This window comes from Lissotriton helveticus, chromosome 9 (assembly GCF_964261635.1).
Source record: "Lissotriton helveticus chromosome 9, aLisHel1.1, whole genome shotgun sequence".
In the NCBI taxonomy this organism is placed as follows: domain Eukaryota; kingdom Metazoa; phylum Chordata; class Amphibia; order Caudata; family Salamandridae; genus Lissotriton; species Lissotriton helveticus.
Genome location: NC_136070.1, coordinates 1,108,866,433 through 1,108,938,521, shown reverse-complemented (window position 1 = coordinate 1,108,938,521; position 72,089 = coordinate 1,108,866,433).

The following is a 72,089-nucleotide window of genomic DNA, read 5'->3' as shown; positions in this document are numbered from 1 at the left end:
TGAAGCAGAAGATCAGGGCTCAGACTCTTATGATGCTGGAACAGTCCGCAGACTGCGGTTAATTCAGGAAGGAGATAACCTAGAAGGAGTAAAAGGAAGGGACGGCGATACCACTGGAGCGTCTCTTGTGGGAGAGGAGCAAGCTGAAGAAATTTCACTTGGGCTAATATATAAGACTATGATGCTGCATAGAGATGAGCATAGACAGGACAGTTTGAGAGTGCAGAATTCGTGCAAAAAGTTAGAAAACTCTGTCAGGCGCTTGACCAAATCACATTCTGAGTTTGTGGAGAGAGCAAATGAAGCTGAAGTCCGCATTTCCACTCTGGAGGACGAGCTTCTGCAACAGAAGAAAGCTTTGGAGGCACAACTCGCTAATAAGGACGATATCAATTGGATGCTTACTGACCTAGAAAACTGCTCATGAAGGAATAATTTGAGGTTTTTACAGATTCCGGAGGGCAAGGAGGGGTCAGACCCCCGAGGCTTCATGATAGAGCTTTTGAAGAAGTCATTCCCTGAGTCTACAAGATGGGACTGGGACCGGGAGGTGGAGAGGGCACATCGGTTCCCTTTTAACATCAGAACAAATCAGCCTGACCAGAAACGAAGAGCAATGTTAGTGGCATTTAACAGTTTTCTGGCGCGTGAGGAAATTTTCACTAAAGCACAACCAGACAGGAAAATTAGGGCTCTTGACTGTGACTTTTTCGTACGCCCTGATCTTTGTAAACAATCTGTTGATTTGAGATGGCAGTTTAGACAATTATTTCCAGTCTTCCAATCTAAGGGGGCCCAAGCTTATTTGAAGTTTCCCGCTAAAATTAAAGTTGTGTACAGAGAACGTACCCATTATTTTATGACGGCTGTGGCAGCTAAGGCCTTTATGGATACAATGTAATTGGACTGATATATATATACATATGGAATGGTATGGGACTTTTTTTTGTGATGGTTAAGATATTTTTCGATATGATATGCAGTAATCGCTAATTGAGGTGTATAAATGAGCTATGTTTCATTAGGTCAGTAATATATGCTATTCTGACTATTTTCTTCTCCTTTTATACTGCTCCTTCTCGAATGGCAGGGGTTTAAATATTGATTTTTTGGATATTTTGCTTTGAGTGGATAACATGCCCGTGGACGAAGGCAGGTAGATGGGGGGCTAGCTCGCATCAACAGGACCATAAGTCCTAAAGCCTCAATGAAGGGTTGGGGGGAGAGGAAGGGGGGGAGTCAAGGGTGGGGGGATTCAGGGGAGGTGCACAAGGGGGGTGTGGGGAGAAAAAGGGGGAAAAAATGTTCTTGAACACAGCAAACTGCGCAAAGAGTACGGTATAGAGGATTCTACAGTCTTATTTAGTTTTAATATTTCAATATATTGAGATTGCTTGATTTTATATTTTTGCCTTTTTTGCTTATGGAGTTATGAGAAAAAAAATGTCTGTAATGGTTTTGGATAAGTTTATGTATATTACATATATGATAAATGGCTTCTAAACGATTAAAGGTCTGTTCACTAAATGTATCGGGGCTAAACAATATTATAAAGAGACAGAAGGTTGCAGCTGTGCTGAGATATATATTGCACCACATCTACTGTGTTTGCAGGAAAATCACATACCATGGACAAAAAGAGACGTGTTAAGAGAACTTGGATTTTCATTAGTTATCACTACCGGACAGTCTAGTCTGATACGTGGCGTGGCCATTATGTGTAAGGGTAACAATGTAACATCAGGAAGGACGCTAGGTGATAAAAAAGGAAGATGGGCAATTGCAGAATTCTGTGTGGATGGTAAAAAGCTGACTTTATGCAATATTTATGGTGCAAATTTAGACGACCCGGAAGTGCTAACTGAAGTGAATTTGGAATTAGCCACCTGGCCTCAGCCCGAAGTGCTTTGCGGTGATATGAATATCAATCTGACCAATAGTTCATTGAGAGAGGGGTTTGCTAAGTATAGGGGGCACAAGCCAAAAGTATATAAAGCACTAACCAATCTAGTGAAGGACCTGGTGGATGTGTGGGGGCATATAAGACCACAGGATAGTGGGTATACATTTTATTCATACCCCCACAAAAAATTGGTCAGACTTGATTATTTTTTTGCCCTGGCCTCTGCATTAGAAGGAGCGATAATTACTGTGCACCCAAGGATTTCATCAGATCATTCTCCTATAGTACTGGAGATAGGTGCGGGGCTATCTAGACCTAGACAGCTTAATTTCACATTTGATAGGAAGTTGGTGGTAAATAGTGATTTTAGGGATCATATGAGGAAGTGGATTAAGCTATTCTTTCAGGAAAATAAGGGCTCCACCACGCAGGCCATTATTTGGGACCCTTTCAAAGCGGGGATCCGTGGGGAATGTATTAGCTTCTCATCTTTGAATCAAAGGAAGGCGAGACAGGAGTTGGATAGACTATATCAGCAACTAAGTCAGTCTGAAATATTATTGATGAAGGGGTAGGCAGCGGGGTGAATGATTTGAGCAAATTGGAGGACATAGTCGCAAAGGATAGGATATATATATGTATATATATATATATATATATATATATATATATATATATATATATATATATATATATATATATATATATATATATATTACCTACTGGCGGTCGCCAGTAGGTATATATAGTTAGGATTTTTTCTCTATGGGATTTTTGAAAATTCTATGTCTAATAACGTTGGCGTTTGTGGACGGAATTGGCTGAAATTTTCAGGAAAATGGAACATTTTGTTTCTGAGCAGCAACTGAAAATTTGGGGGGGGTTGTCAAGGGGGGGCTGAGAAAAAAGAGGGGTCCCAAAACGTGTTTTTCCCATGTTAATTTCCATAGGGCGGTTGGCCTCACTTTTAGCCCGAACGGCTGAATGGATTTCCACGAAACTTGGCAAAATTGTAGATATTGTTTGCCCGATGTGCCTTTGCTAGGTCTCAAGATATATGCTCCTGTGAATTTTGAGTAAATTAGGTTTAAAAAAAGATATATATCTAGAGCCGCGCCCCGGTGCGCGTACCGGGGAGCGCTCCGGGCGCGCCACGCGACTTGCGCACGGCAAGCTGATTGGTTCTCGGGTGTCTGTAAACATTCGAAACAGTCCGCAGCGGCCGCCATCTTGTGTCTCGGTAGGATTGAGACACAAGAGGTGGCAAAAATCAAAGGGGGAAATGAGCAAAAGGGGGCAGGGTACACCCCCCTGACCCCCTAGTTTTGATGTGGGGGCCATAAAAGGGTCCCGCGGGTAAAAAAAAAAAAAAAATTTGAATTCGATTTTCGCAGGGGGAGCGCCAGGTACGCGCACCGGGGAGCGTACGGGGGAGCGTACCATGGAGATAAAAAATGACACTTTTAAAAAAAAAAAAAAGCATTTTTTTATAAATTGGAGGTAGTTCTGAAAAGAACTTTTTTTTTGTTTTTGTTGTTTTATATTTTTTTAGACTTTTTAAAACGATTTTATATTTTTTTTGGATTTTTGTCAGGGGAAAAACAAAAACAGGGATTCCAAAACTGCTCAACAGGAGCAAAAAAATGTGAAAATTTAGGGACTGGCAGGGCAGCGGTGTTGCTGTTTCTTTATGGCAATGAGTTCAACACTCTGCTCCCCATAGCAGAGCAGTTCGTCACACTCCGTGCACAGAAATTTGATGCCTGCAAACACCGGCTGAATGTTAGGGACCATTCTTCCACGGGGTGGTCCCGAAGGTGTTGCTCCACCAGTGGAGGTGCTGCCGCCATCTGTGGGTAAATTCCGTGCCAGCTCTCTGACACTCTCCCTGGCAAAGTTGTTAGGGTGTCTTCTTTTCACATGCCTGATTAAATTAGCATTTCCAAAACTATATTTTTTCAGAGGATTGCCTCTGGATAAACTACTACCACATATTTTGCAGGTTACTTTTGGAGCGTTGACTTTTTTTTGTCCTTCAGGGATGTCATAAAATTTCCAGATGAAATGGGTTTTTTTCTTCTGCTGAGGAGGGTCCTCATCTAAAAATCCGTCTGAATCACTGCTGGATGACTCTCTTGCAGCCATTGCTGTAGATCAGAAAAGTAGGAGATGAACAAAGTACACAGAACAGCTCTTGCTCTCTCCAAGTACAAAGCAATAGTGAGAGAAATGGGTGGGTTTCACACAATTTGGAAAAAAAAAAAGTTCTGAACCAATGAAAAGTGTTATTTTAAAGTCACATGGTTTGACGCGCTTACGCTACGCACCCCACGGCGCGTCCCGGGGCGTGTTTCGTAAGCGCATCAGGGCGTTTACGTTGCGCGATCGTATGCGCTTCCGGGTGCGCTTACGCGGTGCGTCGTAAGACGCATCTCGCGGCTACGCGATACGTGTCTTATGACGCAAGGCGTGGCGGCTACGCAATACGTCACAATGTTGTTTTCGTTCGCGGCAATAGCGCTATCGGGACGCTCATCAGTACGCGCCCCGGGGCGCGCCGCAAGATTGCGCTTACCCGTGCGTTCACCGGTCCGCGCCCCGGGAGCGCACCAAAAAGAATAAAAAAAAAAAAAATGACATAATTATACAATATAAAATTCGATTTAAAATGTATTATTTTTTAAAACTATAAAGATTTGCTATTAAAAAACCTATGAAATTCACTGAAAAAACCATAGGTTATAGACCATATATAGTTAGGAATTAGCATTTACAAAACCTTGAAAATTCACTGAAAAAAACATAGGTTATAGACCATATATAGTTAGGAATTAGCATTTACAAAACCTTATTTTACTCACACAAAACCATTGAAATTCCATATATAGTTAGTTGCACTAACTATATATCGCGCACCCGCAATCCACTGCTGATGATGTCACATATTACATCATTCATGACATGGTCAGTGACATCACTGATGACATCACTGATGACATCTCAAATGACATCACTGATGACATCACTGATGACAACATCCAGTGACTGTATGTTTCTGTAAAGTTAAAATATGTCTTACATATTGAAGAATGAGTGGATGTATAAGTGTCTGGATGAAGGATTTAGTAGGTGCATGACTGACTGTATAAGTGACTGATTAAATGTGTCTCACTGAGTGCATGGGTTAGTGACTAAACTGTTTTAAATTGTGCATCATTGTGTCAGTTGTTTTGTAATCTGATGCATGTGTTGATCATTAGCTATATGAGTAACTATATGGGTTATTGATTAGTTGCCCAAGTATTTGTATGGGAGACTGAGTGTGTGTGTGGGTGTCTGGGAGGTGTATGACTCTGTGCATAGATGTGTGAGCAGTTGATTTACTAGATGTATGGGTTCAAAAGTGCATGTGGAAACAGCTGTATGGGCGGTTGACTGTGTGCATGAGTGTATTGGTGAGTGAATGGATATCTCAGTGCTACATGTCAAAGTAAGTACATATGTAAAACACAGTACATGTGATAGTTGACATATATAAATAACTGTGCATAAGAGCCAGTGAATGTGTGAGTGGCTGTATGGATTATTGTGAACTTGTATCAGGGATTGTATAACAGAGTAAATATGTGTTATTATATGTTCCAATAAGTAAAGTGTGTATAACTATATAGTTGAGGAAATGGAGGTGTGATTGATTCTTTGCAAGACTGACTAGGTGTGTGAGTAACTCCATGGATGAGTGACAGTCTGTGAGTGTCTGTTTACACTGAGTGTATCTAAGGTTATATTAGAGTCTGAAGAGGTTCATCGTATCATCACATGAATGATGTCATCAGTGATGTGATCAGTAATGTCAAATGAGATGTCATCAGTGATGTCATCAGTGATGTCATTTGAGATGTCATCAGTGATGTCATCAGTGATGTCACTGACCATGTCATGAATGATGTAATATGTGACATCATCAGCAGTGGATTGCGGGTGCGCGATATATAGTTAGTGCAACTAACTATATATGGAATTTCAATGGTTTTGTGTGAGTAAAATAAGGTTTTGTAAATGCTAATTCCTAACTATATATGGTCTATAACCTATGGTTTTTTCAGTGAATATATATATATATAAATACATACACAGATACACACACATATATACAACAGTACTGAGGCAGTTCCAATATCAAACAATGAACTTTATTTCATTGGTTGCTTATATTCTTTGCTTATTTGATCTCTAAGTGAGTCTCTTTCTACAGCTTATACTGCCTACAGATAACACATGTTTGGGGCACACTATGCTTCCTTGAGGCTTAACAAAAGTCTTTCTTCTCAAGCACTATATACATGCAATGTATGTCTTCTAGACTTGAAATGTATTAATCTTTCCAATTAGTTGTTTGTATTGTGATGTCATTGTCTCTATTATATCGATCCAAACAGAAAAATAGAATCAATTGTTAGCCTTTAAGGTGATTTTTTATAAATAAAACAATCTTTTAATGATAACTGTGGTACACTGAGCCTTCTCCTATTAAGTGGGCATAATTGTCTCATATAGTTAATAGACCAATAGTTGCCTAGGGATATTTTTCCTGAACAATTGAATCATCAAGCGGCACCACAGTTAATAGCACAACAAAAAATGCTCTTCCTATGTAAACTATGTCCTAACTATAACTACCTACTGGCACAATCGCCAGTAGGTTTTATATATATATATATATATATATATATATATATATATATATATATATATTCACTGAAAAATATGATGAGATGTGATCAGTGATGTCATTTGAGATGTCATCAGTGATGTCATCAGTGATGTCACTGACCATGTCATGAATGATGTAATATGTGACGTCATCAGCAGTGGATTGCGGGTGCGCGAAATATATAGTTAGTGCAACTAACTATATATGCGAATTTCAATGGTTTTGTGTGAGTAAAATAAGGTTTTATAAATGCTAATTCCTAACTATATATGGTCTATAACCTATGGTTTTTTCAGTGAATTTTCAAGGTTTTGTAAATGCTAATTCCTAACTATATATGGTCTATAACCTATGGTTTTTTCAGTGAATTTCAATGGTTTTTTAATAGCAAATATTAAAAGCTGTTAAATGTATTCTTCTTTTAAAGGAAAAATATATTTTATATGTATTTAATATAATTTTTTGATGTATATATATATATATTTATTTTTTTTAGTTTCGCTACCGGTCCGCGCACCGGGTAGCTTCCCGTTAGCTAATTTTTATGCCGCGACCCGGTCCGCGTTTGCACAACTGCCGCGTTCGAGAACAACATCGTGACGCGTCGCGTAACCACGACGTATCGCGTTGCCGCGTAATGCGTCTTATGACGCGCCGCGTTCGCGCACTCGGAAGTGCTCCGGTGCGCGAACGAGGCGCGAAGCGCAGCACACCGGAAGCGCTCCGGGCGCAGAGCGGGACGCGTAACGTAAGCGTAACAGGTCATGTGACCTGTAAATAACACTTTTCATTAGTTTAGAACTTTTTTTTCCCAAATGATGAAAACCCCTCCTTCTTTCCTCACTCTGACTTTCATCTTTGTGAGAGGAAGACCTGTTTCTCCTTGTTGAAATAATGGCATCTGTAGTAGCTGCAGCTGGTGGACCCCCACCCCCACCACAACCTCCTAGGAAGGAAGGACCACCTGCGCAGTTCCTTCCAAACCCAGAGGAAGAGGAAGAAGAAGAGGAAGTAGAGCGGAGGCAGTTCTTGCCTGAAGAGCCCCGGAAATCCCACCACAAAGACAGTTTTATTTGGCAATTTTATTCATACCCTCAAGGCCAAAAAAAGGTCAGTGCCCGACATGTGACATGCCTCATTTGTAAAGATGTTTTGTCTAGAGGTACAGATAAAAAGTATAGTTATGGTAACTATATTATGCACCGCCATATGCAGAGGTGGCATCCACTCAATTACAGCGTTGCAGAGATGCGTCACCTCCAAGATAACCCACCAACTCCTGTGGCCAGTACATCGGCACAGGTAACTCTGTTGGGACCAGAGGCGAGGGAGACGGTCCCAAATATCCAACAGAATTTTGTGCACATGAAGATAGTGTGCCTTTATTGTGGTGACCTACTTTCATGTGCGAATATGAGTATCAATTTGATTAATAGAGCATTTGAGAACCACAAGTGCTCAAAACGCCCCAAGAAATAATTTTTTTTTTTTGCTCCTGTTGAGCCCTTTCTAATGCCTGTTTTTCGTTGTTCCCCACAAAAAAACCAAAAAAACCATAAAATTGTTCAAAAAATACAAAAAAAATAAAAATGTTCAGAAAAATAAAAAAATATAAAACAACAAAAACATTTTAAAAAAAGTTCTTTTCAGAACTACCTCCCATTTTTAAAAAATTACTAACATTTTTAGCACTCTTGACTTCATTTTTCTCATGGGTGCGCTTCCCTGTACGCGCACCGGTGAGCGCCCCGTTATCGCCACAAGAAAAAAAAAAAAAAAAAATAGAAGGAGAGCATAAGAGAAAGAGAAAGAGAGAGTAATGGTAAGAGACAGACAGCAAGAGAGAGCAACACAGATGTACTGTGTAATACATAGTAAAACACTGTAAAAGATATAACAAAGTGTAAGAGAGAAAGTGAAAAAAATATAAGGCTGTGAAACAAAGAAAGAGAGAAGAAGAATACTAAAGCAGAGGCACATGAAGAATGTGAGTGGCTGTAAAGAGTAAAAGGAAAGAGAAAAAATGATGTACAAATAAAAGGTAATAACGGAACCAGATTTAAATAACACTGGTAAGGGAGAGAGAAAAAAAAGTAGTGTGCATAACTAAAGAGGGATGAAATAAGATGAATAACATCGAATAAAGTTAAAACATGTGGATTGACAGAGAGAAAAAACTAAAAGAAGAAAAGAAGAAGTAACAGAAAGGGAATAATTGAAGCAGCAAAGAAATTTAAATAACGTAGTGTGCTTGAACTTCAGGGAGAAAGCATAATGAACAAGTAGTGAAAGAGTGAAGAGACAGAGACAATTACAGTAAGATAGACGGACTGAGTGAACGGGAATGAAGAACTGTGAGAACAGAGGTACTGAGAAAAGGAGTGGAAGGAGTGCAGTAAGTAAATCACCCACACAACACAACAGCTACCCTACCTCAAAGCACTCTAAAATATTATTTTACTGTTTCTCTTTGTTTTCCTTTTGTTATGCTCCCCGGTGCGCTACCCATACTAAAAGTAAAGAGGGGTGATAGAGGGAGATATATTGAATTAGGATAACACATGGTGAGTGACAAAGAGAGAGGACAAAGAGAGTAAAGGGAACAGTACCTGAATGGGCTTGAGTACAACAGCAAAAAAAGATAAGTAATGCAGTGTGTGTGACTTACAGGGAGTTAGTGGGTGTAGGTCAAAGTGAGGGTGTGTAAGGTGTGTCTGTGGGTGTGGTTGTGTGGAGTGTTTTGGTGTGGGTAGAGATGAGGGTGTGTGAAATATGTGTGAGAAGTGTATGAGTGGGGTGTATATGTGTTCGATGTATGTGTGTGTATGGAATGTGTGTGTGTTTTTGAGGAGTGTGTGTGGGAGGTTTTTTGTGTGTATGATGTGTAGGTGTGGTGTGTGTGTGGGGTGTATGTTACAGGTGTGTGTATTTGTTGGGAGGGGGATGAGGTATATGTGTAGGAGTAAGGTAAATAATTAAGAAAAAGAGAATGAGTAAATAAGCAAAGGAAGGGAACAGAGGGTAAGTGAAGTGAAGAATAGGGATCAAAAGAAGTTGAATATGAGAGGGTAAATAATGAAAGGGGAGTAAACATGGAGAATAAAAATAAGTGAGAGAAGCAGAGTAAAAACACAGGAGTGAGGTAGATTGAGAAAATGTTAGTGACCTTAAAGCAAAGGGTGATAACAAACTACATTTTTTTAGTCATACTTACCATATAATAAATGTTACTATATTTTTTTTTACTACAGTTGGTATCTGTGAAAGAGAGAAAAACATATAAGTTATAATTAGTAAAATATGTATTTTAAATTAAAAGATACAAATGAAGAGCTAAAAACATCATAACACTCTATTTAGAAATAAAGTGAGAGTGAAGAACACAGAAAGGGAAATAAACTAAGGTAGAAGGACAAAAAAAGGGAAAATGAAATAGAAGGAGAGCAAATTACAATGAGTAAGGCATATAGATTCACTAAGAAAAAGAGAGAGAAGTACAGAGAAATGAACTGAAGGTAAGAAAGATACTAAAACAATGTGAGTTAGCAAAACTAAATCAGGAAACCCAAGTAAGTAAAAAGATAATGACTGAGACAGAAAACAGTCTAATTAATGATGCATTTAGAAGAATGAGGAATAGAAGATAACTGAGAGTAAGTGAAGAACAGTCATAAAGTGAAAGGATGAAGGGAGACAGAATAATATACAACAATTGAAGGAAATGGACTGAGGAAGTTATAAGGTAGACACACTAAGAGAAAAACAGAGTGAGGTGGAGTACAATGAGTGAGAAAAGAAAAAAAAATAAATGAGCAAAAAAAAGTAAAGAGAGGAGAACACGACTAAAACAGTGCTACTGAGAAAAAATAATTTGGTGATGAAAGTAAAGAGAAGAACATTGAAGGAAAGGAAATGATGGATAGTAACTGAACCAGAGTAAAAGAAATGGGATGAAGAACGACGAGAGAGGAGCAGTGAAGTTGTTGTAAAATAAGTGATAGAAGGTAGATAAACACAAGTGAAAATAACACAAGTAGAGTGAGGCACTGAGCACAGAGAAGTAGTGAACGAAAAATAGAGAGAAGAGGTCAAAAGTAAGAAGCAAACAAAGATAAGCGAGGGAGAGTGGATGTCAGAGAATGGGAATACTATTTAATTTACACAATCCAAAGATAGAATAATTTCTACAACATGTTACATAGTTTATTTTTGCTGTTCTCAGAATATATTGAATTTCACTTAAAGCAGTGAGTTCAAATTACTCATCATATGACAGCGGGGAAAAAAACACAATCTAAAAGATTGTGTTTTAAAAAAACCCTTACATACTGACAAACGACAAATGTACGCTAATCTTTGATTGACTTACTTTTCCTTGAGGCCAAATAGTATATCATGGAGGTCCTTTTCTCATTGCAAAGTACTTTGCTGTTCAGTAAAAAATCCATTTCATCGACTTTCTAGAAGAAAAACTCCAAGAACATCTGAAATATTTTCAATATTTTCCTATACTCCTTTTTTTCAGTCATGACTCTTTACTCATTCCTGCACCTTTCCATTTGGCCAAATAGTGTCAGATGTATGAGTATATATCAGTACTCCTCCCGTCTTCATAGGCCAATTACCTTTACCTAAATTTTGGCTGTAAAAACACTAGATATGAATTTATAAAGCCAAAAGGCAAACGTTGTTTGAAAGTCAAATGATTGTCGTTACATTGGGTCCAACCCTTACAACTTTTTAAATAGCATGTGTAATGCCCTGATGTTGTAGAAGGACCGTCATGAAAAATAATAGCTACAGTTGCAAAGGTTCTTCCTGATATCGATAACTGAGAAGCCATGAAATTTTTAATAGAATTTGTCAATTTAGTTCCATCAGGTCTACATCGTTGGAACATTAAAATAACATAGTGACCATAATTTTGTAGAAATAATGTGGACAGCATTGCAGACTTACATTGGGTACACACCATATTGTGATCCGCTGCTTTAACTAGATTATTGAAAGACACTGATTTGCAGTCTGGTAAAGTTAAATATATAAATCTTTCAGAGTCTATTCTAGTAGTACTTGATGAAGCACAGTTATCACAGTCATGTTGCCATTGATAAGAAAGGCCAAATAGATTTTTTATATCTACTCCTTCATCCTGTAATACATCAAACATATACATTAAAAATTCCTGACAATCCTGCTGAATATTCTGAGAAAATTGATTTTGACCTGAACATATATCTAGAAGATTTCTAATTGCTGAAACACTTTCTATTTTAGCTCTATCACTACTACATTTCTCTAACACAGAATTCAATAAACAGCACAATGTTTGTTCCCGATTTTCAACAATCTGTCTTTGTAAATTTTGAAGAAAAAAAACAACATTAACTACTACATTAGCATAGCAGTTGACACCAGAACTGTTTTCAAACTGAAATCCAACAACATCTTCAACAGAATCCTTTTTGTTTCTCTTTACAATTACACTTTTATCTACTTTATGCCTTTTTGCTGATACCTCACTGCAATTACTCTCATTTCTTCTTTTTCGGCCTACCACACGTTTTTCAATCAGAGGATATTGAGGCAAATGTGGAGCATACTCTCTTCTTAACCTATTGTATTCTTTTACACAATCTAAATCTGCACAAATCTTTGTTTCATCACACTCAATCAAGTACAATCCTGCTAAAGTTCTGACTCGTGATAATGCCACATATGCCATACCCTCTTTAAACACAGAACTTCCAATGTTCACCAAAGCGCTATCTACACTTAAACCTTGAGACTTATGAATTGTCACCGCATATGCCAAACAAATAGGAAACTGTTTTCGGCGAACATATAAGTCTTTCACGAGCAAAAATCTAGCTGAACAACGACAAATTTGTTCTATTTCATCAATGTCATCAAATTTAATTTTTAAAATTTCAATTCCATCTCTATTTTTGTAATTCAGAAAACCAACAACATAACCCATTGCTCAATTTACTAGACCTCTTTCAACATATAAATTCCTTCTTAAAATGACACGACAATTCAAACACACATTCAGAGTCTTTTCAAAACCAGCAGTTTTAGATACAGTCTTCTCTAATGAATCCAATTTTGATTTCAAATTTTCAGACAAAATAATTGTTGCTCCCATATGCTCTATTTTATCAATAGCTTCCAGTTTCACTATCTCTTCATTTTCTAACTGTAACATTTTGTTGTTGAACATGGAACATTCTTTCAGAGTTGGCAACAAACATATGCCAGATTTCTTCTCGTTAATTTTCTTAAATATGTTCTCTGGAAGAATGTTTTCATTTGGGTACAAATTTGAAATTAATCGTGCATGTAAAGCTTCTTACCCTTGCTGACTTACTTTTCCGATCCTTACATCTTGTAGAATATTTTTATAATCTTCATCATTTGCCTGCCGCATATTTTGAAGCAGTTCTGCATATTTAAAGTTTAACCATATATTAACGTTTCCGATGCTCCCTATGCACTTCCTGGTATCTTCATGTGTGAGCATTTTGAACACAGGTTGTCCTTTCACTGGAGTCAACTGCAGAAGATCTCCAAAAACAATAATATGTTTTCCACCAAATAAGACATCATAGTCTGTTCTAAGAATTTCTTGCATTCTCAAATGCACAAAAGCAAGCATGATATTTGACACCATGCTTACTTCATCAATGATAAGAAGTTTCATTTTCTTCAGGACTCTCGAAACTTCGGAACACGCATCTCCTGAGAGCTTGTGATACTCAAATTTGTTATCATGCTCCACTGGCAGCATCAGTAAACGATGTAAAGTAATCCCTTTAATGTTATGTGCTGCCAGACCAGTTGGAGCAGTAACAACACAAGACAGCAGTGATTCAGTCCTTTTCTGCAGATAAGTTGCAATGGCTTTAATCAGAAAACTTTTTCCAGTTCCCGCTTCTCCACTCACGTACAGTTGGACAGGCTTAAATGATGTACATGAGCACTCTTTTTTCTCATGACTGAATCCATGTTCAATCTGTTCTGTGACTTCGTCATATATCTGTTTCTGCTCAAGGTTTAGTTGTTTCACCAAATCTTCTAACTTAACTTCATCATCTTGACCTTGTTCCATAGCTCTTTCCACCTCATCCATGGCAGTAGCAGCTTCATTTTGGATAATTGGTCCTCCTAGTGGATCCTAACTCAATGAAGCAGAACTCTGACTGCCTTGAGAACTGTCTCTCGCAATCTCTGCAGCAATTGTGGCTTCTTGCTCTATTTCTTCATTCAACATTTGCAGATAATTTGGAAAAACAGGACATTCTATGGAATCCTTCGTTGCATTAAAGGAGTGTTCATAACAGAGAAATTCTCCAAGAAGTTCCTCTTCTTCACGCCATGGTTTAAACAGTTGCAAAAGAGCCAAATAATAACATTCTCTTTTATCTGGATTATCACAACTCAATTTGCGATGATTAATCAAATGACCTTTTTTCTGTTTCACTAGACATCCTTCACATCCAATGACTCCATATATTCCATTATTGATATCTTCTCTGTTGTTCCTCTTATAAATATATCTCTGCAGAACTTCATAGAGACAAGCGTTCTCAAGGTGATGACTTCTATTTGGATAGTATGTATCCAACATGTTTGCCTTCAAAATATCTGTACTTTCTGGTTCTTTCTCCGCCAAATACTCTATCTCTTGTACAGATTTCAAAACTCGATTTTGTGTTGCAGCAAGACCTAGACTCACCCAAATGATGGTTCTAGATTTGGCATAGAGACTTGCTGACGACAATCGATCAGAACATTCATACGCTCCAATTTCTCGATGCGACAACATCTTCAGACTGTAACTGTATAATTTCTTGCTTAGACTCTTTTCATGTGAAATGTCCTTCCACATTTCCTTTAGTTCTGTCTTTTCTTTTTTTGTGATGTAAGGCGTCACATATCGAGCCACAGTAATAGAGTTGTCAGCAACGAATTGAATATCCATGTTAGCATTCCACATGGACAAAATCACTGGGTTGTAGTCGTTGATGTACTTGGACTCTTCGTCTCTTTTTAAATTGTATGTATTTTTTGGTGATTTCCTCGTCACAGTATGTCGCAGAGAAGACATCAAATTATTTACTCTTCCTTTAGAAATCATGGTCGTGGAAAGCTGAAACGACATTTTGTGTAGAACTTGTCCTTGTTTCTGAATTTTCGACGACAGTACTTTCCACAACGATGGGATTGAAAGCGTAAAACTTGTTGCCTTAAACTGTTTTCTTCCGTAGTTTTCGGAACAGCACATGTTGAATACTCTTCAATGAAACTCATCACTGTCTCATCCGAATCTGTTCCAAATTTGGGTGCATCTTTAATCCACAACAACATATGTATGTGAGGAGCACCTCTCGCTTGATACTCCTTTCTCCAAAAGAAATCCAAAACCTCTCCAAGGGGAGGATTTTTTTTGTTGGTAATAAAAGACATCATAGCTTCAAATCTATGATTAAAATATCTGCATACATTCACTGGATCCAAAGAGCACAGTTCTCCAGGTGTTTTGAATTCTATATTTTGTATATTAGCATTGGCCTCTCGTAGAAATTGAAGTAAGTCCTCCCATGCATACTCGGCACAGCTAAGAGTGAGGAAACATGTAGGAGTTCCTAAGTTTCTTAGCATACATTTCAATTCCCCATGGCGACAGTACCAATACTCATTTGTACCACGCTGACATGCCATGAGATTGATTAGATGAGATTCTAAAATATTATCTTGCAGATTCACTTTCTCCATAAAGTCCCTCGCCGAAACATTTTGTAGATGTGCTCCACTTTTCAGAATATGGTTTACTGCATAAGAAAGTCCAGACAAGTCACTTTCATACAGTAGATGAAACAAATAGGGAATGCATTGACGAAACCTTGCATCTTCAGCATATAATCTTACAGTTCGATATTCAGATGCAGGAATTTGAAGTGGTCGATCGTCATATCGTCCACCTCGACCTGTTGGAAATAGCTGTGGAAAACAACGAGCTTCCAAACTTTCTTCCCATACACTAATGGGACTTCTTTTTACTGTTTTCATTTGAAACAAGTCAATTGCATTCCCCATTACTTCTTTGGAATGTAAAGGATGAACAGTATAATGTTCATATATTTCTTCACTTCTAGACACATCAACTTTTTCAATTTGGCCGCCTGAACAATCACTGTCTTCATCTGTAGCTGTTTCCTCTGCTGCAACACATACATCTTTGTAGTACTCATTGTTTTTGACTAAATACAACGTTGCCTTTTTGACTTTCCTAACATCCACTAAATCTTGCCAGATTTTTTTACTCTTTGTTGGAACCCCATTAACTAGAATAACTAAAAGTTCCTCTTCTACCTTTTCTATACCAAATGTATCAATATTTTTTTTCAAATCTAGGGGCAAATAAACAACTCTTCCCTTTAATCCTCTCTGCAAATCTGTAGGAGGCAATTTCCCTATCTTAGGCTCCATGCGAACAATTGCCTGAAAAAGATGGACACATTGAATCAAAATAGACTCATATGTATTTAAATCCATCAATTCACGGGGAATGTCTATCAACTCCAGATTATTATGAACAGCTCTGGCAGGCATTCTAATTTGCTTTAATTTGTCATAACAATATTTACAAATACGCTGATCAGAACTCAAATCAAAAAAATTCTCCACCCACAAATAAGTTGCTAAATCTTTCCACTCATAATTATCCATCTTTTCACTTTTTGCATATAAATCAACTAACCTAGTCTGAATCTTATAATGAGTCCGTCGACAACACACACAACGAAAATTCGGCCTTTCACTTCATTTCACCTTAAACCTGGTAATTTCCTTCTCAAACTTTTCTGTATTTAAAATCTGTACATTGTCTTCCACATTACCTTGAATTGCTGTCTCAATTTCTACACTGTCCTCTTGCTCACGAAAATAACAAATCTCAATTTCTTCACAAATCTTCTTCACATCTAATTCTGATCCATGCAAAAGAGCACAGTTTAATTGTTAAAGCTTAAGTGCTGGACTTTTTGCATAATACAACATTCTCACTAATTTCCTCATTTTGGTATGATGCACTGCTAACATCCTAAAATGATGAAAAACACTCTGACAGACTTTTCTAGAAAGACAAGCCAGTGAATGGCCTTGCAAACCTGTGATTCCTCTCACTCTGCAAGGATCTAAGTCTTGCAACAACTTCATTTTCTGCTTTAGACTTTTCTTACTATATGTACGTAAGAAATTACAAAACAAATCAATTGATTCCTGTCGCACACTACAAATACTACTACACTTCCAAGTGTACACTGGACCCTTAATACGTCTCCCTAAAACTCCATCAGATAACACCTCTTCTGGTTCTCTAGGCACAAGTTTCTTTTTTCAATCGGACAACCGTCTTTCACTTCATACTCTCGACCACTGGTGTCAACTGCATGCACTAAATCATTCTCCTGGAAGTAACTCTCCTCATTAAAAAATGGCTCACAACTTGAACTGTGCATCCATTCTCCAGAAAAAACTTTACAAAAATTAGTCTGATTAATTACTCTTTTCCATCTACTGTTTGATTTGAAAACATCAATTGTCTTGTTAAGTGTCCTAATTCTATTGATTATTAAAATAAAGACTTTTTTCTTAACTTCAAAAGCCTGATCAACAATCTTCTCTACACTTTTCTTTTTCTTATAAAAAGCAGCTCTCTGTTTACCTTTCCTAATGTTTTTTAACAAATTTAAAACCACCCTATTGCAAAACATTCGTCTACGAATGTCTCTAAACTGATTCTGCCTTCTATTCCTATACATATTATTCTCTCCTGCTCCAGTTTTAGGATTCTTTGAAGTTCTCTCCTTCCTTTTCAATTTTACTCTCTCATTTTCTTTTTCTACATGGTGTCCATTATTTTTTCTGGATGTACATATGTTGCGTAAAAAAGACTTAGTTGTCTTACCAGGAGCTTTGTTCCTGTTTTTTGAAGTATCTGTTGTGGAAGAATGCTGTAATTCCGTTGCTGTTTTTGATTTTTCCCGGTTACGTTGTTTCTTTGTCCTTTCCTTTGTGGGCATCTTTGCTTTTTCTTCAAATAATGATTTCAATCTGTGTTAAAGAAAAACAGTAGCACATTATAGACCACTATTTACCAAACAACAAAGCAATGACAAAAAGCAAACGATCAATACAGGGTTTCAGATCAGGTGAGGATTCTCCAGTGGTGCACAAAAGGTGAGGACTGTATTGAAAAATATAGTGGAAGACAGCTCTGTCCACAACTACAAAGAAGATCAGACCTATGTCTAACTCCACTGCACTCTTATACACAGGCTTCACCACCTATGCTTCCCAAGAAAATATTGAGTTATATAGTTATATAAAATTGTATTTTATAAAATTGTGAAGCTCCATGAGAAAGCGTTTGCCTCAGTCTTATTCCTGTTGTGAGGCACGTGCAAGATTTTGCCTCAGTCTTATCCCTGCTGTGAGGCAGATGATTGTAAATAGGATCTGTGCTGTGTTTCCTAAATGTGATGCCAAAAACGATTTTGGAGAAAATGATTGGTTTTTACGTTTTTGATTATAATGTGAAGCAGAGGTTTAAAAAGTGACGCATCTACCTACATGCATCAATTTTTAAATATGGAGCAAAAAGGTACTTGTTTGGGTTTTCCTGGGGAGCGTAGTTGGTGAAGCTTGTGTCTAAGAGTGCAGTGGACCACGCTTCATGAAGCACATACCTGTCTGCATTCTTAGACGCAGGTGTCAATTTGACTCTTTACAGTGATGTTAGCTGTGTTTTAAATCAGTGTAGGAATCATATTGAGTTTGTTTGCATAGAGGAATTGTATTTTGTAAAATTGTGAAGCTCCATGTGAAAGCGTTTGCCTCAGTCTTATTCCTGTTGTGAGGCAGGTGCAAGATTTTGCCTAAGTCTTATCCCTGTTGTGATGCAGATGATTGTAAATATGATCTGTGCTGTGTTTCCTAAATTTGATATCAAAAACGATTTTGGAGAAAATAAATGTATTTTACATTTTTGAGTATAATGTGGCACAAAGGTTTAAAAAATGACGCATACATGCGTCACTTTTTAAATATGGGGGAAAAAGGTACATGTTTGGGTTTTCCTGGGGGGCCTAGATGGTGAGGATTGTATCTAAGTGTGCAGTGGACTAGGCTTCATGAAGCATATCCCTGTCTGCATTCTTAGAGACAGGTGTCAATTTGACTCTTTACAATGATGTTACCTGTGTTTTAAATCAGTGTAGGAAGCATATTGAGTTTGTTTACATAGAGGAATTGTATTTTGTAAAATTGTGAAGCTCCATGAGAAAGCGTTTGCCTCAGTCTTATTCCTGTTGTGAGACAAGTGCAAGATTTTGCCTCAAAACACCTGTGTCTAAGAATGCAGCACAGATAGGCTTCATAAAGCCTAATCCACTGCACTCTTAGACACAAGCCTCAACACCTATGCTCCCCAGGAAAGCCCAAACAAGTACCTTTTTTTGCCCCATATTTAAAAAATGACGCATGTAGGTAGATGCGTCACTTTTTAAACCTCTGTGCCACATTATACTCAAAAATGTAAAAAACATTTATTTTCCCCAAAATCGTTTTTGACATTACATTTAGGAAACACAGCACAGATCCTATTTACAATTATCTGCCTCACAGCAGGGATAAGACTGAGGCAAAATCTTGCACCTGCCTCACAACAGGAATAAGAGTGAGGCAAACACTTTCTCATGGAGCTTCACAATTGTACAAAATACAATTCCTCTATGCAAACAAACTCAATAAGCTTCCTACACTGTTTTAAAACACAGCTAACATTATTGTAAAGAGTCAAATTGACACCTGTGTCTAAGAATGCAGACAGGCATATGCTTCATGAAGCCTAGTCCACTGCACACTTAGATACAATTCTCACCACCTAGGCTCCCCAGGAAAGCCCAAACATGTACCTTTTTTCCCCATATTTAAAAAGTGACGCATGTATGCGTCATTTTTTAAACCTTTGCGCCACATTATACTCAAAAATGTAAAATCCATTTATTTTCCCCAAAATCGTTTTTAACATCACATTTAGGAAACACAGCACAGATCATATTTACAACCATCTGCCTCACAGCAGGGATAAGACTGAGGCAAAATCTTGCACATGAAGCTTCACAATTTTACAAAATACAATTCCTCTATGCAAACAAACTCAATATGCTTCCTACACTGAGTTAACACAGATAACATCATTGTAAAGAGTCAAATGTATTTCTATTAAACATGCACACATTCTTTATTCCTATTAAAAAATGTAAAAACTATTTTTATGCTTCATGAAACCTAGTCCACTGCACTTTTAGACACAAGCCTCACTACCTACGCTCCCCAGGAAAGCCCAAACATGTACCTTTTTGCACCATATTTAAAAAGTGAGACATGTAATTAGATGCGTCACGTCTTAAACCTCTGCGCCACAATATACACAAATATGTAAAAAACATTAATTTCCCCAAAATTGTTTTTGACATCACATTTAGGAAACACAGCACAGATCCTATGTACAACCATCTGCCTCAGAGCAGGGATAAGAATAAGGCAAAAGCTTTCACATGAAGCTTCACAATTTAACAAATTACAATTCCTCTATGCAAAGAAACTCAATATGCTTCCTACACTGAGTTAACACATGTAACATCATTGTAAAGAGTCAAATTCACACCTGTGTCTAACAGTGCAGTCAGGGATAGGCTTCATGAAGTCTAGTCCACTGCACTCTTAGACACAAGCCTCACCACCTACGCTCCCCAGGAAAGCCCAAACATGTACTTTTTTGCACCATATTTAAAAAGAGACACATGTAATTAGATGCGTCATTTTTTAAACCTCTGCGTCACAATATACTCAAATATGTAAAAAACATTCATTTCCTCAAAATCGATTTTGAAATCACATTTAGGAAACACAGCACAGATCCTATGTACAACCATCTGCCTCACAGCAGGGATAAGACTAAGGCAAAAGCTTTCACATGAAGCTTCACAATTTTACAAAATACAATTCCTCTATGCAAACAAACTCAATATGCTTCCTACACTGAGTTAACACATGTAACATCATTGTAAAGAGTCAAATTCACACCTGTGTCTAACAGTGCAGTCAGGGATAGGCTTCATGAAGCCTAGTCCACTGCACTCTTAGACACAAGCCTCACCACCTACGCTCCCCAAGAAAGCCCAAACATGTACCTTTTTGCACCATATTTAAAAAGAGACACATGTAATTGGATGCGTCACTTTTTAAACCTCTGTGCCACAATATACTCAAATATGTAAAAAACATTCATTTCCCCAAAATCGTTTTTAACATCACATTTAGGAAACACAGCACAGATCCTATGTACAACCATCTGCCTCACAGCAGGGATAAGACTAAGGCAAAAGCTTTCACATGAAGCTTCACAATTTTACAAATTACAATTCCTCTATGCAAACAAACTCAATATGTTTCCTACACTGAGTTAACACAGGTAACATCATTGTAAAGAGTCAAATGCATTTCTATTGAACATGCACACATTCTTTATTACTTTTAAAAAATGTAAAAACTATTTTTCCCCCCAAAATCGTTTTTTACATCACATTTACAAAACACAGCACAAGTCCTACATAGAAGCATTCCATGTCACGACTAAAAATTCACAAATTTACAAAATACAATTACTCTATGCAGTAAAAACTTTTTACCAAGCATTATCAAAAAGCATGACACAAAGCAACATGTAAAGACCACAATTTTCTTCCAAATCTTCTCCATAGAGTATACAAGTCTCTATGTATATTAAATGAATCATAACTCACCTTTACAAATGCTTTAGGAGATTCACAACAGTGTCAGATACACACACCAATATTTCTGTAGCAGAGCAAAAGGTATGTTCTCCAGGCACTGCAAACCATAAATGCACAGAAAACCTCTACTTCTACACAGATATCCCTTTTTGTTAACCAATTAAAACTCTTCCCTCTCTATTTTCAAACCAACACCCTTCCCCCCTCAGCCCTTTCTACCTGTTACCATAGCAACTCCCTCCTCACTGAGCTCCCAGGGTTAAAAGTTTATTCTACAATGTTGCAAATCACCTCTGCAAGGATGTTTGACCTGCAAATACACCAGCTTATCTGGTGTAAGGTTTCTTTAAATAACTTTTTTTAACCATTCAAATTACTTCTTACACAGAACACAACCATGCACCCTAACTTTCATTTTTCACCTATCTCATTCTACCAATCATTGCTTGTGATTCAAGAGCACTGAAACTCCACAGGTTTTTTTTTGCAAACTCCTATTATTCCAACTGCCATTTCTTTTCCACACTTCATCTAACTGCACCAGAATCTCCTCTGACCATGTATTCTGTCTGGATTATTGGACATAGCTATATCCACTGGGTCAAAGGTATGCTAGTACCAGAAATTTACACAACCTTGATTTATCAAACGTGAACATAAAATGGATTGGCCACAGAGGTTTAAAATGTCACCAATTGATTCCATTGGTGAAAACCTTTTTGCATTTGCCACACCATGACCTGTTAATTGTGCACTGTGGAGGAAATGACTTGGGCACTTTGACTGGGGTAGGTCTGGAAATGCTTTTAAAGGACACCTTTGAGCAATTGATGGCACTTTTTCCACAAACTGCCTTGGTATATTCCAATATATGCCAAAGGCAGAAATGGAAGTGGTCCAACCAATTTTGTCCACAATTTGAAAAAGCACGGAAACATGTGAATAAATCTGTTTCTGCTTACATGAGAGACTATGGAATGGGTTCAATATACAACAACAACTTGCGTTACAACATGCAAGATATTTACAGAGAAGATGGTGTGCACTTCTCAGATGAAGGGAATAGAATATTTCTCCTGAATTTAAGACTGTGCATTGGTACCTACTTGTAGGTACCTAAATCAGCCACAGAACCCAAAAGCCCTTTTCAGGGCTACCCTATCTCTGATCACTCCAAATGATTATCTTATTCTAACTTTTTTCACTATTTTTCACTATAGTACGCTCCCCGGTACGCTTCCCGGTGCGCATACCGGGCGCTCCCCCCGCGAAAAATAAAAACTTTTTTTTTCTTGTTTGCCTATTTCGGCCTCCTAAGACCCCCTCAGAAAACCTAGAGGGTCAAGCAGTGCCTACGATGCCCCCCTTATACTCATTCCCAACGTTGTTTGTCCTCCATTTTCTGTCTGAAATCTACCGAAACACAAAATGGAGGACTCCCGTAGCGCTGCCGGTACGCGTACCGGGGCGCGCACCGGTGTGCCCTCCCAACATTTTTTAAAAGTTAATTTACATAAAAACCTCTGTAGAAAAGTTCACCAAATATAGAATAGGCAATACTACATACCAGTCCCTACCATTTTCCCAAATTTGGTGGAATTCTATTCAGCCATTTGGCCTGTAGCCCTGTCTAAATATCCTGAGGTAAATTACATAACAAAAACACATCTGAAGTGTTAGAATTGACAACCAATTAAAATGTTACTTTCATTTTCTATTTTTTTTCCTGACATTTGATTGGTTATGTACATGAATATAAATGAAAAATGAGAGGTAAACACGGCCATTTTGACTACAACTACCTGAGGTACATCTTGAAAGGATTTTCGCATTTTGTCTTCTTCACCTCTCTGTAAAGTAAGTTGATAATTTCTAAGGGGCACTCTAAGTTATGTTTTAAAAACATTTTCTGATAGTTATTTACTGTCCCTCTGCTATAGTTATAGATGGAGATAGGCTCCTCTGTTATATTTATAGATTGACTTAGGCTTCTCTGCTATAATTATGAATTTACTTACGCTTCTTCACATGCACTTTTTAATATTTCTACTTCCTGCCTGTTACCATACATTGCCCAAAGTTAACTTCACTATTAAAAAATCAAAACTACCTGTCTGAACTTAAACCCAACAGTGCCATATTTCTACAGATTTTTTTTAATGCAAATTTCAGCACAAAAATGGAAGAACAGAACGTTTCCTTTGAAATTGTCCTAGAGATGAACAATGAGGAAATCATTGAACCCATTGACTTGGAATTCATGGATGAATCACGGGACCATGAACTTCTACAATGTGTAGAATCTGTGGATTTGTTAATTCAATATGAGGACGTTTCTGACAGTCAAATGTTGGAAGTTATGTTCAGTCAAAAAGAAGACATTTCGGACAGTCAAATGTTAGACGGTCTATTAAATTTTGAAAAAGAATCAGAAAAATAAATTTATATTTAATAATCAAAAATTGTTCGAGACAATATTCATTATTATATGTAATTCATAAACTAGTACCAAATTGATTATAATATAAACTCAGACTTATAGTATACTGTGCAACGTATTTCTGTTACATAATAATTTTGCTCATAGTTACTTCCTTTCTCCCACTATATTATCTCCAATGTGTATTTGACATCTCTTTTTCATCTCCTGCCTCCATGTTGTTTCTGCTTCCCTGACAGACTATGGTATAGATTCCATATACCACAATAACTTCTGTAACAACATGCAAATTATCTACAGAGGAGACGGTGTACATTGACTTTAAGACTCAGCATTGGTACCTACATGTTGGAACTTAAAACACCCAAACAACACAACAAAGCACTTTAAATTATTATTTTAGTGTTTCACTTAGTTTTCCCCATGTGTAGACGTGGGGGAAGTGTGTGTGGTGGATGTGCGGGGGGTGTCTGTGAGGTGTGTATGTGTGTGTCTGTGTGTCTAGGGGGGATGAGGTGTATAGGTGTGTGGGGTATATGGATGTGGGTGGGGCTATGGGTATGTAAGGTGTGTGTGTGGGTGTGAATGTGTGGGGTGTTTGAGTGTAGGTGGGAGTGTGGGTGTGTGAGGTGTGTTTGGGGTGTGTGTGGGAGGTATATGTGTAGGATGTGTATGTATGTGTGAGATGTGTAGATGTGTCTGTGAGTTGTCTCTGTGTGTGTGGGGGGGGAGATGTGTGTGTGGGATGTGTCTGTGAGATATTTGTGTGAATGTGCATGTATGTGTGTGTGTGGTGGAAGGGGGGTGAGGTGTGTGTTTGAGTGTGGGTGTGTGGGATGTGGGTGTGGGTGTGGATATGTAAGGTGTCGATGTGGGGGTGTAGGGTGTTTCAGTGTGGGTGGAAGTGTGCGTGTGTGAACTGTGTGTGGGGGGAAATTATTATTTTAGTATTTCACTTAGTTTTCCCCATGTGTAGACGTGGGGGAGGTGTGTGTGGGGGATGTGCGGGGGGTGTCTCTGAGATGTGTATGTGTGTGTGTGTGTGTGTGTGTGTGTCTAGGGGGGATGAGGTGTATAGGTGTGTGGGGTATATGGATGTGGGTGGGGATATGGGTATGTAAGGTATGTGTGTGATTGTGAGTGTGTGGGGTGTTTGAGTGTAGGTGGGAGTGTGGGTGTGTGAGGTGTGTGTGGGGTGTGTGTGGGTGTGGGAGGTATGTGTTTAGGATGTGTATGTATGTATGAGATGTGTGGATGTGTCTGTGAGTTGTCTCTGTGTGTGTGGGGGGGAGATGTGTGTGTGGGATGTGTGGGGTGTGTCTGTGAGATATTTGTGTGTATGTGCATGTGTGTGTGTGTGTGGTGGAAGGGGGGTGAGGTGTGTGTTTGAGTGTGGGTGTGTGGGGTGTGTCAGTGGATGTGTAAGGTGTCGATGTGGGGGTGTGGGGTGTTTGACTGTGGGTGGAAGTGTGCATGTGTGAAGTGTGTGTGGGGAGTGTGTGGGTGCGTGGGTGTGGGGTTGTGTGCATGTGGGTGTGTATGGGACACACTTGTAGGTACCTAAAACAGCCACAGAACCCAAAAGCTCTTTTCAGAGCTACCCTACCTGTAATCACTCAAAATGATTATTTTACACTATTATTTTCACTATTTTTCACCTAAGTACGCTCCCTGGTACGCTCCCCGGTGCGCGTACCGGGCGCTCCCCCCCGCGAAAATCGTAAAAAAAATATATTTTTTTTTTGTCCAACGGGACCCTTTTATAGCCCCCACATCAAACCTATGGGGTCAGGGGGGGTGTACCCTGCCCCCTTTTGCTCATTTCCCCTTTTGATTTTTGCCACCTCTTGTATCTCAATCCTACCGAGACACAAGATGGCGGCCGCTGCTGACAGTTTAGAATGTTTACAGACACCCGAGAACCAATCAGCTTGCCGCGCACAAGTCGCGTGGCGCGCCCGGAGCGCTCCCCGGTACGCTTACCCGGGCGCGCTTACAGATATATAATTTTTTTTAAACCTAAGTTACTCAAAATCCACTGGAGCACATATCTTGAGACATAGCAAAGGCACATCGGGCTACCAGTCCCTACAATTTTGCCAAGTTTGGTGCAAATCCATTCAGCCGTTCGAGCTAAAACTGCGACAGACCGCCCTATGGAAATTAACGTGGGGAAAACATGTTTTGGGACCCCCCTTTTATCTCAGCCCCCGCTTGACGAATCCCCCCCAAACTTTCTGGGAAGGAGCGGAGAGCCGTGAGGCAAAGTTGCTGAAAAAGTCAGCCTGATTGCTCAACCGGCGCCAAAGTTATTCCAAATAGAATGTTGCGATTTCCCTATGGAAATCAATCCTAACTATATATACCTACTGGCGACCGCCAGTAGGTAATATATATCACGCTCCACACATCCACAGGTACTCGTCCTGCATAAATATCGTGGCACACACGGGGGTGGTACATAAGCCAGTTTATTATGAAACCTCACAGCATAGTAAGACGCGTTTCGGCATCGGCCTTCATCAATTGTTACACAGAGATGCGTGGCCGCCATTGTTATTTTATAACCATTGCCTATTCACACTTAAACAACATAAACAAGGGACAATTGCTGTTGTATTGCAGTCGCCATATTGTAACGTGCAAATACCTTCAAGCTTAGTACAATCCTAAGTCCAATTAGGCTAAACATTCATGAATCTCAGTGCTCATTGCAAGTTCTATGAGATCAGGAGTGAAATTAAGTATTAAATAATTGCAAACAATTATAAATTATAAATACCCGCCCTGAATGGGCAGCCCATAATACGCCCTTGTTGTAAACTCGTTGTGAAATCTCGCCCTGGATGGGCATAAATAATGGTAATCCATCTTACTTTTTCATATTGAAGAATCTATAAGAATATTCAAAAACAGTATCCTGTCACCTGGTTAATAAATCACAGCAGGTTCATAAAGTTCATTATTAGGCCAGCCGGCCATAGCTTATCCTGATATACACAATCCTATTAACCAGATATATCGATTTGCACATGATTAACTGATCCCAGTTGTCCTGTGCAATATATCAAACATATCCAAGTTAATTATAAGAACATATAAAACATTCCAAAAAACTGCATCTAGAACATAAATGATCAATACAGAGCAACGTCTATTATCCCAAATGGACATATAATTCTTCATGCATGTTTAATCCCTTCAGCATTTTGCTCTGGAGATCTATGATATAGCGAGATTCTAATTTTCTAAATTTCTGTAAACGATCTCCCCCTCTCACATTAGTCGGAACACAATCCAAACAGATATACGATAACAGGTCCCTGTTACGCTTGTGTTCCTTGTCAAAATGCCTGGCTACAGGGTAGGACTCATCATTATTCTTAATAGCACGCATGTGCTCCAAGATTCACAACTTCACAGGATGTATGGTGCTCCCAATATATCTAAGCCCACAGGGACTGATTAAGCAATAAATCGCAAATGGGGTAGAGCATGTGAGAAATTTCTGTATACACCTAGGTGTAGTCAACCCCGGTACCTTGTATGTTAATGCACGTTTGCTATATTTGCAGGCTTTGCACCGGCCGCAAGGATAGAAACCCTTTAAGGAAGGTAATTTGGGTTGTGCAGTGTGTCCCACATAATGGCTTTTCACTAGATGGTTCTTAAGAGATCTTGCTTTTCTAAAAGTGACCAAAGGATTCGTGGGCAAATCATCTCTAATGACAGGATCGGTAAGTAAGATGTTCCAATTCTTACGTAATATTTTCTTAATCTCTCCTGCATTCTCAGAGAAAGTCGTTATAACTCTGAAAGCCCCATTCTTTATTCCTTTCTTTTGCGACTGCAAAAGATCTTTGCGATGAGCACTCTTATCAAACTTAGCGTTGATTACAGTTACGGTTTACATGTGACAATTTTTGTGATCAAGGCTGTTTTAAGACAGCCGAAACGCGTCATGCTGGTGGAGAGAAGAAAATAAACCACTTCATTTCACGAACTTTGGTGTCTGAGAGATCAATACCTGTGGTAATTGCAGCGTCAAGGGCTGAATAGACAGGATATTGTTTCCATACAATTCGGGCAGAATACAGCTGTTTCTGCCTTTACGGATCCTCCTTTCACAACGAGCTGCTGGGCTGAAACGGCCGACACCGCGGAGGCGGACCCTGTATTTGACCAGGTAGGAGTAATCGAGTCAGCAGCTCCCCGCACGGGAAGGAAGAATTGGCAAGCACTCCTAGCGAGAACGCAGTTTTCCGAAGCAGCACCCCATAGGAGTCGGAGGACCCCGAGGGACTACAAGGCATCTGCGGTAAGCTGGAGAGAGCGCGCTGACACACACGTGTGTGAACACCCTATTGTGCGGGAGAAAGGATATTGACACTTCTAAGATTAGCTCCTATCTTTGTGAGTAGACTACAGTTAGGAGCAGTGCATTATTTATTTTCTCCTGAATACAATGTCCACACCAGCGGAGGCTTTGAAAAACCGGGAGGCACTTGCTGATGCTATGTTTGTGAACCTTCCGGCAGTGAGAACCGACAAAAAAATCCATGGAGGATAATAACTCCAGCACTGATTTAAAGGGCAAATTGAAAAAGTTGGAAAAACTGTTAAAAATTGAAACCACTAAATGGTGGGAGAAACGCTCGCTCGAAAAATACTTAGAAGTGGGCAGAGATCCGAGGGGATTGAGGGTTATCATAGCGCCATCTTTTGAGAACCCCAATCCCCTCATGTTGAAGGAATGGGCAACTAAAAATTTGGAGGCTTCCAGAAATATGATTTGCATGCTGGTAAAATATGCGGAGATCGATCGGAATGAGATTTTAAAACAGATTGAAGCTTTAAATAGTGAATTGGACACACATAAGGACAAAGAATACATCAAAAAATATAGAGATGATATAGATACCAGATTGGCTAAACATCAGGAAACGATCAGCCTACGTAAACAATATAAATTCGCCCGAGACAAACAGGACTACGAGACGGGCAGAATCTTTACTTTTGCTCGAAAGTACGACACAATGAAGAGACAAGCGCTCATCTCTAAAACCACCGTACAAGTACCAAGTGAAGGACCAGAAGTGGGTCTTTCAGAGGCGGAGTTAAGTTCAAACACCAGCAGTGTGTGTTCGGATGACGAGCAGGCTGGGGTATCTACACGTGCAGAAGTTCCAACTCACTTTGCACCATCTGAGGAATTGGGATTTTTAATCGAGGAGAGGTTGAAAACATTGCGACCAAAAACCCAACAACAGCGGAACATAACCCGAAACGCAAAAACCACAAGTGCAGCGAAAGGAGGAAACACCGGAGGGAGAGGCTTCACAAAGAGAGGCAAAAGCAAGAAATGGTAGAGATTAAGCTAGTTATTTCGGATGGAGTGACACCAGAAAAAGATAATACATCTGAAACTAATACCATCTCTGCTGATGATGAAACTGACACTACAGTTGTAAATCTCTCGGATGTTGTCCTGTCTAAAGCTGAAAAACAGTTGCTATCGCTTGGTCTCTCTTTTTGTCCTAAAAATTCTTACAATTATGTACAGGCCAGAATTGATGTTTTTAAATTCATTCGGAAGTTAAAATTGAAGAAGCACTTCGAATTAACTAATGCACAGGACCAAGCCAAAAACATCATTAATGAGTCTCAACCCTCATCTAAATTTCAAGTTTCTGACATTTGAGCCTTACAAATTGCACATGAGTTGGCATTAGAGGAAGATCTTGGTGCCAGTTCGACCCAAGTCAGATGTAATAGAATGGGGGTTAACATCAATGCATCCTGTGAAACACACTTCAAGGCACCATCCACCTTTATACCCCGCATGCCTAAGGATGCCATAGACACATTTAATGATATGGTTACAGAGGATCTGAAAGGATTGCAGATAAAAACATCAAGAAAGATCAAAAAAGCTAAATATATGGAGAGACAATATTTCATTCTGATGAAAAATTGAGAAGCAATTCTAACTTAATAATCAATAAAGCCGACAAAGGAGGCAATATTGTCATCTGGCCTAGAATTCAATACATGGAAGAAGCTCATCGGCACCTGGCAGATACATCATGTTACAGGAAAGGAAATTTCAATTTGATCCGTAACCTCAAAGAGTCTGTACACAAGGAATTAAACCAGTGGAAAAGAGAGGGTTAATTAACCAAACAAGAACTGTCATTTTTAAAGAAGGACTTTCCGTTGATTCCAACTCTTTATCTCATTCCAAAGATACACAAACTTATATCTCCAGTACCGGGGCGACCCATCATTTCAGCCCAAGGTAGTCTTTTGGAGGCCATTTCCAAATATGTGGATTATTTCCTCCAAATCTTTGTTGTTGAACTTCCTTCCTACATCAAGGACACAGGACATTTTCTTATGAAATTGAAGGAGGTTAAGTGGGAATCTGATTACATTCTTATGGCTCTTGACATAAGCACCCTTTATACCAGCATAGAACACACAGTTGGCCTCAATGCAGTTAGGAATTTCTTGAACCTCCTAGTTTTTCCAATAACATCATCCATTACTGGAGGTTCATTGATGATATTTGTGTGGTGTGGAAAGGGACAGAAAGTTCTGCGAGGGACTTTGTGAAAGCCGTGAATAATAATAACCTTAACCTTAATTTTACCTCTCAAATAAGTACCACCAGTATACAATTTCTTGATGTGGAGATCTATGTTAAGAACAACGTCCTTGAAACTAGGCTTCATAGGAAGAGCACAGCGGGCAATTCCATTTTGCACGCCACTAGTGCCCATCCGGGTCACTTAATAAAAAGCATCCCCTATGGGGAATTCACCCTTATGCGTAGAATCTGTAGTTCCCAGCTAGATTTAGAGGTGTGCCAAAATTAGGCTTTCAAAAGATTCTTGAAATGTGGCTACTCAGCTGAAGAAATCACAGCAGCCAAAGAGAAAGCCAACAGCATAAGTAGAGAGGAATATCTGGTCAACCTAGCTGAGGGTAGCGATACAGATGGCACTGACACAGTGGTCAAGGAGGAAATGAAAATCAGTTTGATCACTACCTTCAACACAGAGGAACGCAAGATAAGGGGCATTTTAAAGAAACATTGGCCCATACTAAAAACTGACATCAGCCTAGCGCCCAAATTACCGGCAGAACCTTCCCTTGTCTTCAGAAGGGCTCCTTCTATGAGGGACTCTTTAGTCAAAACCAGCCAAGAGGTCACAATTGGTAAGATATGTCTTTCGAATAAAAAAGGCTTCCGCAAGTGCTTCTCGTGTAGGGCTTGCAAATTTGGGGTTAACACCTCGGAATTTTGCTCAGCTTTTAACCCCACACCTACACAGATCAAGGAGTTATACACATGCCGCACAGATTTTGCGGTATATGTATTAGAGTGCTCTTGCGGGTTAACATATGTGGGCAGCACTAAATTACAGGCTTTCAATCGTATTCTGCAACATCTGAGAGCGGTTGTTAATTCAGATGTCACATACCCAGTTGCCCGCCATTTCGAATTGGTCCATGCAAAAAACCTGAGTCACCTTAAATATTTTGTTATTGACGCTGTGCCCAATAACATACGGGGAGGGGACCGGGAAAAACACTTGAGGCAATTGGAAAGTAAGTACATCATGCTCTTTGATACCAGGATCCCTAATGGATTAAACAGGGGGGAGGATCTTCAGGTCTTCCTCTAGGGATTAGCCTCTTACCCCTCTCTGTGGTAATATGCAACTAGAGTCTGAATAAGTTCCAGCGTCAATAAACTATAAATTTAAATGATCTGTATTGGTCTCATTTCACATCTTGAAACCATCAGAGTAGGACTGGCACTACATTTTGGACTATACCTTTTCTTGTTTCAGTAGCTCAGCTTTTTCTCACTTTGTATATATGAGCCCTTTGAATCATATGAATTTTCAGATAAAACACACACAATTAGAGAGTAGGTGTAGGTTCTCTAAAGCTGGTTATAAATTTACTCCTAGGAAGTTTTCCTTAAATTAAATAGGACACATGTAATTATAGTCACTATGGCTGTAGTAAGGTTCCCATAATCAGCTTTTGTCTTTCAATGTTTATATCTGTGTACATATATGAAATTTTCGCGCATATTTTACCATTATATATCATCTTGATGGTTTTTATATTTACTTTTTATTGAAAATTTGTAATTATTGCGCAATGACCATGCACTTTAATTGTTTTATGCACTTGCACTTCAATTTGGCATCAGGCACGGGTTTTGTTATTCCCTTTTAATTAACTGACTTAGAATGGAGGCAATGTTGACATTTATGTCATCACTAATGAGAATGTACGAGGTTCACATGTCCGACTATGTTTTAGATGCGCTCATTTGTAATAGAAAAATACTATTTCATCACTATGATTTTATACATGAGCACTCTTATCAAACTTAGCATTGATTACAGTTACGGTTTACATGTGACAATTTGGTTGTTGGAACCCATCATTATGATGTTAACCCCTTCGATGCTGGTGACGGAACCGTTCCGTCATCAGTTACGGCTGAGCTGTGCTGATGACGGAACGGTTCCGTCACGACCGCGCCCTGTTCTGGAATGTCCAGCACAGGGCGCGGCTAACGCGCCGCACGGAAGCGGTTAAATCATTTTACAATGTCGTCTTTAAATGGGTTTAGTTGCATCAGTTTATTTGTGTCGATTTTCCCTCTCATTACTTTGTGAAATAGCATCGTATTTTTTCCTTGTCAGTTAAACCATGTGTTTGATGTCAATCTTAATTATCACAGTATTTAGGCACTCCCATTTATATTTCGATGCCATGTGATCAAGGCTGTTTTAAGACAGCCGAAACGCGTCATGCTGGTGGAGAGAAGAAAATAAACCACTTCATTTCACGAACTTTGGTGTCTGAGAGATCTGTACCTGTGGTAATTGCAGGGTCAAGGGCGGAATAGAAAGGATATTGTTTCCATATATATATATATATATATATATATATATATATATTACCTATTGGCAGTCGCCAGTATGAAATTCTTGAAATTTTCCAAACTTTGGCCAGTTCAGTTCCGCTCCTTCCCTGAAAGTTTGGGGGTGAATGGTCAAGTGGGGGCTGAGAAAAAAGGGGGTCCCAAAACGTGTTTTCCCCAGGCAATTTCCCATAGGACCTTTAGCCACGGCTACAGCCTGAACCGCTGAACGGAATTACACCAAATTTGGCAGAGAGGTAGTCCTCAGTTCCGAATTGTGCCTTTTGCTTATATGGTGTCAATGTGTTCAGTAGTTCCTGAGAAAATTATGGTTAAACTCATTTATATATCTATGGGCGCGGTGGGTCTGTGGATTGTGCGAGGATTGGCATCGTAGCTGAAGTGCAATGTCCCGGTCACGCGCTCAATGCTAATTGGCTGTCAAGTGGTTGTGAACATTCGAAACCAGGAGCTGTTGGCAGCCATTTCGTGCCTCGGTAGAAGCGAGGGTGAAGAAGTTTGTGAAATATGTGTGCAAACTTTGGAAATGGGGCAGGGTAGACACACCCTGACCCCCTAGGCCTGCTCAGGGGGTCACACAAGGACGTCTAGGGCAAAAAATATGATTTTTTCTTAAAAAGAAATCGCGGTTTAAAGGTTATTAGTCCCTGGGGGGGGGCAAATTCCGGGGGCATTTAAAAACAAATAGTGTGGGGGGTCCCAATCCCCCACACAGTGCCCCGAGGACCGCCACACTCCGGGGCTCTAAGTTAATATATGTGGGGGGTGATCACGCGCTCAATGCAAATTGGCTGTTAAGCAGTTGTAAACATTCGAAAGCAGGAACTGTTGGCAGCTATTTTGTGCCTCGGTAGAGGCGAGGGTGAAGAAGTCTGTGAAATATGTGTGCGAAAAGGGGGCAGGGTAGATGCACCCTGACCCCGTAGGCCTGCTCAGGGCTTTGCACAAGGACATCTAGCGCACAAAAATATATATTATATATATTTTTTTAAATCGCAGGATGCGTGTAGGATCCGTGGATTTCGCCGTTGAAAAACATATAGAAGCACGGGTTCCCGTGGTTTAAAGGTTATTAGTCCCCGGGGGGCCAAATTCCGGGGGCATTTAACAAAAAATAGTGTGGGGGTTCCCAATCCTCCCAACACTGCTTCGGGGACCGCCACCCTCCGGGGCTCTAAGGTAATATATGCCGGGGGCTCAATGCCACTCCACCCGCCACTCTTTGGGGCTTGTTAAAAAGGATGGGGGTCTTAGGACCCCCCCAGCCTTTGAGACCACCACCCTCCGGGGCTTCTTTAATGTGTGGAAGGGGGGCGCCTGGCTTCCCTCCTGGAGCCAAAGATGGCCCTGGGGACCGCCAACCCCCAGGGCAGGCTTCTGCAGTGTCCTGGGGTGCCCGCTCCCAGGACACTGCCGTTTGCAATGGCAGGGCGGGAGCCTCGCGGATCACACCTTGTCATTGCAAACTGCTTTCCTATTTGGAAGAGAGAGCAGGCAGACTTTGTTCCCCTCAACTGTAAAATGAATACCATCTTTCCTATAGATGCCATGCATATTGAAACGCAGATTGTTGTCGTGAATGTTTCCCATTCTATAGTCTCAGAGAAAAGCAGAAACAGATTTATTCACATGTTTCCTAGCTTTCTTAATCTGTGGACAAAATTGGTTGGACCAGTTCCATTTCTGCCTTTGGCATATGTTAGAACAGACAAAGGCAGTTTGGGGGAAAAGTGACATCAATTCTTCAAAGGTGTCCTTTATAAGCATTTTTGTTTTAATTTGACCAAGGGAGGGCCAAGTCCCGGGGCATTATTAAAAGTGTTGGACAACAGTGTTACCCCAGCGTCTTTGTCATCACGTATGATATCTTTTTGCACTTTTCTTTATTTGAACTCTGCTTTTTTTACAGTATATTTCTACCTCTTATTGCAATCTGTTTCACAGTGTCCGTTCTTTCCATTGTTCTTAGTCATGTTCACTTGTTGTTCTTTTGCTGACTTACCTGTTTGTGTACAAGATCCGCCTTTCTTCTTGTGTAGCATTCCTTTGTGTAACTTCTTCTTATATATGTGACCTTTGTTCTTCATTGCTTGATCTAGAGTTCTGAACATATCAGTACATTTGTAGACATGTAGTTTATTCCTTTCCATTCCCTCCCTCCACCCTAATTGACAAAATAATGGGGAGACACAAAGAAAGGGGCTCTAGTTGTTACTGTATTTTAAGCTTGCAACACAGTAGGTAGGACACAGATTTAGAAACCCAGCCTCCACCACCCATGGACCTTCCTTCCTGTTGTTGCCATCTCCTTTTCTATGCCTTATCAATCAAATCTCTTCACTTGACCTGGTCCTCCTCCAGTGTATTCACCTCATAGTCCAAGCCCATACAATCCATCAATTCATGTGCCCTTGCCTACTCGGTGCGTGGTGGTACCACCACCAGATATTGCACATTATACACCACCTTGGGCGTACCCGCTCTCAAAACACTTCCACTGGCCTTTGTACATGCAGACTTTGGTCCACCCTTTTTATCCATGTTTGCACCTTGAGATATAACCTCCTACTTCTGTTCTTCATCTCTTAATTTCTCCTTTCAAATTATCTTGGAAACACCTTATTGACCCTTCAAGAGAAAAAGTAAGAAGGGTGGGAAACCACTTTATATGTGAGCTCTGTATGCCATCCTAATTCCCAATCATCAAATTACATGCTCGCTACCTTTCTGTAATGCATTTTAGTTGCACTGTCCATTCTTGTCTGGCTATGTGTGTTACTATAATTAAAGGGACCATTTTCCTGCATATTTTTAATAAAGCACTTGACACAATGCATAGTGACACCGTATGTATTTATTGTAAATATGTATTGAATGTTTTCAAATTAATTTTGTACAAACTTTGTTTCTTCATTTACAAAATAAATATTGAATACATTTTATAGTAAGCACCACACATGCTGATATTATAGTAAAGAGGTTGTAAAAATATTTTCAATATAGCTTCATTTTTTTCGAAGCATCGCAAACACTGTTATTACAGTAAAGAAGTTTTTAAAATAGTTTCAATGTATCACAAATATTTTATGTGAGTACCACAAATGTCGATATTACAGTAAAGAAGTTGTAAAAGTAGTTTCAGTGGATCTCAAAATATTAAACGTGAGGACCAGAAACACTGATAGAACAGTAAACAAGTTGTGAAAATAGTTTCAATGTATTAGAATAACTAATTTCACTTCACTGAGAACATGTTTCTTTACTTCTGACAGATGTTACATTTTACAGATGGAAAATGTCAGTTACTCAGTAATCATTTGTTCTTGGCATGTAGGGTGAAGAGAGAATGGGACGAAGAAAGATGGAAGGATTTGTTACAGGCATGCAATGGGAGAAACATGACCCAGTTTTGGCACCTAGTCAAATGGGGCAACAGCCCAGAGTCACAGACCCCGAGAAATCATGTAGAACCAGAACACTGGGTGACGTATTTTGAAGCACAGTTCAAGGCAGCACACAGTAGTGAGGAGCCTATCTCTCCTAATGAACTATTAAATTTTACATATATAGAGGTTGAGGCTGTGTTAAAAATAGTCCCTAGTGGCAGGGCTCCGGGGGCCGACTGCATCCCTGCAGACCTGTTTAGACAACGTCAATATCTGTGGGTTCCATAAATATTGCTTTGAGCAAACGCCATAGCAAGCTGTGCCCCGATTCCGGAATCTTGGTCTGGTGCTGAGATCATACCAATCTATAAGAAGGGGGATCGCTCTGCACCGGCAAATTATAGACCCATCAGTCTTATTGATTATGTACAAAAAGATTGTAGCCAGACTAGTACTCCGACGGATAGAGGTATGGATGACCGAAACCAAGATCTTAACTCCCTTACAGGCAGGGTTTCGGTCACATACCAGTATGCTTGATCAGGTCTTTAGATTTGTGTTAATATATTGGAAGGAGGTGGTTTTAGGTGGGGGTTAGCTTTTTGCGGCATTTGTGGATTTAAAATCCGCATTTGACCTTGTTCCTCGGGTGAAATTGTGGAAGGCACTATTGAAAATGGGGATGCCTCAAAGCCTGGTTGCTATTCTGGTCAAACTTCACAAACACACCTATGCGCAGGTACGCTGGGGCAAACCAGGTGAGACGACTGATAGGTTTGAGGTCTGTAAAGGGGTTCAACAGGGGTGTGTGCTGGCCCCCACCTTCTTTTCTTTATTTACAAATGGGGTGGTCCAGTACTACGCAACACACCCAACTGATGCGCCAATGTTAGCTGGCATGAAAGTACCACTGCTCATGTTCACCGATGACACTTTATTTATATCCAAAATGAGACAGGGGCTGCAGATGGCACTGTCTCATTTTGAGGTGTTTTGCCGTGAACATGAGCTAGTGGTCAATGTAGGGAAGACAACATTTATGGTGCTCCACAGGACTAAGATAGTTAAAGCAAGCGTTTATATGGATGGTGCTTTACTGGAGCAAACAGACGTCTTTACCTACTTGGGTGTCACATTTAATGACAAACTAAGTTGGAAGCCCCAAGTCGATATGCTAGTGTTAAAGCACGCCCAGTTGACCGGTGCCCTGATTAAGGAGCATAGGTTGTCTCAAACCAAACCCATTGTCCCCATTTTAAAGATATACACATCTAAAATCAGCTCAGCTATTCTTTACGGTGCAGAAATGTGTTTTTTTTGTAATTTATCCCAACTCTCTCTTGCCCAAAATTAGTTCATGAGAAGTATAGTAGGCCTACCGCAATCGTCCCCCCTTTTACCATTGCTGCTTGACCTGGGCTGCTACGCTCTTGAAGACGTAGCACGTTACAGACCTTTTGGCATTTTGGAAGCGCCTCTGTATCACTCCGGAACTCTCCTTGTATGTCAAGGCCCTACTGGAAGGGGGTCTAGCCAATCACATAAGATCCCATGGTTGACTGCAATTAGGTCCTTGTTGACTGAAATGGGGATGAGTAATCTATGGGAATACGCAGAGGCTGTGATATTCCCATCGAAAAAGTATTTTGGAGCAGCATACTGGGAGATGGTTAAAATTAAGATATTCTCTTCCTACATTAATTAGACATTGTCGAGGGATTTCCTCGACATTAAGGACGAACCAGTCTTGATCAGAAGCTCTACCACCAGTTCAGAATAGGCACTCTACCCTTATGATGTTTTACCAGCAGGAGAATCTGGTTTAAACTGGTATGCTTGCCTATGAATTCAAGATTGGCGATGGTTGCAAGGAGAATTTTAAAATCAGACACTTCCAACCTTGTGGTAATTGGTGTAACAAAGTTCTTACGCTGGGCTTGGGCCATACGCAATAAAAAAGGGGTGTACATAGCAGCTATATAGTGATCAAAGATGGGTCCTTTTAAGAAGGGGTTGAGAGGCATGGTAAAACCTTTTTCTGGCTTAGACAATCACTCCCCCTTTGTAAAACTATTGGTGTAGAATTAAGTCTTAATGCTGGTCTAAATATGTAATCTATTTTTAACTGTTTTAACATGCATATATACATATATTTATTATTAATTTATAATGATGTGGTATTGTATGAAGTTTTATATTTTTTATATGATGCTGTATTTTAAGTGAAGGAATGTTTCAATCCTGGACGTCATGTCTTTGATGATGAATAATTGCAATAAAGACTTATGAAATGGAAATGGTTATTATTCATTTTACATACGCATTGACACCTGTATATTACTCTTACTTACTCCATTATCAACCTAATGTGTGAATAGAATGTAACAGTGGAGTTTATACCCAAGCAGACTAATTAAAAAAGGAGGAGTGACTTTACTTCCAACTTGAAAGACTTATTCAAAGAAATGCTACTTATGATATTCTAAACACAACACTAGATGGCAGGAGTATACACAGTATGTAAATCTACAACTAGCATGTGAACACATCTTTATAATGTAAATAAACTTTTAATAATACATACATTTCGTACATTTGTAATCTCAATAAGTTAAGTAGGATGTTGCATTTGTTTATATGCATTAAAGTGCACCCATCGGCTGCATTCTTGACATAGTGCCTGTTGGGAAGAAAGTGTTAAAAGATTTGTTATTCTGTTCGGATTTTATACAGGTCAATAGTTTTTTGTTTTGCTAACCTAAAAATGTTTACATGCTAAACATATTGCACTGTCCTCAGTCAGTGGCAAAGTGGTAATGAGTCCATTACCAGAAAGGGTGTATAGCCAGTGAACCAACATGGCAGATGCAACTTAGAAAAGACCCTTGCAAATCCATTAGTTATACTGAGATCCACCCTGTATCAGACCCATCCACACACGTGTGAATTGGAGATTATCTGCCACCAAAAACCCATCAAGTACTTATATCCGTTACTTTTTAACTTTGTCGACAAGTCATATTGAGAGTATTTACCTTACCGTTATCCGTAAAAAATGTGTGAATCTTTTTGGCTGCATACAGTAAAGAAAGACTCTAAATGTAAAAAAAGATGTACATTAGCGTATCATAACAGCAAAGGTAACAATTGTAGTACCTAATTTTCAATATTTTCTACATGTTTCCAAGGGTTCACTGATCGAGTACATAGGACAGTCACAACTGTTCAAAACAATTTGTAATGGCAGGATAAGCAACATAATTTTAAATTCACAAACATAATGGAAATATCTTACTATACTATATTTAAAAATTAAGCTGTGCCTTTTTATAAAAAAATTAAAAGACAAAACAAAGTACCAAGTCATCCGAAGTTTATGACACCATTAGGGTATTATACATTTTCTATCATGAAATGTTAAAGTCAAACCTGTTGAGTCCATTAGATCCATTGCAATTTTCATTTAGCTTGTGGTGACCAGTTCGTCCCATGTTTGAGACATCTGTATAATGAGCTAGAACAGGAGAATATACTTTCTTCAATCTCGGCAATTGGCTGCTAACTTATGTTACATTTTGCAAACTGAAAAAAGAGTTAAAAAGGTATATGTTGTACAAATGTCCAAGCTTAATTTTAATGTACATAAATACAATTGTTCTCAATAGGATTGGGGTTGAAAAACAATCAGAGGTTTCAAACCAACCGCGTTAAGACCATATTAGTGATTAGAGAAAATCATATGCAAATATCAATATGATTCCGATGGGCTTTATGAACGTGCTCGGTAGGTGTTCACAAGTGTCATCCCTAAAAGCCCTCTTTCCTATTTACAACTATACTAACGAAAATAATTATTAACATAAAACATAAAGTAATGTATCTTCAACAAATTAATGTTAAAAAAACCATAATGGAAGTAGCTTCAATATCTGTAGGAAAACCTTTTAGAAACATACAAATTGTTAAGTTAAAAAGTTCGCTTTGATTCATTTCATAAAGAGAAATCATACTGACATTTTTATTTTTGCAATATAGGAAATAATAAAGAGATATTGGAAAGTTTCATAGGAAAATGTTACCTCCAATTTAGTAAAAAGTCTTGGTCACTTTAAACTAATACAACCACTCATGTTTTTAAAAAAAAACAATAATAACTTTCAAAAAAACGAATTACTTTTCAGCCTATGGAACATCATTACAACACACATACTAATTATGTACCCTTACTTAATAATAATAATAATAAGGGAAATTTATAGAGCGCCTGGTTATGCGCAACGGTGTGTCCCCGCGCTGTGGTGAGTGGAATCAGCAGAGTCGCAGCCGCAAAGTCGACCTGGCTTACTGCGTATAAAGGTGGGTCTTTAACTTCTTCCTGAAGCCAAGTTCAGAAGTCTCCAGGCGAAGGTCCAGTGGTAGGGCATTCCAGCTTTTCGCAGCCAAATACCTAAAGGACCTGCCCCCCATGCGTGCCTTTTTTATTCTGGGGACCTTCAGTAGCCCTGCACAGGATGACCGCAGAGCGCGCGCAGGCGCGTACCAGGTGACCAGACCCTGAAGCGGAGCAGGTGCCGTACCGCCCAAAATGCGGTGGCACGTGCAGAGAGCCTTAAACTCAACCCTGCTCCTTACTGGAAGCCAGTGAAGGGCCTGAAGGGCTGCCTTTGATGCCGATCCTTTGGGGAGCTTAAAGATCAGGCGTGCTGCTGCGTTTTGCAGCACCTGGAGGCGGTTGATGGCCTTTCCAGTAGCTCCCAGATAGAGCAGATTGCCATAATCTAGGCGCGATGTGACGAGGGCATTCACCTGCGTCCTTCGGGCTGTCGTAGGGAGGAGATCTAAAACTTTCCGCAAGCTTTTCAGGACGCTAAAGCAGACCCCCACCACACGGCCTATCTGAGGTCCAAAAGACAGATCCGCGTCCAACCATACACCCAGATTTTTCGCTTCCTGACAGGGTATGGGAGCATCCCACAGACAGGGTGGCCACCATGCCGATGACCAAACAGACGCCCCCCCCCCCACCACGAGCACCTCAGTCTTGCTGCCGTTTAACTTCAGGCAGTTGGTGGACATCCAGGTAGCCAGCTCCTGCATGCAGGCTCTGAAACTGTCCACCGCAAGACTGGGCGCGCGCGATAGGGAGATGACCAGCTTGGTGTCATCGGCATAAGACACTATGTTCAAACCATGGCTTTCGACGATGGGTGCCACCGGGGAGACATAGAGATTGAATAAGGTTGGGCTCAGGGACGAGCCCTGAAACATGCCCTGGCCCAGACCAATCTCCCTTGAGTAGCAGTCTCCCTGTCGAACCTGAAAGCCACTCCCTGTCAGAAAAGACTGGATCCATCCAAGTGCAGCTCCTGATATCCCTCCCTCATTCAGACACTATAGCAAGGAGGTATGGGCTACAGTGTTGAATGCTGCACTTAGATCCAAAAGGATGAGAGCCATAGTCTGGCCCTCATCCACCCCCTGGCGTAAGGTCTCCACTGCCATCAGTAGCGCCGACTCAGTAGAGTGGCGGGGACGGAAACCAAACTGTGTCTCGTGCAGGAGGGTAGCCTCTTCCAGGAAATCCATCAGTTGGTTGTTTACCGTTTTCTCCGCCACTTTAGCCAGGTATGGTAGAAGGGAAATTGGCCAGAGGTTCTCTAGTTTTTCGAAGCTGATGTTGGGCTTCTTTTGGAGAGGTAGCACCACCGCTTGTTTCCAATCTCTGGGCACAGTCTTGGTCCTAAAGGAGACATCCAAAAGATGTCTAATGTACGGCTCCAGGGCCGGCAAACTGCCGACTAACCATTTCGGTGTGGTAGGATCCCTAGGGGAGCCTGACTTTACTGACCCACAGGTCTGCATGAGAGTCTCCGGGGATGGGGTGACAAAGTTGGTCAGCATGTGTTGGTCCCCCCTATCCCTAGGGGATTCTACAAACTCAGACCCTACAATAGGATGGCTAGGGAAGGTCGAGTATATCTTTGTTACTTTTCCAGCGAAGAAGTCCGCAATCCTATTGCAGGATTCCACTGAGCAGCCTTCTGGCGCAGTGGAGGGCATCCCGCCTGAAAGAGTTTTGTATATTAAAAACAGTTCTTTCGTGGAATTCCCAGCCTCCCTGATCCTGGTGACATATTATGCCGCTTTGGCCTTCCTAATTAACCCATGGTAGGCGCGCCTCCTAGTTAGATATTCTTCCTTGGTGTCTGTGGCAAATACCCCCTGCCACTGCCTTTCAGCACGCTTCAGTGCTGCTTTAGCGACCCGTAGCTCGCCACTATACCACGGGCCGTTTTTTTAGTGTGGCAGCCCAATTTTGCCAGGGAGAGTGGGGCCGTGCAATCTAGTGCCTCGGTTATGCGCTTACAGAGGTTGGCGTTGGCAGTTTCCGCATCATCCCCCCCCTGGACTTCCCCCTCTAATAAGTGCCGCACTAAACTTGACTTGGGAGAAGGTAGCCCATCTCCGCCTTGGGTGGTACAGGGGCGCTGGCTCCGGTAGTCTAACCCCTGGTATAGGTATAGGTATGGTAAAAGGTACCAAATGATGGTCTGACCAGGGAATAGGATTAGGTGTCAGGGCATCTACTTCCCCCCAGTTGGCAAATATGGGGTCCAGCAGGTGGCCTTGCTGGTGGGTGGGACCATTTACTTTCTGATCCAGCTAAGGGGCACATAATGCTTGACCGAGGTCCATGGCGGCTTTGTCCATGGGGTCATCCAAGTGCATGTTCAGGTCCCCTAGCACCAGGAACGTGTCCCTGCGCAGCACAGCCTCAATAATGCCTTCTACTAAGCTATCCTCAAACCTGGCCAAAGGGCCAGGGGGTCTATAGATCAAAAGACCCTTCATAGTGTAGCCGTCATTTACCTTAATGGTAAAACTACCCGCCTCACTGTCCAGAATAGGGATATGCTCTAAATGGCACCGTAGGCGTTGCTTGGCTACAATAGCTATTCCCCCTCCTCTACCGGTGGGTCTGTCTTGCCTAAGCATAGTGTAGCCGTCTGGTAACGCCTCCATAACATCAGGGGCTGAGCACTCATCGAGCCAAGTCTCGGTGAGAAATACGAGATCCCACTGCTTCTCAGTGAGTAGATCGTAAACGTCCAACTTATGTTTCCGTAGAGAGCGTACATTTAACAGGCCACAGGCCCGGTCGTGGTGCTCGCTTCCCACCTCCCTTTCCAAGCTGTAGGCATAATGACAGTGCCCACAACCTGTATTCTCCTCCACCCTCATGCTGTGCAGACAGGGACTAGAGGTGACAGAGGGCCAGCAGCTGCATTCTACTCCAATGTAAGTGCCTTCCCAGTGGGGCATAGGGTCTTGTCCTGGCCCGCCAACGATCGCGGACAGGCGCAGACGGGGTTGACTTGAGCGCGACTTTGGCGCGCCTTCGTCGCGCCCGCTGCGCACGTCCGCTGCGCTGCCGGGTGGGCATCCGACTTTTATCTCCCCACAGAGTCAGCAACACTAGAGCGCTGCCCGTCCTAACCTGTGCACCGGAAGTGGCTTGCTAGGACCTTCTTTTGTTTCTAAAATGCTAGTACTCAACTTTAAAACAGTATCGGCACACGCGCTAATACTCGTGCCGTCAAAGCAGCAGGGACACTGCCACTGTCCACTCACCGCCACCGGGGCCCGTAGTCCAGTGCCTTTTATCTCCCCGCAGCGTCAGCAACACTAGAGCGCTGCCTGTCCTCCCCTGTGCACCGGAAGAGGCTTGCTCGGACCTTCCCCGCCCTCTGCTCAAACGGTGCTAATCACCGGCGTCAGAACGAGGCGGGAACGAGGAAACGAGCCAAGCCCTCCTGCGTGATGTTCCTGCAACTGCAACTGCCTTCAGGTAAGACCTCAGCATTACAAAGTGCCCCCAATAAAAGATTAAGTCACCGTGAGATGACAGCACACAGAGTATGCCAGAGCGATCTCCTCCTAATGCCCCACGCTATTAAAATCAGCTTTTGTTTCTAAAATGCTAGTACTCAACTTGCAACAGTATCAGCACACGCGCTAATACTCGCGCCGTCAAAGCAGCAGGGACACTACCACTGTCCATTCACCTCCACCGGGGCCCGTGGCCCAGTGCCTTTTATCTCGCCACAGCGTCAGCAACACTAGAGTGCTGCCCGTCCTCCCCTGTGCACCGGAAGTGGCTTGCTCGGACCTTCCCCGCCCTCTGCTCGAACGGTGCTAATCACCGGCGTCAGAACGAGGCGGGAAGGAGGAAACAAGCCAAGCCCTCCTGCGCGATGTTCCTGCAACTGCAACTGCCTTCAGGTAAGACCTCAGCAGTGCAAAGTGCCCCCAATAAAATATTAAGTCACCGTGAGATGACAGCACACAGAGTATGCCAGAGCGCTCTCCTCCTAATGCCCCACGCTATTAAAATCAGCTTTGTTTCTAAAATGCTAGTACTCAACTTTAAAACAGAATCAGCACACGCGCTAATACTCGCGCCGTCAAAGCAGCAGGGACACTGCCACTGTCCACTCACCGCCACTGGGGCCCGTAGTCCAGTGCCTTTTATCTCCCCACAGCGTCAGCAACACTAGAGCGCTGCCCATCCTCCCCTGTGCACCGGAAGTGGCTTGCTCGGACCTTCCCCACCCTCTGCTCGAACGGTGCTAATCACCAGCATCAGAACAAGGCGGGAAGGAGGAAACGAGCCAAGCCCTCCTGCGCGATGTTCCTGCAACTGCAACAGCCTTCAGGTGAGACCTCAGCAGTGCAAAGTGCCCCCAATAAAAGATTAAGTCACCGTGAGATGACAGCACCCAGAGTATGCCAGAGCGCTCTCCTCCTAATGCCCCACGCTATTAAAATCAGCTTTTGTTTCTAAAATGCTAGTACTCAACTTTAAAACAGTATCAGCACACGCGCTAATACTCGCGCCGTCAAAGCAGCAGGGACACTGCGACTGTCCACTCACCGCCATTGGGGCCCGTAGTCCAGTGCCTTTTATCTCCCCACAGCGTTAGCAACACTAGAGCGCTGCCCGTCCTCCCCTGTGCACCTGAAGTGGCTTGCTAGGACCTTCCCCGCCCTCTGCTCGAACAGTGCTAATCACCAGCGTCAGAACGAGGCGGGAAAGAGGAAACGAGCCAAGCCCTCCTGCGCGATGTTCCTGCAACTGCAACTGCCTTCAGGTAAGACCTCAGCAGTGCAAAGTGCCCCCAATAAAAGATTAAGTCACCGTGAGATGACAGCACACAGAGTATGCCAGAGCGATCTCCTCCTAATGCCCCACGCTATTAAAATCAGCTTTGTTTCTAAAATGCTAGTACTCAACTTTAAAACAGTATCAGCACACGCGCTAATACTCGCGCCGTCAAAGCAGCAGGGACACTGCCACTGTCCACTCACCGCCACCGGAGCCCGTAGTCCAGTGCCTTTTATCTCCCCACAGCTTCAGCAACACTAGAACATTGCCCGTCCTCCCCTGTGCACCGGAAGTGGCTTGCTCGGACCGTCCCCGCCCTCTGCTCGAACGGTGCTAATCACCGGCGTCAGAACGAGGCAGGAAGGAGGAAACGAGCCAAGCCCTCCTGCGCGATGCGAAATTAAAAAAGGTACCATTTAATAGATTACCTATGACGCTCAAATTATAAGGCCTCAACATGTCGAGATTATAAGTTGTACGTAAAGGCATCTTGCTAGCGTTATTGACTAATTTTACAAGCTTTTCTTGCATATCGGGAAAACTGTACGGTCTAGTAAACGTATGCTCCAAAATGCCTCCTTTTCTTGTTGTTCGCTTGCAATTTGTCAGAAGCACTAACTCTCCTTCTCTGATAGTGTACAGCTTATATATTAATATGCTCTTTTAAACCATTTGTCTGTGGGTGATAGGTTGCACTTACAAAACGTTCCATTTGTAAAAGCTTAGATAACTCTGAATTAACCTAAAAAAATAGGTATAATTATATTTGGCAAGAAAATAGGAAATAGCATTGCATTATACAAATGTTAGGCCGAGATTGGTCACTCACTTCATTCAGAAACTCCTTGGTTTGATCTGATAGAACCCTTTTTGACTTTCATGATCTAGAATTTAAGAACTAAACATCAAGGAAAATCGAAAGACATGTCTTCAAATAAAAAAATTCAAAACAATATTTTCACTTTGTATCTCAAGTGCAGGCGGTAAACGTGTCGCGAGCATTTCAATGAGAAATATATGGGTTTCCGAAACAAACGTCTATAAGATTATCACAATGGAGATTTACATTTAAAAAAAATATTTATAGAAGCAAGAAAAAATATAACTCACACATTCTTTAATTTCAATTGACATATTTGGGCAATAAAATCAGGAGGACATACTTTTTTTTCTTGTTTTGTTGATACTACAATGTCCACTAAAAAGAGACAAATGGAATTCAGAATAAACTATTTGGGCTGCTTCAGCACCAATGACAACGTTAGTGTTCTTTTGTTTTACCAGTGTAGAACAAGCTACCATCTATTGAAAAAAGAGAAAAGAAAAATGTTACAGTAACTATGCATGTGAAAAACAATGACATGAAATGAGATCATGTGTTTTCTAAACCAGCCTTAAAACATTACAATGAAAAAACCTGAATTAAAAATTGTTAGTACCGTCAATGGTGAATTTTTCAGACAGTCTATGCAATCCATGCTTCTGGACTTTGATGAAACCTTCAGGATATAAATTATTTCTCACATAATGAAAAAGCTCTTGGTACTTAGTGGCATCCATTTCTATTTAAAATGAGGATAAACATAAAAACAAGGTTAAGAGAATATCATCACATGCTCACAGTCCATTAAAATATGACAAATAACTAAATATGTGAGTGAATACACCAATAATATAACAATTGCCCCTCCAACCCTGACCCCGCACTCTGCTCACAAAGTTTAAAGAAGGGACGCTTGGCAAATTAAAGAAATACGGTGGGATTAAGTGATTTTCATAGAACAGAGGATAGCAAATAAAGTTGCTAATAACCATGCAAAAATACGGCACTGCTGAAAAGATTACTTTTGCAATATATGGGGCACGTGAGACATTACTTAAACGAGAAAAACTACATTGTATTAACTTAAAAAGCACGTGGCACACTACTGCGGGAAAAGCCACGTGGCGCTTGGCAAATTAAAGAAATGCGGCAGGATTAAGTGATTAACACAGAAACAAGGGATAGCAAATCAAGTTTAATATTACTAAAAAACATGGAGAGCATGCTAAAATACAACATTGGCCAATGGATTACATGTGCAGTGCATGGGGAGGAAGGAGCACGTGGCGCACTACTTAAATAATGAAAGGCGTCAAGATTAACTGTTTGCCCAGAAACAGCGGCTACCAAAGCAAGTTATTCAACATATAAAAGCTTGAAACTGTGCTAAAATACACTATTGCCGAAAACATTATTTTAGCAATGCATTGGGCACGTGACGCACTACTAACATGAGAAAAACTACATCGCATCCACTTAAATAGCACGTGGCACACTGCTGCGGGAACGGCCACGTGGCACTTGGCAAATTGAACAAACGTGACCGGATTGAGTGATTTGCACAGAACAAAGGATAGCAAATAAAGTTTAAAGTTATTAAAAAACATGGAGAGCGTGCTAAAATACAACATTAGTCAATCGATTACATTTGCAATGCATGGGGAGGAAGGAGCAAGTGGCGCACTACTTAAAGAATGAAAGGCGTCAAGATTAAGTAATTTGCCCAGAAAGAGCGGCTACCAAGGCTAGTTATTCGACATACAAAAGCTTGAAACCGTGCCAATATACACAATTGCCAAAAACATCATTTTTGCAAAGCCTGGGGCACGTGACGCACTATTACATGAGAAAAACGACATCGCATTAACTTGTACAGCATATGGCACACTGCTGCGGGAACGGCCACGTGGCGCTTGACAAATTAAAGAAATGTGGCAGGATTACGTGATTCGCACTGAAACAAAGGATAGCAAATCAAGTTTAACGTTATCAAAAACATAGAGAGGGTGCTAAAATACAACATTGGCCAATGGATTACATGTGCAGTGCATGGGGAGGAAGCAACACGTGGCGCACTACTTAAATAATGAAAGGCGTCAAGATTAACTGATTTGCCCAGAAAAGCGGCTACCAAAGCAAGTTATTGAACATACAAAAGCTTGAAACCGTGCTAAAATACACTCTTGCCGAAAACATTTCTTTTGCAATGCATAGGGTACGTGACGCACTACTTACACGAGAAAAATGACATTGCATTACCTTGAACAGCACGTGGCACACTGCTGCCGGAACGGCCACGTTGTGCTTGGCAAATTAAAGAAATGCGGCAGGATTAAGTGATTTGCACAGAAACAAAGGATAGCAAATCAAGTTTAATGTTATTAAAAAACATGGAGAGTGTGCTAAAATACGACATTGACCAATGGATTACATGTGCAGTGTATGGGGAGGAAGCAACACGTGGCGCACTACTTAAATAATGAAAGGCGTCAAGATTAACTGATTTGCCCAGAAAAGCGGCTACCAAAGCAAGTTATTGAACATACAAAAGCTTGAAACCGTGCTAAAATACACTCTTGCCGAAAACATTTCTTTTGCAATGCATAGGGTACGTGACGCACTACTTACACGAGAAAAATGACATTGCATTACCTTGAACAGCACGTGGCACACTGCTGCCGGAACGGCCACGTTGTGCTTGGCAAATTAAAGAAATGCGGCAGGATTAAGTGATTTGCACAGAAACAAAGGATAGCAAATCAAGTTTAATGTTATTAAAAAACATGGAGAGTGTGCTAAAATACGACATTGACCAATGGATTACATGTGCAGTGTATGGGGAGGAAGCAACACGTGGCGCACTACTTAAATAATGAAAGGCATCAAGATTAATTGATTTGCCCAGAAACAGCGGCTACCAAAGCAAGTTATTCGACATACAAAAGCTTGAAACCGTGCTAAAATACACTATTGCCGAAAACATTACGTTTGCAATGCATAGGGCACGTGACGCACCATTTACACGAGAAAAACTACATCACATTAACTTGAACAGCACGTGGCACACTGCTGCCGGAATGGCCACGTTGCGCTTGGCAAATTAAAGAAACGCAGCAGGATTAAGTGATTTGCACAGAAACAAAGGATAGCAAATCAAGTTTAATGTTATTAAAAAACATGGAGAGCATGCTAAAATACGACATTGGCCAATGGATTACATGTGCAGTGCTTGGGGAGGAGCAACACGTGGCGTACTACTTAAAAATTAAAAAGGCATCAAGATTAATTGATTTGCCCAGAAACAGCGGCTACCAAAGCAAGTTATGTGACATACAAAAGCCTGAAACCGTGCTAAAATACACTATTGCCATCAACATTACTTTTGCATTGCATAGGGCACGTGACGCACTACTTACACGAGAAATACTACATCGCATTAACTTGAACAGCACGTGGCACACTGCTGCCGGAACGGCCACGTGGCACTTCGCAAATTAAGGAAACGCTGCAGGATTAAGTGATTTGCACAGAACAAAGGATAGTAAATCAAGTTTAACATTATTAAAAAACATGGAGAACGTGCTAAAACACAACATTGGACAATCGATTACATTTTCAATGCATGGGGAGGAAGGAGCACGTGGCGCACTACTTAAATAGTCAAAGGTGGCAGGAGTAAGGCCTAGATGTAGGTAATTTCATTTTACCACTTCTTAAATACCGAATTTTACCGATTTGGTATTTAAGAAGTGGTAAAATAGAGGGGGGGGGATGTAGGTATTACAGAATCGGTAAATACCGAATCGTTAAGATTCGGTATTTACCGATTCTGTAAATTCCGATTCGGTAATGCCCATTGATTCCTATGGGCATTGAAGCCCATAGGAATCAATGGGCATTACCGAATCGGTATTTACCGATTTGGTAAATACCGATTCCAGCAAGGGTGCAGAGGGTGTCACTTTGACACCCTCTGGCACCCCAAATACAGGCATGTGTGCCATGTGGCACACAGACATGCCCTAAGGGCATGTCTGTCTGTCACATGGCATAGGTGTGCATGCACACATGTGCATGCACACCTGGATTCGGTGTTTTGCCACCCAATTGGATTGGGTGGTAAAATACTGAATCTGAAAGGCCTTTGGGACTCAGAAGAGTCCCACCTACTTCTAGAAGTTACCGAATCGGTAAAATACTGATTCGGTATTTTAACGAATCGGTAAATTTACCGATTCGTTAAAATTGGCCCCCTACATCCCAATAACCCATTTACCGGTCGGTAACAGCCAAAATCGGCCGTTACCGGCTGGTAAATGGCCACCTACATCTGGCCCTAAGTTATTTGCCCAGAAACAGTGGCTATCAAAGCAAGTTATTCGACATATAAAAGCTTGAAACCGTGCTAAAATACACTATTGCTGAAAACATTACTTTTGCAATGCATAGGGCACGTGATGCACTACTCACACGAGAAAAACTACATCGCATTAACTTGAAAGCACATGGCACACTGCTGCTGGAACAGTTGGTGGTAAATATCGAAAACCTTTAAAGAAGCAATGTTGTGCTTAGGGCATGTATGTGTGCCACATGACACACATGCATGCTTCCGGGGTGCAACAGGGTGTCAATATGACACCTTGCCACCCTTGAATATGTGCCCCATATTTCCGAGTCGGTATTTACCGAATCGGTAATAGTGAATGGCTTCCCATTCATTCCTATGGGCCTCCAGGCCCATAGGAATGAGTGGGAATTACCAAATTGATAAATACCGATTCTTAAATACCGAATTGTAACAATTCGGTAATAATTACCAAATTGTTTCTTACATACCATATACCGATTCTGAAATACCGAATCGGTAAAATTTGTTATTTTAGAATCTGTAAATGTAGATTACCTACATATTACCTAAGTGATTTGCTCAGAAACAGTGGCTACCGAGGAAAGTTATTTGACATACAAAAGCAGGAAATTGTGCTAAAATACAGCTTGCTGGAAACATTACTTTTGCAATGCATGGGGCACGTGAGACCCTACTTAAATGAGGAAAAGTATATCGCATTAACTTAAACAGCACGTGGCACACAGCTGTGGGAACGGCCACGTTGCGCTTGGCAAATTAAAGAAACGCAGCAGAATTAAGTGATTTGCACAGAAACAAAGGTTACGAAGTCAACTTTAACGATATAAAAAAACAGGAAAGCGTGCTTAAAAACAACATTGCCAAATTAGACAAAAATTTGCATTCACGGAGTACTTAAAGATCGTTCAGAATAATTAACTTGATTACCCTTAAAAAAAGTACACACCTACGAAGAAGTGGATACGAACACTATCAATGGCTGTGTCTGCGGAATAGGAAAAGTTTGAGTTCAGCGACGCGATGCAAGGAGTGAACAGTATCAGCAGGGCTCTGACTGAAGAATAGGAAAAGTTTGAGAAGGTTGGAAGGTTATAAATGCTTTGCAGAACGATGATTGGTTGAGCATGATGTCAGTGGGTGTGAGACCTGTGATTGGGCATGTTGTAATTGAGCAAGTGCAAATAAAATAAAATACGTCAGGGGTACATGGCCAGATGATGGGACGTATTGTGCGCATGCACAACAATAACTCACATGCGCTACCACAAACATACATGCGCAAAGTGAAGGCAACTCCTAGGGTGTATACACATAGATGGGGTTCGGATATCAATAGAACACCGGCTCCCGCAGGAAGCGAGGAGCCGGTGAGACCGTGGGGGGATTGGAGACCCCCCACCGTCCCCAACGGTGAGGGCCAGCCCCGAGGGATGGGCTCCCCGGCGCTACCAATGGTGCGGGAGGGGGGCCACGGGGCCCCCTCCCCATTAACAAAAAAATATTATTTTTTTTTAAAAGCCGGTCCTGGCGAATGGGGTCTCCGGGGCCTTGAAGTGGCCGCAGGAGGGGGGCTATGCAGCCCTCCTCCATAAAAAACACAAAAACATTGGTCATGCACCGGGGGATGGGGTCTCCGGTGCCCTGGAATTGACCATGGTAGATCCTACACAGCAATCCTAAAATGGCAGCTATGATCCGCGCAGAAATCGAGGAAGGTGCGCTTTGGGTGCGCGACTCCCCCAAAAATTTTGAAAAAAAAACAATTAAGAAAATATTATATATAAATTATGAAAAATATATAGAATTTCAATATTTTTTAAAATATTTTGTTCAATTTATGTAAAAAGTATGTAATGTTATTTTTTTTTTAAATGTCTAAAAATAAATAGATAAAAAAATATAGTAAATCAGTATCAAGCAAATAAATATAACAATTAACACATTTAAAAATTGTCATTTACAAAACCTTTGAAATTCACTGAAAAAACCATAGGTTTCAAACATGTTATAGTTAGGAATTAGCATTTAAAAAACCTATGAAATTCACTGAAAAAACATAGGTTTTCAGACATGTTATAGGTAGGAATTAGCATTTAAAAAACCTCAGACATTCACTGAAAAAACATAGGTTTTCAGAGGTGTTATAGTTAGTTGGACATTTCACTCATACAAAACCATCGAAATTACTCCGTTCTACTTAGTTGTACTAACTCTAACCCGCGCGCCCGCAATGCACTGCTGATGATGTCACATATTACATCATTTATGACATGGTCAGTGACATCACGGATGACATCACTGATGACATCTCACATGACATCACTGATGACATCACTGATGACATCATCCACGTGACGATCAGATATACCTCAACATACACTAGTATAACCTTACATCACTCACTGTAAAATACAGAGTACCATATTTGAATCTATTGACACACCACTACAAGTTTCTAAAAATCCACTCAGTGATTCCTAGATCTACACTCACATCTAATCACTTACCTACAGATTCACTCATGCATGCTGTCAATGATCAATAGAACACTATCAAATGTACTTATACACCTATATCAACATTACAGACCAGCACACATCCTATTCATTTATGCAGTCATCCTACTCACTTATGCAAACAATGGATCATACTTACATTTACTTAGCGACACACTTATACAAACACCACTTCATCTATTCATATAGATAGTAACTCATACTTAGTGTGTTATAAAATCACTATTACAAGTATACAGTTATCCATACAGTCACTCATACAATCACTGAGTCTTATGTATACCAATTTATATACAACAACTGACACATACACTGCCTTTTATTTTTCTAGTTTGTTGGACATGTACCATTGAGAGATATATTAGCTCATCACCACACCGATAAAGATATTCATTCACCCAAACAACTGTTATAACATGTAGCCTTAACGTCATATACATACTGAATTTACTTTTCACACACCTTTGGGCAGTCACACCCCCCCCCACCGAACCACATACACATTTACTCTCCCATACAAATACTGAGATAACTAATCAATAACTAATATAGACTTTCAGATAGCTAGTAACCAACCAGAGAAGCAGTTTATACAACAACTGACAACTGACAAAGTGATACAGATATTCACACAGTTTAGTCACTATCCAATATATTTAGTGAGACACTATAAATTAGTCAAGTAAACCGTTAATCACACTGCTACTAAATCCTCCATTCAGATATTTATATTAATATATCCACTCAATCTTCAATGGAGATTGCTATATAATAATACATATTCAAATAACAAACCAAACCACATTCATTGGATGATGTCATTAGTGATGTCATCAGTGATGTTATTTGAGATGTCATCAGTGATGTCATCAGTGATGTCACTAACCGTGTCATGAATGATGTAATAGGTGACATCATCAGCAGTGGATTGCGGGCACGCGAGTTACAGTTAGTACAAAAAACTATAAAGGAGGAATTTCAAAGGTTTTGTATGAATGAAATGTCCAACTAACTATAAAACCACTTTTCAGTGAATATATATATTGGTCATGTGATTAAGCTTCAGGGGAAGCGAAACGCGTTATGGCGGACAGGCTGGGCGTGAATAATGCACTCCAATTTTGCACACATAATTGGCATCTCAAATTTCATCAATTATGACATCATCCACAAATTCACTAACACACCAACTCACATCCGATGTTTACTTGACTAATTTAAAGTGTCTCACTAAATATATTGGATAGTGACTAAACTGTGTGAACATCTGTATCACTTTGTCAGATATTGTGTAAACTGCTTCTCCAGTTGGTTACTAGCTATTTGAAAGTCTATATTAGTTATTGATTAGTAAGCTGAGTATTTTTATGGGAGAGTGAATGTGTGTGTGGTTCGGTGGAGGGTGTGTGACTGCCCAACGATGTGTGAATAGTTGATTCAGTAGGTATATGAAGTTAAACTACATGTTATAACAGTTGTTTGGGTGAGTGAATATCTTTATAGGTGTGGTGATGAGCAAATATCTCTCTCAATGTTACATGTCCAACAAAGTAGAACATTAAAAGGCAGTGTATGTGTCAGTTGTTGTTTATAAATAATTATACATTAGACTCAGTGATTGTATGTGTGACTGTATGGATAACTGTATACTTGTAATAGTTATTTGATAACACACTAAGTATAAGTTACTGTCTATATTAATAGATAAAGTGGTGTTTGTATAAGTGTATAGCTAAGCAAATGTAAGTATGATCCTTTGTTTGCATTAGGGAATAAGATGACTTCATAAGTGAATAGGATGTGTGCTGGTGTGTAATATAGAGGTAGGTGTTCTATTGATCATTGACTGCATGTATGAGTGAATCTATAGGTAAATGATTAGATGTGTGAACATATCTAGGAATCACTGAGTGGGTTTTTAGAAACTTGTATTGGTGTGTCAATTGATTCAAATACGGTACTCTGTATTTTACAGTGAGTGATGAAAGGTTATACTAGTGTATGATGTGGTGTATCTGATTGTCACGTGGATGATGTCATCAGTAATGTCATCAGTGATGTCATTTGAGATGTCATCAGTGATGTAACTGACCATTTCATGAATGATGTAATAGGTGACATCATCAGCAGTGGATTGCGGCCGTGCGAGATATAGTGAGTACAACTTACTATATCGGAGGAATTTCAATGGTTACTTGTACAAGTAAAATGTCCAGCTAACTATAACACCCCTAAAACCTATGTTTTTTTCAGTGAATTTCTAAGGTTTTTTAAATGCTAATTCCTAACTATATCAGGCCTGAAACCTATGATTTTTTCAGTGAATATATATATATATATATATATATATATATATATATATATTCACTGAAAAAACCATAGGTTATAGACCATATATAGTTAGGAATTAGCATTTAAAAAACCTTATTTTACTCACACAAAACCATTGAAATTCCATATATAGTTAGTTGCAGTAACTATATATCGCGCACCCGCAATCCACTGCTGATCATGTCACATATTACATCATTCATGACATGGTCAGTGACATCACTGATGACATCATCTAGTGTCTGTGTGTTTTTGTAAAGTTTAAATATGTTTTACATATTGAAGAATGAGTGGATGTATGGAAGACTGAGTGTGTGTGTAGCTGGCTGGGAGGTGTGTGACTGTGCATATCAATGTGTACTTGTATCAGTGATTGTATAAGAGAGTAAGTATGTGTTAGTTTATGTGTGAAAAGTATGGTGTTCTGTGTTTAACTGTATAGATGAGGAAATCGAAGTGTGATTGATTCTTCACAGGACTGACTAGGTGTATGAGTGCATATGATAGTGTTGTAATAATGAGTGACTGTATTTATGAGTGATTGTATGGGTGAATGAGTGAATGTGTGTGTAGACGTAGGAATCAGTGAGTGCGTATGTAGTAACTGGTATTGGTGTGTCATGATGTCATCACTGATGTCATTTGAGATGTCATCAGTGATGTCATCAGTGATGTCATTTGAGATGTCATCAGTGATGTCATCAGTGATGTCACTGACCATGTCATGAATGATGTAATATGTGACATGATCAGCAGTGGATTGCGGGTGCGCGATATATAGTTACTGCAACTAACTATATATGGAATTTCAATGGTTTTGTGTGAGTAAAATAAGGTTTTTTAAATGCTAATTCCTAACTATATATGGTCTATAACCTATGGTTTTTTCAGTGAATTTTCAAGGTTTTGTAAATGCTAATTCCTAACTATATATGGTCTATAACCTATGGTTTTTTCAGTGAATTTCATAGGTTTTTTAATAGCAAATCTTTATAAAAATAATACATTTTAAATCTAATTTTATATTTTATAATATTTTTAGTGCGCTCCCGGGGCGCGGACAGGTGAACGCACGGGTAAGCGCAATCTGGCGGCGCGCCCCGAGGCGCGTACTAATGCGCGTCCCGGAAGCGCTATTGTCGAGAACGAAAACAACATCGTGACGTATCGCGTAGCCGCCACGCCTTGCGTCATAAGACACGTATCGCGTAGCCGCGAGATGCGTCTTATGACGCACCGCGTAAGCGCACCCGGAAGCGCATACGATCGCGCAACGTAAGCGCCCCGATGCGCTTACGATACACGCCCGGGACGCGCCCCGGGCGCGTAGCGTAAGCGCGTCAAACCATGTGACTTTAAAATAACACTTTTCATTGGTTCAGAACTTTTTTTTTTCCAAATTGTGTGAAACCCACCCATTTCTCTCACTATTGCTTTGTACTTGGAGAGAGCAAGAGCTGTTGTGTCTACTCTATCTCCTACTTTTCTGATCTCCAGCAATGGCTGCAAGAGAGTCATCCAGCAGTGATTCAGAGGGATTTTTGGATGAGGACCCTCCTCAGCAAAAGAAAAAAACCCATTTCATTTGGAAATTTTACGACATCCCAGAAGGACAGAAAAAAGTGAACGCTCCCAAAGTAACATGCAAAATATGTGGGAGTAGTTTATCCAGAGGCAATCCTCTGAAAAAATATAGTTTTGGCAATGCCAATTTGATCCGGCATGTCAAAAGAAGACACCCTAACAACTTTGCCAGGGAGAGTGTCAGAGAGCTGGCACGGAATGTACCAACAGATGGCGGCAGCACCTCCACTGGTGGAGCAACACCTTCGGGACCACCCCGTGGAAGAATGATCCCTAACATTCAGCCGGTGTTTGCGGGCATCAAATTTTTGTGCGCAGAGTGTGACGAACTGCTCTGCTATGGGGAGCAGAGTGTTGAACTGATTGCTCTAAAGAAACAGCAACACCGCTGCTCTTCCAGTCCCTAAATTTTCAATTTTTTTTGCTCCTGTTGAGCAGTTTTGCAATCCTTGTTTTTGTTTTTCCCTTGAAAAAAATACAAAAAAAATATAAAATTGTTTTAAAAAGTCTAAAAAAATATAAAACAAAAAAAACAAAAAAAAAATATATATAAAACAACAAAATGAAAAAAAAAGTTCTTTTCAGAACTACCTCCAATTTTTAAAAAGAAGCTTTATTTTTTTTAAAGTCTGTCATTTTTAATCTCCATGGTACGCTCCCCCGTACGCTCCCCGGTGCGCGTACCGGGCGCTCACCCCCGCGAAAATCGATTTTTTTTTTATTTATTTTTTTCACCCGCGGGAGCCTTTTATGGCCCCCACATGAAACCTAGGGGGTCAGGGGGTGTGTACCCTGCTCCCTCTTGCTCATTTCCCCCTTTGATTTTTGCCACCTCTTGTGTCTCAATCCTACCGAGACACAAGATGGCGGCCGCTGCGGACTGTTTCGAATGTTTATAGACACCCGAGAACCAATCAGCTTGCCGTGCGCAAGTCGCGTGGCGCGCCTGGAACGCTCTCCCGTACGCGTATCCGGGAGCGCTCCAGGCGCGGATCTAGATATATATCTTTTTTTGAACGTTAATTTCTCAAAATCCACTGGAGCACATACATTGAGACCTACAAAAGGCACATCGGGCTACCAGTCCCTACAAATTTGCCAAGTTTCGTGCAAATCCATTCAGCCGTTCGGGCTAAAAATGAGGCTAACCGCCCTATGGAAAACTCAATGTTAAAAACACGTTTTGGGACCCCCCTTTTTTCTCGGCCCCCCCTGGACCAACTCCCCCCAAATTTCCAGTGGCTGCTCAGAAACAAAATGTTCCATTTTGCTGAAAATTTCAGCCAATTCCGTCCACAAACGCCAAAGTTATTAGACATAGAATTTTCAAAAATCCCATAGGGAAAAAATCCTAACTATATATACCTACTGGCGACCGCCAGTAGGTAATATATATATATATATATATATATATATATATATATATATATATATATATGTATATATTCACTGAAAAACCCATAGGTTTCACACACGTTATATTTAGGAATTAGCATTTAAAAAACCTTGCAAATTCATTGAAAAAAACCATAGGTTTCACACTTGTTGTGATGTCATTTGAGATGTCATCAGTGATGTCATGAGTGATGTCACTGACCATGACATGAGTGATGTAATATGTGACGTCATCAGCAGTGCATTGCGGGCGTGCGAGTTATAGTTAGCTGAACTAACTATAACAGGGGAATTTCAAAGGTTTTGTATGAGTGAAATGTCCAGCTAACTATAACATGTGTAAAACCTATGGTTTTTTCTGTGAATTTCAAAGGTTTTGTAAATGAACATTTTTAAATGTATTAATTATATTTCTTTCTTTTTATACTAATTTCTTACATTTCTAATATAAATATGTATATTTATTTTATTTTTTAAATTATATTTCATATTCTTATTGTAAAATAATAACAAAACTAAATTGCAAAATATTTTTTTGATTAATTATTTTTTTTCCAATATATTAAAATTGAATTCTATATAATTCCTTTTTCAGTGTTTTTTTTTTGGTAATCGTACTCTACGTGTACGGTAACGGAATTACACCAAATTTGGAAGAGAGGTAGAGTTCAGTTTGCAGATTGTGCTTTTTGTTAAATGGTATAAATCCGTTCAGTAGTTCCTGAGAAAACCCCTATAGACTATGCATGTAGTGTTCTATGCACCGGGAAACTTGTCTTTTATATCTTCAATTCACCAATCTGTATCCTTACACTTCCAGTAAACACTATCACACTTCTGTTTCAGTATTGTAGTGATCATACAGCACTATGTGCTTATCTATACACTGTTCTAAAAGAATCCATTCACTACATTAAAACACTAATCAGCAGATGTACAATAAGTGGTACATCCCCAGAGATATGCCATTTATTGTGTACTGTGATATCATCTCCTTCTGGCGCAGGGCTTTATAATGTGATGCACCTTCCAGATGTGTCACATTGTGAATACTACACACCATGGCACATCTTTTGCACCACCAGTGCATCACAAAAGTGACGCAACGGCTGTGTGAAAAGAGGCTCAAGGGGGTTGTAAATCCACCCGTAACACATAGAAATTCATCCAGGCAGTTTCACCAGCAGTGCAAATTGAAGCATAGACTTGTAACATATTTATGTGCATATGTTACATACAAGTGCTTTGGAGGTACTACAGTATACTATAGGTAAACTGCTTATTGATTTATGCTGAATCAGTACCTTACAGTTCTGCACTTTCACATTCACCATACACTATTAATGTATTCATTCATTCATTTATGAACTACACATTCATTCTGAGAAACTTTTATACACTAACATAGAAATATAGTTCTTTCTTTGACCAGTGAAGGTAGTTCTAAAAAGAACTGGGTTTTTTGCGTTTTTAGTTTTCTATTTTTCTTTGTGTTTTTTCAACAAGTTTTTTTTAAAAGCAAAAAAATTGAACTGGAACCCAAAAAGTGTCCAACAGGAACAAAAGAATGAAAAAAAAATAATAATGTTGAGGACAGCGATGCTCCTACTTCCTGCGTTTTATCAGGTCGATAGACTGTTCCCCATAAAATTTGTCGCAATAAATGCATAGAATTTTAACTTTACCAAAATCAGGATCAATTTGTGCATGTGGACTGCTTGCAGAAAATGCTGCTGCAGCAGTGGATGTGCTTGGTGCAGTAGCAGGTAGGCTGTCCTGCAACCTCCGTGTTGCAGCTCGAGCAAAGTTGTTGGGATGCAAGTTCTTCACTTGTCACACCATATTTGCTGTGCCAAAGGTGTATTTTTTAGATGGATCACCCCTTGAAAGAGTTGTTTGGCAAATTTTACAGGTTACTTTTGGAGCATTAACCCTTTTTTATCCCCTTCAGGAAAAGTAAAAAAAACTTCCAAATTAGAGCTTCTATCTTCTTCTTTGGAGGTTCTTCGAGAATGAAATCTCCCTCTGAAGAATGGCTGGAAGATGAGCCCATTGCTGTTATTATGGTGATCTTCCTTCTATTTGACAGGATTCTCAGAAGAAATGCTTCTTCTTGGAAAGTCGAAGTAGAATGATTTAAATGGGATGAAACTTTCAACAGTTGGAATAGGAAGTGTTATGAACCAATCAGATCTCTTCTTTTAAAATCACATGGCTTTGCGTACGCTTACGGTGGGCTTACGGTACTGTTACGATGCGAGTACGCATGACATTCCACCGTGATTTGTGTAATTGCTTTTAAAAGAAGTATACAATTTGTAAAAGTTTAAAAAAACTATTTTGATAATTATCCCAGATAATGTCTTCCCTTACTATGTACATTAAATACATAAATATATGTTTTTAAACAATTAAAAACATTTGCACCTTTCGCATACAGGGCGCTGTACATGACGTCACATGGAAGCTTTGATGTGACGCGTAACGTCAAAGCATATTCGTAGCGTATGCGCAGGTATACACTGAGTATGATTAGCAGTACAAAGTATGGTGCGATCACCCTCTCAGTGTTAAATCAGAGCACAGGGTGTGCTACGAGAATGGTTACAAGTGGTCACTCATTGGAGATCCGATTTTGGGCCTGCCTCTGTGCACCTGATAACCCCGCCCCGTCTCTCTCTGTTGTTAATTGTTGGTGTGCACACACTCACACTTGCACATGCGCAGTGCACGCCCGCCCACACTCCCCAGTTGTCACCACCTAGCTTTCTTGCTATTACTAAGCCTGGAAGCCAATACATTAGCCAATGGGAGGTTCCCCAGGGCCGTCATTCTTGTAGAGCACGAAAACGCTACCAATGACGGCCCTGGGCTTGGTTTGGTTAGCCCCCACGATTCCCATATAATGCGGGCAGTGACGTGAGCACGCTCTCTTTTGCCTGCCTGTGCTGCGGTGACAGACAGACTGTCGTCGTCGATTGTACTACGAACTGTTTGCTCGCGCGGAGGAGGACTTGTGACACTCGACGTAATGTCACTGCTGCTGCCGCCCATCCAGGCCACCATAGGCACGGTGACGGCAGCGCCCGCGCCTAGCCCACCCCAGGCCCAGCCAAAGCCCCAGCCTTTGAAGACAAGACAAGAGACGACAGAAGCAAAGGTAGGAGAAGCCGTCACAAGATCAGCCTCCGCTGTAAATTGCACCTGCAAGATAGTATTTCATTTACTGCATCACGTGGCCCTCCCAGCTCTGTTTTGCTTTAACTTTGTGCGCCACCTGCTTTGTGCTTCATCATATTTACTCCCTCCCAATCCTCCCATGACTTTTAATATTTATTGCTGCCTCTCTGGCCATCCCACCTTCTATTCTTATTGAATGTATATTGGTGATCGGAATATTTCCAACTGCGTCACGGGGCCCTCCTAGTCCTTTTTAAATAAATTGTGCGTGCAGGAATTTCTGTGTCGTATTTTTGAACTGTGTCACGTGATTTAGCCTTTATTGTTATAAATTGTGCGTTCATATTAGTATATTTTTTTATTGCGTCACGTGCCCCTCCCAGCTCTGTTTTACTTTATTTTTGTGCACAACATGCTTTCTGCTTCTTCGTATTTCCTCACTCCTAATCCTCCCGTGACTTTTAATATTTATTACTGCCTCACGTGGCCTTCTCAGTCCTCTATTCTAATTGATCATTTAGGGTTGAACGTAAAGCTTGTTTCCGAAACAACAACAAGTTATCTGTCAAAGGAGAGAATATGTAGTATGCAGCAGGCGCGCAATACCCATTAGGCTAATAAGGCGTCAGCCCCCCACCCATCGTCTGTGTCTCTTCCACATTTTAATGTCCTTTTATCTCTCTCTTTCTTACTGTCTCTCACATCGTTTTTTATTTTACAGTTATGGACGCTGCTGTCTCCACTGTACCGTATAAAACCTTACCTGAGTTGAAGTGGTGAACTCTCTTAGCTACAGTGAAGCCTGCTTCAAGACGTAGAGCACCCTCTTTTAATCATGTCTATGGCACTAGGTGAGCAAAGAAACTTGTTTCCGAAACAACAACAAATTATCTGTGAAAGGAGAGAGTCGATAGTGTGCAGCAGCTTGACTGTGTAGAAATGTATAATTACCACAGAGCAGTGACAACAGTTAGGTTACAACAGTCTGAGCAACACATCTACAAGCTTATTGTGCCCCTTTTGTGTAATTTTCAACATGGGAAAAGTGGCGCCAGGAGCTTGTAAATCTGCGTCTAACTTTTCAAGAAAAACTCTCAACTCCACACTCTGCAAGTCAATGAGGTGCCATAGTCTAGGTACGCAATACTCACATTAAAATTCACTTTTGACAGGAGTTTCGCAACTCAGTTTACGGTGATTAATCAAATGTCCATTTGTTTGCTTCACCAAACATTCTTCAGAAGCAATCACGGCATATCGAGCAACTGCAATGGAATTGTCCGCAACGTATTGAATATACGTTGACGTATACAACCAGAGTTCAATTGAAGTTGTAAACTCTGATGGGCGCAATGTTTATACAAGGTAAGCACAGCGTCCTAGGTGTACAATGCCTCCAATTAAATGCATTAGAAATAAATCGGCGTATTTACAATCCTTTTGTACCACTTTTGTGTCAGTAACTCAGTAGGCACTTCCATATAGACACCACTTGAATGCGGGACTATAACAGAAGTGAAATGTACCGGGCACACTGCACACGTAAAATCGTAGTGTTACCTTGACTTGTAACGTTTTACCTCATTTACTCACATCTACATAAATTTAAACTCTAATTTTCTTTTTTGTTTTGCAGTTACCGATTGTACGTCTTTTGGAGTCCACATTACAATTTGTTTATAATGTTTTAGTAAAGGTATTTTTCTAATTGTTTATTATATTGTTATCATTAAGTTACATTTACAGTTCTTGTTGTTTTAATAAAACTTTATAAAAAAAACTGCATACTTCTTTTTTTGGGGGGGAGGGTGACGGTCCACAATAAAAATAATATTTATAATTTGAAGTACTTTAGTAAGATGTTCAAAAGTAGGGTTGAAAAGTACTGACTGTACAATAAGTTATATTTTCTCTGGATGGACTACAACATAGAAAAGTAATCAAAGTAAAACAAAACAATGTGTACCACATTTACAAACCTCTTCGACATTTTGCCGTGCAAACCTACTCCCCCTACAAAATTAAGTGTCTGGGCCTCAAAAACGCCCTTCAAACCACGGAAACAAACACCCGCCAAAAATTTCTATATTGTATGAGAGGGGCTGTGTGGCCCTCCGCTTAGTGACCTGGAGTCCTCGACACCAAGACCCGGTTGCTGCAGTGTCCGTTGGGGGAAAACAGCCATTCCAATGCGGTCATAAGCACGCGTGATCGTCACCATGAAGCCATTACCACCCATATGGCTTTACCACGCATGCTTTTACAACTGGTATACAATTACCACCCATGATAAAGGCATAAGCATGATAATGGCTTTGTGGTGACAGACAACTGTTGTAATGGCTGTGGCTTACTTGCCTCAAATTAGTTTTTAGGTATGCGTGTGACCAAGTCTGATGACATCGGAGGCTAAGGACAAACACTGTGGTGTCTGTGGTAGGAAATCTCATCAATCACAGAGAAGATAGGCAGAGGGTAAAATAAAACTAACAGATATAATAAAAAGGAAACTACTAAAATGGCGGTGGACGGAGTATGTAATCAACGTTTGGCGCCTCCGCAATACGTTTCAAATAAATATAGATAGAATATGACTATCAATATATTACAAAAGCAAAGCAGCGGATGACACACACGGCCCGGGAAAAGAAAGCGGCAAATTTAATACCTGAAATGAGGACAGCTTTGCGAACTTGAAGAAAAAGAAAGAAACATGGGCTAGGAAACTAGGCTGCGCATGCTTAGAGAGTACAACTGGTGCACAAAAAAATCCGGAAAGTTTTACATATTATCATAGAAATATAGCTCTTTTTTGGACCAATAAAGTTACTTCTCATAAATAACTGGGTTTTTTTAGGCCCAATGCCCCCACGATCCCAGACGGCTCCCCCGTCCTTCGAGAGCCGGCATAGCTTTGTAAGAGAGAGCAGCTTACATGCTGCTCTCTCTGACGAAAAGCAATCTGCTTTCCTACTTGAAAGAGAAGCAGATTAACTCGCTCTCTCTTTCAAATATGGAAACGATTTTCTGTGGTAAAGTGGGAGCCGCAAAGCTCCCCCCCTACCATAGCAAACAGCAGTGTCCCGGGGGTAGGCACCCCGAGACACTGCAGGAGCCGGCCCTGGGAGGCAGTGGTCCCCAGGGCCATCAAGGGCTCCAGGAGGGGGTCCGCGCGACCCCCTCCCAACATTAAAAAGCCCTTGGGGGTGCAGGTCCCCGGGGCTGGAAGGTCATTTTACATATTACTGCCCCAGTGTTGGGCCTAAAGATCCATGTGGGCCCCCCGAGCAAGCCGAGAGGGTCAGGATGTTTCTACCCTGCCCCCTTTCCTTTTTTTTCAACTTTGTTTTACTGTTTCCTTGTGACTCGGTTCTACCAAGGCACAAGATGGCTGCCAACACTTCCTGGTTTGCAGTGTTGACAGACAATTGACATCCAATCAACATGCAGCTCGTGCTCGTAATTGTACTGATTTCCGTACGCGTACAGTAGTTCGTCTCTAGATATCACTATGATTTTACTTTTGATTTTCTCAGATTTACACTATTTAACAAAAAGCACCATCTGCAAACTGTACTCTACCTCTCTGCCACATTTGGTGTAATTCCATTCAGCCGTTCGGGCTGTAGCCCTGGCTAAAGGTCCCTATGGAAAATTGCATGGGGAAAACACGTTTTGGGACCCCCCTTTTTCACCCCCAAACTTTCAGGGAAGGAGCGGAGCATCCCATTTTCTTTGAGAATTTCACAAAGACTCGTCCACCAGCGCCAAAGTTATTCCAAATAGAATGTTGTGAATTTCCTATGGAAAGTAGGTCCTAACTATAACTACCTACTGGCGACCGCCAGTAGGTAAAAATTATTTTTTATATACATATATATACTTTGTGCACTTATAACTGGTATGGTGAAATACTGTTTTTAAATATGTATTTATATGCTTTTAACAATGAGATTCGGCAATAACCAATTTTATTGTTAATAATATTTATACATATATATTTTTTTATCATACGGTTTGCACTTTATAGTATATTTGCACTCATTTTTGCTCAGCTTTGCACATCGGTCATAAATGTTAGGAATGTAAATACATATAGTTTTTTGCACTGATTCATAATAACATTCACCATCTATTACTGTCTAAAACACTAGCAACGGTATATAATATTATTGATAACCTATGTCAGATTAGGCTTATCATTTCCGATATTTCGTGGGATTTATCCTCTTTATAAATTACATTTTTTGAATGTATACAGAAATGTATATACGGAATATTGATAGTATGATGCATTTATGCTGCTATATTTATTACAAATACTGAATAATAACTAGGAAAGTATCTGCCATAAATACGTCTTTTAATATGTGTAAATTAAGTGTTTTAAATGCATTTAAGTATTTTAAAGCCTTGTTATTGCACATGTAGATGTTTTTTACGTAGAGAATTGTAATGCTTTTAAGACAGTATGGGCTAGATGTAGGTAATTCCCATTTACAGACTCTTAAATACCGAATTTTACCGATTCGGTATTTAAGAGTCTGTAAATGGGTATATCTTCTATGTCTATGGTCACATGGCCAGCAATATGATGGTCTGGGGGCGTGTACTTTACAAGTAAATATAAAAAACATTATGGCTGAAGTATTCTACATGTGATCAAGGGCTCGTGAGCCCGAAACGCGTCATAGCTGTATCACCTGTAATAAAAACATCGGTTTGCCAGATCCTGTGGTCCGTCTCCTGCTTCGCCGGTCCGTGGGGATTGGAAGTGATTTTGGAGTGTATATATATATATATATATATTTATACATATATATTACCTACTGGCGGTCGCCAGTAGGTAGTAATAGTTAGGACCAAGTTTCCATAGGAAGATCATTTTTAGTTTTGCCTATAACTTTGACGTCGTTTGATAAATCTTCAGGAAATTTTCCAAACTAATTCTTTGTTCATATCTGCTCGTATCTTTAATGTTTGGGGGTGATTCGTCAAGAAGGGGCAGAGAAAAAAGGGGGTCCCAAAACATGTTTTCTCTATGCTCATTTCCATGGGAAACTTTAGACCAAGCTATAGGTCGAACAGGTGCATGGAATTACCTCAAATTTTGCATAAAGAAGGGTCTTGGTCTAAAAAGCACACTTTCGTTTATTTGGTGTAAATCATTCTGTAGTTTTTGAGAAATATCTAAATTTACAGATATCGAAATTTGGGAATTCTGCCATTTGATTGGCTGAGGCGTTGCGAGCACGAGCTTGCTGCTTATTGGCTGTGAGCAGTGCAAGCGCTTGCAACTAGCAAGTGTTGGCCACCATTTTGTGATTTTGTTAAAATGAGTAAGGGGAAAAAAGGGCAAAAAGTGTAGGAAAGAGGAGGATAGGAGCAATGTAACCTCTGTGGGGAGTGCAAAGCTAAGTAGTCACTCCTATCGGTCTGAAAGTGCGGTGTTGGTCTGAGTGAAATGGTGCTGAGATTAGATACTGCTACACTCGGGTATGTAACCAAGTGCCTAAACCATGAGCTCATTGCTGTAAAAAGATGTGCTCTGGTCTTTTTCTCATATGTGTGCATGTAGTGTTTATACCATACAGGAAGTGGGAAGCAAACTACTGACTGCTACCGTGCGTTTATACTATACCGGAAGTGGGAAGCGAAGTACTCACGCCTACCGGTGTGAAGACTCGGGGATCAAACCGCGCTGATTGATGTAAAGTGATGGGCTCTGGGTGCTGAAGCAAACTGGCTGCTGTAGTATAACTGTGTAAGTAGTGTTATTATGCGTTTATACCATACAGGTAGTGGGAAGCGAACTACTCACCCCTAGTGGTCTGATAGTGGCGGATTCAACCGTGAGCCTAAGTTGTGAGCTCATTGCTGTAAAGTGAAGTGCTCTGGGAGCTGTAACATACCCGTGAAAGTAGTGTTAGTTTGTGTTTATGCAATACAGGGAGTGTGAAGCCAAATACTCACCCCTACTGGTCTCAAGACTCGTGGATGAAAACATGAGCTCATTGCAGTAAAGTGATGTGCTCTGTGTAGTATTCCAATGTAGGTCATAGAAGAATGCTAGTATGTAATAGTACTAGAATGTAGGGCTGTAATGAGGGGAACCTTGGGGAGTTTGTACACACTGCTGGAGAAGACTGTTGTGTTGTTGTTTGCTCCTGTTGGTGGTTGTTCAAGCAGTCTCTATTTCCTGCAATTAATCTACTTATAGGAGCCACTTCTGTCTGCCTCTTGACTAAATAAATGTGGCGTTGAGCAGGAGAAGGTAAAAAGAAGGCAGCACTCACCAATATTTCGAGATTGCTTGCGTTGTGCTGAAGACCCCTTTTCTTCATAAAGCTGTTTCTACTCATCCCAGGGTCGTTGGCTCATTGAGCTATGTCATCCGACCTCTGGTAGGATTTATATTTTGGGATTTTGGGCTTCCTCTGCCTCTTCACTGCAATCTGGTCGCTGTTCTATACCTGTGCATGTAGTGCTAGTATGTGTTTATACTAATTTTGTACTTCTGCAGTAACCAATGCTTCATGGCCCTAGGGAGCGCCTCCTCCCAGGCGCAGCTCATACAATGTCCCGGGGTGTGCATACTTGGGAGATTTATGTTTGCAATTAGAGGGTGGGTGCATGGCTTCCACCCTGTGATAGCAAATCCTTGTTTGCCTCTTTGAAGTGAGAGGAGGAAAGTATCGATTTAATAGAGCATGCCCGAATAGTAAAAATGGAGAAAAAAAAATTAACCGGGTCTCACCCATTCATTCAAATAAGCCCCCTGGTGGGAAAGTTCCGGGCCAGTCCTATCATAATATTGTGGGATCTCTGCAGCACTAGGAACCTTAATCTCACATGTAAATTAGGTGCGGGAGGGCACAGAGACGTTTCGCAGCCTAGGGGATCGGCACGTCCCCGGTTATCAACCGCCGATTTTCACAATAAACAAGAGGCAAGTGTTGTCACAAAAAGAAGAGCCACACACCCACTTGCTTATTGGTAAAAAAAATAACCTTTATTAAAACTACACAAATAAATGGAAACACAACTTTATTTGAACAAACAACAGTTTAACTAAAATAAGTGGGTGGGACTCCTCCAGAAGCAGAGTACAAAACCTGCAAGACAAAAAAGAAACATAAGTATGTGTGCCATGTCCAAGAGAAAAATAAAGTTAGTCAGAATGAAAGGAAGATAGAGAGAATGGGAGAGAGAGGGAGTGGGTGGAAGGGAGAAGGGGAGGGAGAGTCAAAAGAACAGAGGGAGGAGGAGACAGAGCATCGGCCTACTGCATCCAGTCCTCACTTTTCACCTCCTGTCACCCGTGTGTCGAGGGAGCTGGGGTCCACGAGAAAAAGTGCCCTTCCAGCAAGTACTTAAAATGAAACAAATATGAATGAGACCAGAGATTACATTATTATCTAAGGCAACATCGCTTGGCTGCACCTGCACCTGCACCCCAGCCCCTACCCCTCACTGTGCTCAATTGCAACTCCTGCGCACTGAAGCTTCAGTGCTCACCTGCCACCACCAGTGTGTCCAACGACGTGCTGGTGCAATCTCCGACTCCGGGGTGCCTCTCTAGGGTGGCACAGCAGGTCTCGGGTCAGAGACGGTGTCTTGATACCATGATGGAAAGCGTCAGAATGCCCAGGGCAACATCACGGGGTGAGCACCCGCCCCGCCCATTTTGGCGCAGTCAACTCAGTATCTGAAAAGGGAGAAATAATATAATGGTGGAAACTTCTGGAGGTAAAACAAGGTTTATTTGAAGCTTAATAGAGAAAACCAATTGAGTGCATTCTACCTTCTTGAAGCATGATCTACCAACTGTTAGTGGTAATCGTGGTACAAAGATGAGTTGGAGTGCACGAGAATACACAAGGTTAAATAATATTATGTTATGGCAACGTTCACATACAAAGGAACAGAGAGCATGCTAGAAGCATAATGTGCTCGTGTAATGCAGCGGTGCAAGCCTGTGTGCTTGTACACTTAGTAATTAGCTCACTACAGTGTTCCAAAAGCCAATGCCACGTGTCTGTAGGGAAGCACTGCCCGCTAGCTCAGGCCAACAGTACGGTTCATCAGGTCCTTAAAATGAGACAGAGATGTGACTGAATGAGGTCAGAGATCACATCATTACGCATGGCAACATCGCTTGTTCGCGCCTGCGCAGCCAGGCTGATGCATTCCACCCCTCCTGCAGCACCACGCTCAATTGCAGCCCCTGGGCACCCAGGCCCCACTGCTCACCTGCTGTCATTGTTGTGTGCCGAAACATGACGGGCAGCAGTGTTCACAATTCTGATGCAGTGTTGATTGCAGGATGGTGTACACCTCATGGATCCCTTTCGAAACACAACGTGCACTTGGGTTCACAATTTATGTCCAGTGATGATTGGCAGGATGGTGTACGCCTTATGGATCCCTTTTTTTTATTGCACATTGTGATATGCGAGGTGGATGCAGCAATATCACTTGAGGCAGTGGGGAAGAACTGGTACATGTGGCATTGTCATTATCCTATTTATACATACGCAAAGTGGGCTGGGCTTGCGTACGCCAGGTCAAATTGTCATGATCGCAAAACCTAGATACCAAAAAAGGCAGTCCATTAATGTAGTTTCAACCGGACTTCACAGAAGAAACAGAAGAATGTGCTGGACAGTTAAGGTGCAGTCACGTGCGAACACTAAGATGGCGGCCAAAGGTCTTGCATGGGTTCGGCAGGTTAGCACTCCAGCTTTGGAGCCAAATCACAAAGATGCAGGTGGAACGCCCACTGCGTGGGGAACTTCACTTGAGAAGCGAGAAAGAGAGGACGTTCCTGTAGGAAGAGCCGCATAGTTAGTTAGGGAAATTACGCGTCGTGCTTCCACTTGCCAGAAAAGATATCTCGGAGTTCGTTTTCGTTGGAGGAGTGTCAAGCTATCCATGTAAGACTGTTTTTGAGGCGTGCGCAAGATAGCTCTGAGGTGGAGTTAACCCGAGATGTGCGCAGACGAATTTCAATAGTGTATGGTAAAGGAGCATGCGCAGAGTAGAAAACGGCATGCTTGAAAGCATAACTAGAGTCAGCACAAGTGTTATTGTGTTTGAAAACTGCAGCGGGTAATTGAGAGAACTCCCTGGAGAATTTAGTTAATTTTTTGTTCGAGTTCTTCAGTAATGTACACGCTTATGAGGAGGTCAATGAAATTTAACTAGTTAATCCACAGGTAAAAGGTAAATCACGCAAGCTACTTTTGAGCAGTGAAAATACAACTGCAGTAATTATTATTTCAAGGACAATAACAGAGATCAGAGCAGAAATAATTCCAAACCAGGTGAAGCTACAACATAACCAATACTTACCAATTGTTACAATGCAAGTCCTCAGGATCGATTGATGCATAAAGGGTTCCACCTCTTGATCTACCACAGTCTGAATGCCATTATGGCACAGGTCACTTAGGAGGATCAAGTGAGGGAGGGAAAGGAAGGGAACAGCGAGGAGGGAGATCTGCAATGACAAAGCACATAGACTACTACATAGAGATACACCCCGTAACAATAATCCTAAGGCTATCGTATACCCCGTGGTAATACCTGTAAAAATAAAAGAATATGGGCAGATATCTATATATATCCTAGCAGGCTGGATTTTTGTACCCTCAGGATGGGTTGGGTGAGAACAATATACTGCAGAGGAAGAAATAAGGAACAGACAATGTACCATGAACCAACTGGTTGCTGTCTTCCATAAATAATATAATGTCAAAAGAGTACGCTACATAACCATTGTTGGTATTTATCTTGCCAATAATGAACCCAAAGAAACTAGCATCCAATAAAGGTTAATGACAATCCGTCTGAATAGCAAAGTAAAAATCCGTAGAAAGTCAAGTTAAAGCATAATTGAATACACAGCAAGGAGAGTATCTGCATGTAGATCGGGTGTTCTTCAGCTAACCAACGATACCTGCGGGAACAGCTTTATCTCCCTGGAAAGCAAGAACCGTCCTCTGCATGACCTCTGAGCCTAGAGTTCGCCAACAGAGGACCCCGTGGATCATAGGTGGCTGACAATGCCGTCCTGGATTAATAAACCGTCCTCTGCACGAGCGCCAGAATAGCGGCTCATCCAACGGAGGACAAAAGCACGAAAAAACCAAGTGCACCTCGTGGCAGCAAGCAATGCCTTCTGATTTAAGGTATCGTCCTCCGCACGAGCGCTAGCAAAGCTGCTCAGCCAACGGAGGACCTGAAATCTAAAAACAGTACTGACAACAGAAACGTCCTCCGCACGAGCGCTGGAATAGCTGCTCTTCCAACGGAGGACACGCAATCAGGAAGCAGGGAACAATTATACTGACGACAGAAACGTCCTCCGCACAAGCGCTGGAATAGCTGCTCATCCAACAGAGGACTCGTACTCAGGAAGCAGGGAACAGCGCTTCTA